This window comes from Echeneis naucrates, chromosome 8, assembly GCF_900963305.1.
Source record: "Echeneis naucrates chromosome 8, fEcheNa1.1, whole genome shotgun sequence".
Classification (NCBI taxonomy): Eukaryota; Metazoa; Chordata; class Actinopteri; order Carangiformes; family Echeneidae; genus Echeneis; species Echeneis naucrates.
Window position 1 is genome coordinate 18,491,523 of NC_042518.1, and position 72,089 is coordinate 18,563,611.

A 72,089-nucleotide genomic window follows, 5' to 3' on the forward strand; every position below is an offset into this window, starting at 1 on the left:
ACACACACACACACACACACCACTACCACCACCACCACCACCCCAGTATAAAAACATCTTATTTCTTTGCAGTTAATGAAGCGAAAAAAAGATAAGTAGCAGAGGATATCAGAAAGGGTAGATTTCACCGTTATAAAGTCAGGATCCCGCAGCCTGAAGCATATTCAGTTCTCAATTATATCGGCTAGTCAGTCATTCAGAGGACAAATGAATTGATTGATTCATAAAATCCGCATCCCACATATTTTCTCTGTCTGTCTTCTGCACACTTACCGACTCTTGCATACCCTCTCTCTCCCCCCGTCTCTCTCTCCCTCTCAACCTCTCATGCATAAGCATACCCCTCCTTCCTTTCCTTTCCTCCTCTCAGTTGGTCCTGTGACTCGTTACCGGGACGGTATAACAGCACAAAGCGGGGACCCGAGGTGGATGGAGAGCTGCAATCGCCGCATCAACAGCAGTAGTCGGGCGCACCGACCGAAGCATGCCCCAGAGCAGCCATGACTTGCTCGGCGTCAGATAGCGAGAAGATCGTGATCAACTGCGGCGGGATCCGACACGAGACCTACCGGAGCACCCTAAAAACGCTACCGGGGACGCGCTTGTCTTGGCTTACTGAGCCCGACGCCTACAGTAACTTCGACTACGACCCCAAGTCCGACGAGTTCTTCTTCGACCGCCATCCGGCCACCTTCGCCTTCATCCTCAACTACTACCGCACAGGGAAGCTCCATTGCCCCAACGATGTCTGCGGGCCGCTCTTCGAGGAGGAGCTCGCCTTCTGGGGCATTGATGAGACCGATGTGGAGGCGTGCTGCTGGATGAACTACCGGCAGCATCGCGACGCAGAGGAAGCCCTGGACAGCTTCGAGACCCCCGAGCCAGACGCGCCCGAGGACGATCCGGCGCTCACTGGCGGGGCGGACGGTGACCTGAAGCGGCTGTGCATGCAGGAGGACGGCCGCAGAGCGACATGGTGGGAGGTGTGGCAGCCGAAGATTTGGGCGCTGTTTGAGGACCCTTACTCCTCTAAATACGCCCGGGTGAGTAATATGACAAGTGTCTAGTCTGTGTTAAACGCTACACGTTTGCTATTGTTTTGGCCACTGCGCGTTGTTGCGCGTAAAGTTATTCCTCAAGCCTCCTTGGAAGAGTGGAGGTTACCTCTGCAGCCTTTTTTAAGCGTACAAAAATGGTCTACATGCAAGTACATTTCACATCACTTTGCTCCTCTCCTCTCTCCTCTGCTGCAGTAAACTAATAAACATAATTCAGCAGGTGGCCTTGAGTCAGTTTTTCCAGGTTCTCTTTTAAACCGTGAGGTGAACTGTCAGCTGCAACCACACACTTTAGTTTTAGCTTTAGATTAGACACCAGTTCAACACTAGTGAATCCAAATGTCCTCCATGTTGTGTCCGGGGCTGCTTTGCATTTGGCTTCATATGTATGAAGCACTCCACCTGGTCTTTGATTTATTGCTCAGAAGAGAAGATAGCTCTGTCCTTACTGAGTTATCTCATTTGTAGTATATGGCACATTTTTTTCAGATGCCCTTAGGAATTACATTCACATGACACAATTTAGCATATGACCAATTACAAACGGAGGACATGGTACAGTTGGAGATAGTATTCAATGTCAAATCGTCCCATTGTTCCCCTGTGACTTTGCCAATCCAAATCAACTTTGAGTGACCACTACCTCATTAGGATGACTTATACAATTTACTGTCATTTACTATCATATTAACACTTACTGGACTGAGTTGTCCAAAACCTGGAACTTCTCCACTTCACATTAGTCCCCCAAAATCAGCAGGAGGAGGAGCATTGAAAAAGCTGTTAATGACTTAAAGTTCTCCCTCTCCTTTCTCTCCCTTGTTAGCGGTCCCTTCACTTTCATGTCGGGGCAAAAGTTCTTACAACAACCATAAAAATCTCCAGCTAAGGAACCAAACTCAGATATGTCGTCTATATGTCTGCCTTTCAATCAATTTGCTCTGCAGTGATTAATTACAGTGTGGCATTGCCCAAAACAAACACCACTAAAATATCAGTCTGTTGGTCAGTGTGTGTGTGTATAGGTATGCACGTGTGTCGGTGTTGCAATGATCTGTTTCATCTAGAAGCCTTTTTGAAATGAATAAAAGACAAAGTAAATTGAATATTGATTAAATGTAACTCCTCATAGTAAGTGAATAGTACATTAGCGGCCAATATCACTCTCATCCACTTTTAAGATCAGATGAGCAGTGACAAGTCTGGGATCATCTGAGGTGGAGGACCATTTGCAACCTAAAACAGAAGTCTTGTGCTAGTGATAGATATTAATTGCTTATTTTTAGATTTTCAGTAGAAATATTTGATGTTTCTTACAACTGTCATTACATTCTAGGGTGGGTGGTTTACCCAAAACACAGACAATAGCAGGGCATCAGTTACCAACGATGTTTTTCCACTAAGTATTTGTGTTGCTTTATAATTAAATTGTGTGGTCCTGTCTATTTATTCAGCTTTTTTCTTTACTTTTTTTAAAGTACCATGATTATGATCACTTCCTGATCTAACCAACCTGTAGTTTCCATGCACAGATGGTCATAGATATTGAAAAATGGCATCACTGAAGCGAGGCAAGTTGTGCAGAAATATTCAAAATCAGTGTTCTTTCTGTCTGGTTTGAAATCAACTGCTACTGTATAACACAAACTAAAACATTATCATTGTTTTTTCCTTATATTGGAGGAATTTATTCATTAGTGTTGATATAGTGATACTGGTCACTATGGTTTAAGGGATACCTTATTCCTCAATTCTAATCTTTCCCCTTTTTCGGTCTTCTCCCACCATGGTCTCCCTCTCAACTTAATTGTCTCTAAAAATCTATGGTCATTTGTAGTGTCAGTGCTGACCTGGATCATTAAGCGCTGAGGTCTTTTTCTGTGGACTCTGCTATATGCACAGAGATGGCATATTGACTCAGTCAGTCTTTGTGACTGAAGATATGCAGTCCAGACCATATAGACACACACACACACAGACATACATTGACAGCCAGATGTGTACACTCCGTGTCCCCTTATATATGTGCTTTGGGGAGACATAAATACATATGCACAAATACATGCATGCACATGCCAAGTTGTGTAGGTAAAGCACACAATAATCATACATAGCTATTCAGAGATGTGTCTAAATGAGATGTGCTGACAAATTTTAAAATAAATGTCTGTATTTATTGATTTGATGTTCAGTTAAAAACTATTTTTATCACCATTATAATGCACTGAATGCTTTTCATTTAGTAGCATTAATTTCTCAAGACAGGCACAACAGTTAAACAAGGTGTTGATTTTTCTGACTTTGTGTAGCCATGAGACTTAATGTAAAGTAAAACTCCCCGTCTGAAATGTGGATTATTGTTTTCTGAAGGCAAACATCCCTGAAAAGCTATGGAGAAACATTTTATGATTTTATGCGCTTACATCCATACACACAGGCAGCTCTGGAATCTCAACAGTATGACTTGCTTATGCACATTTAACATAAATTGATTGGTTGATGGACCTTCTATTCAGAATTGAAAAACAAACATGAATGTTACATACAAACATAATAGAGTTCTTCATGTGGAAATCTGTGATTCCCATAGAGACATAACTCAAGATAATGGTCACAGAGGCCAAGACTTGGTAGCCAAGAGTACAGCACACATGGACAGTGAGCACCTTTTAGACAATCCTGGCGCTGACTGTACTCCTTGTCCACACTGGAGGGATAGTGAAAACTGCACGTTAGAAGCTGTCTGTAACAATATCATACTTGAATGGCTTGGCTCCAATGTAATAATCTTGTCAGTCCAGTAACAAATCAGTATGGCTGCATGTAGAGGGAATTAGACATCTGTATCTGAAACAGATCTGAATATTTTTGTGAGTCTGTGTAGGGAACAGGAGAGCTGATAGGTGCACAACCTAGATCATGTCAAACATAAGAGTCAAAAGACATGATGAAAAGCGAAAAAAAAAAAAAAAAAAGTCAAAGTTTTGCTGAAAAAGAGGGAAAGGTACATTTCAAGGCAGAATACCTAAACCCTGTGCCCTTGCTGTTTGCCATTTATTTCTTAAGTCAATCCGTGGACCCGTGTTTAGCATGCAGATTTTTCATGCAGGGGACCTCCATTTGTGCACTTTGAGAGCATCTGCATTACATTTTACATTTTTATCTGACTTTAACCATGATTATTCCCTAACTTTAAGCATTCTGTTGTAATGAAAATAAACAAGTAAATCATAATAAATATTAAAAACACTTTAAATCTGTTGGCATTCAAAGGATTTTACACCATGACCTTTGTATTATCAATTATATATGTTTTATGAGTACCGATATGCTTGACTGTCTCATCACGGTGTATGGCCCCTGAGATAGACACATAAAATATAGTGAAAATAGATGTGGTTATGTCCATTATGGTTAGGGTGGAAATACAAATGCATTTGAAATAGTGAATCTTCATCCAGCTTTAAGTTCAGCAACAGAATAGTTGATATTTTTATTCATTTTCTATAGGTGTCAATATGCCTGTGTTGTAAAATTCACCATTCAACACCCTACCTTTCAGTTTCACCTTTCAGCAATAATTTAGTGCAGAATGAGAATCTCTAATCCAACCAAAGTCCCCCAATCACCAAACATGGCTTACACATGTTCTTTAACTAAATAATTTTACTACATGTCACAAATGCGCAACTGGGGATGCTGACTAACACTCTCTAAGAGGAGGCACGCTGAGTGATACTGAGTAAAAAAAAAAAAAAACAGAAAATGAATCTGAAGTATATTCTCTCTCTCTTTCACTGCAGCAGAATTTATCTTGCATGGATGGACCTTCAAAGCATCTTGCCTCTTGTTGTTTTCTCATGCATAAAACTGGACAGGACAGAAAATTAGATGGCAGCTAAATAAGTGATCAAGTGACCAGTAAAAAAAGATAAATTGAACCCCAAGGTGTATCAGTGTGGGGGAGTTGGGGCAGCATCAGTGTGACAGCTGAGGTGACTTTGAAAATGTTGCAGTCAATTGTTTTGGTGCCAATACGGGGACAGAAAGACAGGGTGGAAGGGGAAAGCTAGCACAGCAGTGCCAGTCTTCAGGTAGGCCGAGGTCAGACAGACAGCTTGGCTTCCTTTCGGTGAAGAACACTATGATATCTGCTCATTCATGCCAAGCATAGAGTATATTTAATATATTTGCAGAGGTAGCACGTTATCCATTTATACTTTCTTTTTCTTCATAGCCACATCGTCAGCACAGCCACCGTTTCCCTCTCATCACAACCAACAGCTTGTGCTGCTTTATTATGGCGATTGCAGAGCTAAGTGCTGGTTTGCTTCTTATTGCTTTTCTGGCCTCCCCCACCCCCCATCCTCTCCCTCCAACCCCCACCACCCCCCCAACTCTCTGCTTGTGCTATAGCGTAACACTGCAGTCCCTGTAGTAGCTGACTGTGCTCTAAGTCTGCGGCAGAGAAGGAGGGATAGAGACATAGGGAGAGGGGAGGGGGTGAAAGGATGGCTGGTTTTTTTAGTAATGGGGGCAGAGTGGATGAGTGAATTCAAGAGTAAGAAGTGGTAAAAGCAAAAGGCAAACAGGATGGGGGTCACTTTTTGTACCCCCCTTGGTTTTTTTTCCTGTTATTCCTCTTTTTTTTTTTTTTGCTGAGCTTGGCAGGCTGGGATGTTCCTATCCATTTATCGATCAGGTTGTACATCTCAGCTCGCCTCATTCAGGCAAATGCCACAGCTGAATGGTGTGCCTTTGTAAGCAAAACCGTCCCGCAGACACACACACTCCTCCTTTCCTCTCCCTCTTTGTCTTCCACCTTACCTTCAAGTAGTCGGGTGTAATGGGAATTGCCTGTCCAATAAAGGGAGAAACGATGGCACACATACACACTTCTGGACTTATAATGATTCTGACCTAATTTTCAAAGGCTTGGTATCACATGTTATTTGGGTTCATCGGTATTGTTCTGTAATGTCATAGCAGAGTGTAACAGTTAAGATTTTGCAAGAAACACCCCAGTGTCTAACACAATACGGACTGCTCCTTTTTATTGATATATGACACATAGCAACCACAATAGATCATCAATATACATATGGAGAGCTTCAGAAAGCACCAAACTGCTTAAATCCACATTATTCCACTCAGTGAGTATCAAATAAGTGCCAGGATTGAAAGTCTGTGGATATGCCTTCTCAGCAACAAACAGCAGGCGACCACAAACAGCGACAAGTTGGTGAAGTCCACAGAGAATTAAACAGCCACTAAGACATATAGTTCTGATAGTCTCAGGAGTTGTTGGAGAGCAAAGCAGAGCTAATAGAGGGGTGAAGGCCGGGCACAAACACAGCTCCACATAATAATAAAGCTTTTCCATTTAATGTGTAAAGAAAACCAATTGTAACACAGATTTTAGTGAAAATATGTAACTGTTTTGTGCGCCCAAATATCAATTAAAGGAGATCTAAAGAAGCCTCATGGAAATGGAAAGAAATTGTAGGCTTCCATTTGAAGTCACTAACTGAACCATCCATGTTTATTGTTCACAAGCTGGTAATAATGATCCATCAATAGCAACAGGCAATTTTAATTTTTGTCCGTTCATTCTTATTTTCATACATCATAATACAAGTTGTACAACTTTCACTCATAGCAGTGGCAATGCATTAAAACTCTTCCTCTTCTTGCTGTTATTATTGATAATAATGGTTAATAAGCCTTATCTACATGTATTATTTATCAATATAATTTTCGTTAACAAATTGTTTCATTTGAAAATTATATGGAACTGTTACCTTACATTTTAATTTGTGTGAGGCTTATTGGAAGTCGTCTCTCCAGATCCATGGTCTGGGCTGTGTGGGGCATGTTGTAGGGTGGGATGGCCCCCTCATTGAAAAACAAACAAATAAAATAGAAAAATAGGGTGAGATGAAAATAGACGGAGAAATAGAACCAATTAAACAAACAAAATATAGATGTGGTAAAATCCACTTTGTTATAATTAATACAGTTTATTAACACCCACTAAAGTAAGCTGGTGAAGACTGAAGGGCAGTGGGAATCAACAGAAATTAGGCTGCTGTGGATCTGTTCCTGCTTCTTCATGTTAAGTGAAGCTAACCGTTTCCTCTCTCCTGCTCATTGAGGTGACATTGTGATATTCATTCAATCATCTTTTAAAAGAAGCAAGGCCTATGACCAAAAATGTTGAACTATTCCTTTAAAAACTGAGGCGAGACAGGTGGTAAGTGGGTGGAAACTGGCCCCATTTATTAACCAATTCAACCAAAAGCCCTGACTTAGCCAGTGATATTTATAGAGCAGGTACAGTGCTTCCAACCCTTACTATGGGGATCGTAGTGTCACTGCAGGATCTCAGTATTTCTGCAGCAATCAGTAACAAGCACATGATAAAAAATTACATACGTTGTAACGGTTTTCAAAATCTCACAATCATCCTTTCATCCTATTTCATTCAGTTTGAACATTTTTCAATGGCATCCTGTTTTTGAAAATCTTTAGCATAGCTTTAGCATAGGTTTCTCCCTTTTTGGTGGTTTTGTTGCGCTATAGGCATTATATCCACCAGGGTCCCCCTTCCCCCTCTGTGGATAATGCTGCGACAGAGCTTTCTTTCTCTGTGCTCTCCAATGCAGGACAGAGATGGAAAGACAGAAGGGTGAATGTAAGAGGAGAGGGTACAAAGAAAGAAAGAGAGAGCCCATACTATATTTGATGACATGTCAAGAAACAAAGCATTTAACCTCTAAGTGATCTCCACTGTCCTCTTGCCTAACAGTGGGTCGGTAATGAACACACTAGGTGCTTGCACACATACATGCATACACAGACTAAATGCAGGCACAGACGCAAAAGCAGTTAATTGAGCATTGAAAATAACATCTGCCATAAGCCCCAAGCCTCACGATATACACTACACTCACACATGCAGCAGATTACTGCAGAATGATCTGCTGCGACGTGCTGTGCAGTGTGTGTGTGTGTGTGTGTGTGTGTGTGTGGGGAGGGGGGGGGGCAGCTGATGCAGCTGATCTCCCTCTACCATACTGGCATTTGAACACCCTTTCCTCCTCAGTGTTTTAAAGCCTGTATTTACACTCTAAACCGAAACAGGCTGTTAAGCAAACCAAAGGAAGCGATTTCCCTTCATGTTCAGTCTCTCCACCAGCACAGCCTATGCACACTTGATAATTTTTAAAGGACAAGTCTGTTATTATTCTTCATTTTTTGATAACCTTAACAACAAAAACATCAATAACCAATGCCCACCCTGCCCCTTTCCAAACTCAAGTCCGTAGTGCCGACAACTGCACTGTCATCATGGACAGCCTTCTGCAAAGCCTGGTTTGATCAGCACCATGGACAGCGGCTACTGTTGCAGATTTAGTGGTGTGATGTTTCTGCCTCTGTTTGATCAGGCAGGCGAGCTTTACCAGTGCTTATCTCTTAGCCTGACCTGGACTCAAACCACCACTGCATAAGTTCACAGTTTTAAATTTTCTGTGGTTTCACACAAGCTGTCTTTTCCTTTACTGTGAACATCACATGGCCACTACCTTTTCTGAAGAAGAATTTTTTGACATTGGTAAATTTTAGGGGGCAGCACGGCGGCGTAATGGTTAGCGCTGTCACCCCACAATAAAAAGGTCACGGTTTCGGTTCCCAGCCTGGGGCCTTTCTGTGTGGAGTTTGCATGTTTTCCCCATGTCTGTGTAGGTTTCCTCCAGGTACTCCATTTTCCTCCAACCATCCAAAGACATGCATGTCTAGGTTAACTGGTGACTCTAAATTGACCGTAGGTATGAATGCGAGCGTGAATGTTTGCCCCTGTGATGGATGAGCAAAATGTCCAGGGTGTACCCCACCGCTCGCCCAATGTGAGCTGGAATTGGCTCCAGCAGCCCCGTGACCTGGAAACGGAAAAATGGTAAAAGATCAACCAACCGCCATCAACCAATAGCCATTATAAAAAATTTCATTCATAAAACACAGTCCAGTTACAGCATAGAGTAAAGAAATGTTTCTGGCCTTGAGCCCAAGGCCTGGACCTTCCTTTGTGGAGTTTTTTCATAACAGCAGAGTCATTTGTACAAAAGTGATATTACCAGTGTAACAGTGTATTTTTATATTGAAATTGAGGGCTTGTGCATTAAGGACTGATCCATGGCTCCAATGATTAGTTGACACAATTGATTACATGAACTATAAAAGTGTGTCGACATGGAATTTTAATGTTTATGTGTCGTATTGTTAAACCCTGTTTTATGATAAAATCACATACCGGCGCATTTGTAAATACAATGCACTTCACCTCCACTGTCTGCATTCTGCATGGTACCAAAGAAGAAGAATTACAGCAGAAAAGAGAGATGAAGAGGCTAGAAACATGAGAGCAAGTTTGTCAAGTATAGTATGATTTCAAAGAAAACAAACCAATTATACGTCTTAAACATGAGCACCTCAAATGCACCAAGGAGCTGTGGTGACTAATGCTACATGTATTACAGACCCAGCAAAATTTCAAGTAGGATGAACTTACTTAAAGGGAAGCTATTCTTAAGTTTGTTTTAACTTTAGAACATCCAAAGCATGCAAGGTAGGTTCACTGCTGCTATTTTGAGTTACTTATTTGTGCATAATCTTTTTGTTTAAAGTTTTGCACTTTAAATTTTATATTGTTTCTTTTATTTATTTTTACTGCCATCACAATGATATTTTATGTTAAAAATACATTTGCTATATTAGAAATACATGTTTGATCGATTAGTCAACAACCAAAGTAATTGTTAACTGTAGCCCAAGACTGATCAGGCTAAATTGTTTGCCAGTACAATTGTACTTTTGATCAGTTTGGAAAAGCTTGAAACTACACCTCTGTAGTTGATTTGAATTTCAGTCAGTTTGGTCCTGTCTATTGTCACTGAGTAGTTTTGCAGGTTTTTCATTCTGTTCAAATCTCTTCAGGTGATGGAGTGAAATCCTGATGTTTAAATTACCCTTCAGTGTTCTGGCTTGATGAGCTGTCCGCTGCTAATAGAGCTGATGTGTGGTATTGGTTTCAGCTAACAGAGCTGCCCTATGAAAAATGAAATGCTTTACATGAGCTGTTTGTTCCCTAGAGGTGCTTTCCAGTGCTGAAGTGGCTAATGTGGGTCACTGGCACTGAGTAATGACACTGAAACAGGAGCGTAGCTGAAGGTGAAGAATTGCTGAATCAACCTTAGACCACAATCAAATTTGGGAGATTTTGTTTTGCAGGTAATTAGCACCAACTGATTGTGACGCTGAAGTGCTGCAATTGTGTATGGAATAGCTTGAAACATGAAAATTATGGAATTAGCATGGCGAAATGCTCCTGCTCGATCCAGAAATCCAGAAATGGATAAGCGGATGAAGATGAATGAATGAATGAATGTCATCATCCATCCTGACTGACTCAAGTCACATAGTTAGGAAAGCGAGGAGCTTGTCTCATCTGATGATGAATTCCTCAAAATCTTTTTGGTCCCCAGAGGCCTCAATTTTCTGTATGGCAGCTAACTTTGGATAGGTCACCTAGGTATTTAATACAAATGGATTGGACTCGTGAAGCATTTTTATAGTCTTATCAACCACATTCACTAACCCCCCCACCCCCCCCCCCCCCCCCCCCCCCCACCCCCCAGCTGGTGGTGGTAATGTATCAATCCCTTAATGCTAAGAGTATAAAGGTTCTAAAGTGAGGTCCCATACCTTAAATCCCTTTTTGTTTTTGTGTTAACATGATGCATTTCAATTTTTTTGTGAGAATTTTAAAAAACTGCAAGCCACAGCAAATATTGTAGAGTTTGCTTGAATTTGTGTTAATTATTATTGTTAATTGTTATTGTTAATTAATTATTGACCAATCTTTGTTCCAACCCTCTGCAAATGACCATGAGCTATGTGCAGTGACAGAAGCAACAGGACCAAGGATACAGACAGTCTAAATGGGCTTCCTCTGTGAAGTAGCTGGGCTCAGCTTGAGAGACAGAGTGAGGAGCTTTGACATCCAGAGGAAGCTAGTGGTAGACCCACTGCTCCTTTATGTTGAAAGGAGCCAGTTGAGGTGGTTTGGGTATCTGACAAGGATAATGCCTCCTGGATGCCTTCCTTTGCAGACTTTCCAGGCATTTTTGAGATTGAGAAGAGACCTTGGGGTAGACCCAACACTTGCTCTAGCTCTGAAGGTACCTCAGAAGGAACTGGAAAGTGCTGCTGGGAAACTTAGACTGCTGCCACTATGACAAGACTGATAAATTGAAAAAAATGCATGGATGGATGGATTGATCAGGTCAAAAGTCCAACTAACATCAACACCCATCTATGTATACTGGAACTTGCCAACATAAATAATGTGGTCACAATAAAATCTAAAATGAGAAGGGAGGACTCCATCATAATCTTAAATGTTATAATAATCTCAAACTAAATACAGTTGAAGTACACTGAACTTGTATAAAGGAGAGCATACTTCATAGCCACGTCCATCTAAATTTCAAATATCACAAAAATACACACTTAAAGCTGCACTCAAGCACCCACATATACAGTACGTATGTGCCAGTGTGTCTTTATTAATTTATGACATACATGGCATTTGGAGAGCTTTCTCGGGGTGGTGTTTCATTTCAGTCAATACAGACCCTCTGCCTGTACATGCACCTCACACTCTCATCCACACTCTCTAGTTGCCATAAAGAAATTATTAAAGCTCTTTGTTAAATGGCAGTTCGATACAGTTGACATTGGCATCTTGATAGATTCAGGAAAATAATTTCTTTGACAACTAAATATTATATTATATTATATATAGGGCAGCACAGCAGCATAGTGGTGTGGCTCCACAACAAGAATATCGCAGGTTCAGTTCCCGGGCCTGGGAGCTTTCTTTGTGGAGTTTTCATGTTCTCCCTGTGCCGGCATGGCACAGAACAGTTGTAACAGTTGTAACTTCTGAAAATTCAAAACTGAATTTTCAGAAGTTACAACTGAGGTATAAAACACAGACATAAATAATATTGCATCAAATTTGTAGATCAGGATTTTACCACACAAAGCAAGGTACCACTGTCCTGTCCTTTCTCAATAGCATTTTTGTTATATTTTTTTCTATTTAGAATTAGCAATATAAACAACATGTAACTCTTAACTCCATGGTCGAATTAAATAAACAATATAACTTCCATCCCTATGCATTATACTATAACAATGTTGAAACATGTATTTCTTTGTTGTAAAAATTTTTTGTAAAACGTTTGTTCAAGTAAACGTTTGTTCAAGTAAAACTTCCAAAAGCTCTAAAACAGTGAAAGTTTGGGGGCATAAATAAACCCCATAAACAGCATGCAGCTTTGGCAGTACTGCCACATCCCACCAACACCTCCTGGCCTTCATGAAAGATGGATACATCACAACATTTCATCTTCTCCATCAGTGCCATAGATCAGGATCTTGGATGTGTTGATATCACCGTGGCTGTCCTCCTGTGTGTAAGAAGAGTGAAATCAATGCTATCAACAGACTAAAAAATTTTTGTTGCGTGTTTAATTTTGAACTGAATTTCTTTAAAGACAAATCATAATAGGTGAAATGTTATTTTACCCTGCTCTACTGGGTTCAGTATTGACAGGACATACAACCAAAGCATTTAGTTGAAACCACATCCACAGCAGTATAATGTAAGTGTATTAATAGTACATTTAGATTTATACTTGCCTGAATGATATGAGAAATTCCGTGTTGAACCGTCATTCCTCCTAGGTAGCTCTCTATGCACATTGTAGTGGCTCATCATACAGTACATCCTGTATTTCTGATTCTGGTGGATGTAAACATAAAAGCAAAAAACAAAAAAACAACAACAACAACAACAAAAACATAGGACGGATTAAACTCCAGTTTATATACATATATATATATAAATTAATAAACATCAGAGGGGAGGTTAGAAGAAACAGGCTATCTTTCTTGACTGGGATCCATTATATTTTGTTATGCAATTATTAGTAATTTGTTGTAATTATGGTATATTTATACACACACACATATAATTGCAACTGTATTACTCTGTATTAAAAAAAGACTATGTTTAGCTTTTATTACAGAATGTCATTGACTTCTATTAGAAGCAGGTCTTTATTTCTGACTCAAAGTAAAACCTCCTTAGAGGTTCACTGGTCCTTTTTTTGTGCTTTTTCTGCATTTATTTCAGACAGTAATTGGCAGGCAGTAAGAGGCCGAGAAGAAACAGCAGGGAGAGAGAGAGGGGAATGACCTGCAGCCTGCAGGTCCCTTGCCCAGTTAACATGCACATGCATGCTAACCAATCACTACCAGCGCTACTAGAGAGCATTTATTTAACAGGACTTTTATTACTGTGCTGCAGTCAGCATTTTGTCTCATTTCCTGTGTTGGTGTTCCTATTGTTTCCATGTGCTGCAGATCCATCCCTCCCCCCTGCTCTCTTGGGTCTGTGTGTTGGAAGCTGAGTTATTTCTTAGCCTCTTTGATCAGCAGTGATGAACATTATAAAAGTAGTTTATTGAATGTAATGGTGGCAAGTCTCTGTAGTGGAAGCACCCTCTTCTTTGCAGCCAGATATCCAGAGCAGCTCAGTAGGGTCCCTGTAATGAGAGGTGTAGCCCTAAGCGCCTGGTCATCACACATGGGCCAGTCAAAGACCAGTGTTGAACCAGGTTTGTTTAAAAAAAATCTCAAAATCTTGAGACAATGTCCAAAGTTCACAGCACTATAAGCTGGAGACACAGTCTGATCAGGTAAATGTAGTACAATGGAAAGATTCCATTGTTGATTAATGCTTTGTCCAGCCAAACATATCATATCCCTATCTGTAAACTATTAATTGTTAACAAATGGAGAATCTCAGGGTGAAAACAATAAAGTGCTGCTGCAGCGCAGAGACAGCAAGAGGTTAGAGGGATGAGGGAGGAGGAGGATGACGATGAGATGATATGAAGATTAATTCATGAGAAATGGAGGCGCTATAAGCATCAGATGGTAATTTTGTAAAGGAAAGGAGTTGAAGGAGTCTATCCTTTTTTATGTCTGTTTTCACTGATTCCATTTTCAAAATATGCATTCTCCACATTTATTCCTGTCGTGCCACTCTCTTCTACTGATATCTGGAGAGTTGTCCTCTGTAATTCCATCTGCTTCAACAATGCCACTTCAGTTATGTTGAGAAATCTTTGCAGGTGTGTGCATGAGTATGCAAAGAGGGAGGGTAGACTTTGTGCTTTGTGTGATTTGATGATGAGATTAAATAACTCACTGACAGCTGGTTTACCAACACATGCACAGTTTGGTTTGGGCACATTAGATGCCTAACATGTGCAATGTGGCTACTGTCACTGGTCTGCTGCGTCGTTACTGCTGCAGCTCCACACAGGACTGTTTAATTCATTTTCAAATGATTTGTGTCACTGTCTCCCAGTATAACTTCAAAATTGAGATATATATTTGTATGGTTTCATAGTTCCATCCTTATCTCCTTCCCTCCCCTCTCTCTATCTTTTAACCGGTCGAGGGCTCCCACCCTGAGCCTGGTTCTGTCTGAGTTTCCTGCTTCTTAAAGGATATTTTCACACCCCTGTTGCCAAGTGCTTGCTCATGGATAAATTTGTTGGGTTTCTTTAAATCATTCTGTAAAGAATTTAGTGTAGACCTGCCCTTTAGGTAAAGTTCCTCGTAACTTTGTTATGATTTGATGCTATATACAGATTTCTCTTTTTTTTTCTTTTTGTTTTATTTTTAATGATGTTTTGTGTAATGTTGGTGGTATAACAGTCAGCAGATCTTATTACTGTTTAAGACACACATCTGCAAATATAGAATATGTTATTTTACATTTTACTGCCATATGCCATGAAAACTGCAGTTGTTCCAATAAGCCAATTCATGTCAACGTGAACGTCCTCTTCTGCCTGTCCTCTCTGTTGTAGCCCTTTCATATATTTACTGAATAGACTGGTAGAAAATAGAATAACAGCAGAAGAAAAGAAATTGAGTTTTATATAAATCTATGAATTATAATTAGAATTTTCCCGATTTTTGTATTCATTTTCTCTTTTTGTTTTTTTTAAGAGAAGAGTCTTCAGATATGTCAAGTGCACAGAGAGTACTGTACTAACATGCTGCGCTTGTCATGATCCCAGTTTTCATTTAGTATGCTAACATTTTGCTAGTTAGTGCCAAAAACACAGCACCGCTGAAGGTGATAGAGATGTATCCTACAGTGTAATGTTATGGGTGAATGACTTGATGAATTTGAATCACCTTCTTTTTCATTTTCCCTGTGATTTTGACCATGAATTACTTGCTTTAATCTGTTTACTGATGTAATCACTGAACAGGGCTGGTATGCTCTTCAGGTGATTAAATTTATGTTTGAAGGATGATATTAGCATTTAGCTCAAAGCAGCACAATGGTAAAAGGTTAAAGTGCTGACCATCCACTTCAAGGATGTTTGAGGGAGTTCATATGGGGGAACATTACCGGACCCCTTTCCATTTTTTTCAGGACACTGCAGTTGGACAGTCATCCAAACATACAGACAAAGAGTCAACATCAAGTCAGTTACTTTACCTCTAAATGAGTATGTTTCCTTGCAGAACACCAAACTAATGTACCTCATTGTGGCTCTCCAATTACCTCTGCTTGATGATAAAGCTTTTCAGCTTGTGAGAAAATGCACTCAAATGTCTGTCCATTGTCCAGATATTTTGGTCAGAAAATCTTTTTTTTTTTTTTTGGACTCATGGACCTCATTGGACTTCATGCTGGGCTTGAGATTCCGAAGTAGTGAGGTCTATTTTGAAAGACAGGAGAGGATAGGAGAGGAGAGGGTGCACTAAATGGAAAGAATATTTTTCAAGGACAAGTGTGAACAACATAGTGGAGCACTGCAGCAATCAGGAAGAGAAGGAGAATTAAGCAGAAAAAGTGCACTGCCCTAAGTTTGTCTACTGGTTTTCTTTTTTTTTTTCCCTTGTCCCTCTGTATAATATCAAATTCCATTATCTTGCTCTCATTCTTGTCATCCCTGAGGTCATGTGCTGTTCTTAAATCACTCAAGGGACGTATAGCTCTGCATGAACACACACAGACTCAGAAATAGATTCAAAGAAGGAGAGAAAGAATGACAGACAGAAAGAAAAGAGGGGAAGGAAGCATGCAGCCTGATCAAGTCAAACACAACGACCCTGCTAGTTAATGTATCTTCAGGCATTTCTTTACATCAGTGTATGATGTAGTTGTATAGGACCATGTCACAATGAAAAGAGTATCAAGATGAATAAGGAACGTCAGCCATGTAATCCACTTCCTCCTGTCTCTCTAATACAAATGAATTGCGGAATCCTTGGAGTAGTTTTCATTTGAAGTTGTAGCAGTCAACCAACATCTTCCTCCATTTGTACAGGTTTCTTCCTAACCGCGGGGCAAAATCAAACCACTACCCCTCCATTATTTACTTTGTGGGAGTGTTTCTGTCCTGTATGAATCTTTATTTGTACGCTGGAAACACATCTTTTATTATGGTCAAATATTAGTAGTGTTATTTTAGGAATACGCATACCTCAGGAACTTTTTAGTAGGTTTGCTGTCATTGTCACTTCAAAAAACAGGTTCTAATTTTAGCTGCTGAGCTACTACTCCAGAAGAAATCACTGTACTAAGTGTACCACTCACGACCAAAGCACTACACTAAGTTAGTAACACTGCACCCTGCTGATCCTATTTGTACCAGAAACTACAACTGTGTGATATGCCACAACCAATGGTCCAAAGAGATCAGTCATTTGGACAGACAACCAGTCAGACAACCAGATAGAATGCAGATAGTCAGACTTTCAGTCACTCAGTCAAACAGGAAGTCAGTCAGCCAGTCAGACACTGTCAGTTCATCAGATTTTCCAGGTTATCGGTCTGACCCTGCTATTGCCGTCGAATCAAAAAAAAAAAAAAAGGATACCAGAGAGAGTGCTCTGTCCACAGCCATCAACAAGATCTCTAGGATTTGTCCTCTGGGGACATTCTTTCACACATTCATCTTCAACCGCTTATCCATTTCCGGGTCACGGGGTGCTCGCTCGGCGAGGGCATGGTACAGTGCACCCTGGACAGGTTGCTAGTCCATCACAGGGCCAACACAGAGGCAGACAGAGACCGACAACCACTCACGCTCACACTCAGAGACTGTCCTAGAGACAATTTAGAGTCACCAATTAACCCAAACATGATGTCTTTGGACGGTAGTAAACTAGAGTACCCAGATGAAAGCCATGCAGGCACAGGGAGAACATGCAAACTCTGCACAGAAAGGCCCTAGGCCAGGAACCAAACCCACAACCTTCTTATTGTGGGGCAACAGTCCTAACCACTATGCTGCCGTGCTTCCCTCTCTGGGGACATGGAATATATAATGTATAGAATAATAAATAGAATGTCATATTTCTTAGATCCTACTAGTAGTTGTTGAGATGTTATCATTGTATCAAAAGAATTTCTCTGTATGCTGCTGGTGTGATTTCTTCTCTGTCTGTTCTTACTCTTAGATAAGTGTATCATGTGAAAAACAAAAGGCATGACCTGATCATCATGTGATCTAGCCACATCTCAATAGGCAATAGTCCCATGACATTGTCACATAAATAAGATGACATATAAACATATGACATACAGACATGCACGCACCTGAGCCTGGAACAGTTTCAAAAATAATCAACATATTTTTTAACACAAATTTATTATTGTTATTATTTTTGCCCTGCCTTTGTCAACATATGACCTCTTCTGTCTCAGCTGAGTCTGCTCTCCATCTATTGTCTGCCTAATCTTCCAGGCAAGCAAACAGCTGTTCAGCCTTTGGGGCACTACAGTATTTTGTTGATGCAAGTTTGTGTGTGGGTCAGTGGGTTGGTGGTTGAGCTACATCTTTAGTCTGGTTCCTACACCAGTTCTGTCTTTGCTACTGCAGAGACTATCTGACTTTTAAAGTTGGTTCATCAGTCTCTCTCTCTCCCTCTCTCACCCACACAAACACACACACACACACACACACACACACACACACACACACACACACACACACACACACACACACATATTTATGTACATTTGTGTCTGCAGGGATCTCACTTGACACTGTTGTATTGGTATTTTGGCTTCTTCAGTTTCTCATAAGTGTGAAGAATGCCCACACTGACACACCAGCACACAAGCACACACAATGAAAGATCAATATTTGACCTTAATAAAGAGTCCCCTTCACCTGATAAGCTCATCTAACTCGCCATTTAAAACATCAATCCTGGGTAGGCAGACTGGGTCAAGCTGTCAGTCATTGTCGTGGAAAGTTCAAAGCCTTTGATCCTCGTTTCCACTCCCCTTTCATGCAGTATTCGCCAACCTGTGTAAGTGTGCTGACTTTTTCTTACAAGCTTACAAATCCAGGTAAAAAGTCAGCAGGTTCCCAATTTAATAAGTATAAAATATGAAATATAAACAACCATATAAATATGAACAATTATACAAATATATATTTGGAGCAATTACAAAAAATGGAAATGCACAACAGCTGAAAAGCATTTGTCACCTGTTCATCAAAAGGTTATCGTTTTAAAAATAGTAAATTGTTATAACATCCCCATAATTGAAAACCATGTCGATTGCTGTAGTGGTGAAGTATTAATCAAGTAACTGTGGAGTTGGGATCTGTACCATGGTCTCTTTGACAGCAGGAAGTGTCCTACAGTGCCCCTACTGGCTATTTGTTCCAAATAGGTATGTGTGGTGTTCATATTCTGGCAACCGCTCCTCTCTGCTCAGCCTGGGGCACTATTTTGCAGAGCTGCGTCATCCCTTATTAGAGTATTGGAGCTACCTCTGCAGCGGAGCACTGCAGCAATCTGCAGCTTGCAGCACCACTTCAGCAGAGCAGGAGAGGAAGGAGGAAGAAACGCTGCTGACATTTTAAGGTTTATGGCTTTGTAGAATTTGCTCCTTATACTTCTTTTAGTTTAAGTTCTTGCTTTATTTTTCCTTGATGTTTTTCTTTCTGTGCTGATTCCTATTGTCAAATTTTCCCTCTTACAAATACACACTATAAAAAACTGTTTTCAGTTTGTAAAACAGACAGATCAGATTCAATCTAGATGCACATACATAAACCTAAACACAGAAGATTTTACTTTGCAACTTGAAGTTGTTTTTGTCGAATAGCCACTGGCACTATTACTTTGTGACAGCACCTTTCCTCCTCCTCCTGACCTCCTGCATCATTGTTCTACCTTGGCTATTTGTTGGACTGTGTTATTAGTGCACTTCAGAGCTTCAGGCATTAAATTAGCTTGTATCTGTAACTCTGCACTCCCTCCTTTGCTCTTTCTATCCACCCAGTCTTTTCTACCCCAAAAAGCATTGCTTAGCAGCTTGAATCACCCAGGAAAATGTCCCAGCTAAATGAGCTACATGGAAACCAGTTTTGCAAGCATACCCCGCAGCTATTCTGCAGAGCAGAGGACACAAGATTCGAACCCTACTGCTCACTGGCTTCATTCATGATGCATGGAAATGTGCTGTGATCGATGGGATTGAATTTTTTGATTTATAATGACAAGACACCAAACCTCTTTTGTGCTTCATGCAAAATACTCTCATCGATCTTCAGTTTTCCCCCAACTCTTCTTGCTGATGCAGCTTTGCTTATACATATGTCTGGTGAAGGCTAGATGGCAGTTAAGATCAGAGAGCTTTTGGTTGTTTATGCAAGACTGAGGCTGGTTAGGTTAGGTTACAGCAGGGCTTTGGGTATGAGAAGACGAGAAGAAGTGAGGGATGAAGCAAGAAGGCATGAAATAAATTATGGACACAGGTAGGGTGGACTTTGGCCTGAAAGCTGATGAGGGACATTTTTTTGATGTATAGTTAAAAACTGTATAATACAAGTATAATGTAATATTTTAAGTATGACAGTGTTTTAACAAGCATTGCATTTCCTGAGTTGTATCAATTTGTGATTGCAGGTCCGTGTGTGTGTGCATGTGTGAGTACAGTGCTCTGCTTCGCCTGGGCAAGCACTAGCCGCACACTGCTTCAGTTCACCATAAAATCCACAAAATAACAAGCATGGCTACAAACACAAGTGGCCTTGATGACCATCCACCAGACCAGCACACAAAGAGAAATACGGCATGGGTTACATGCCATAGACAGCACAAAGCCTCTCAGCAGAGGATGGCCAATTGGGAAAAGTATGACAGCCAAGCAGACTTGCTGATAGGATTCTAACAGTGACAGGTTACTGGATGTGATAGTTTTATTTATCAAAAATTTCTGTAATACTTCTTCCCATGCTTGTTCTTTCTCTTTTTACACAATAAAGAGAAGTTCCTAAATTGGAAGGATCTAAATTGCGCATGCACACATACACACACACTAAAAACTAAAGAGGCCAAACCAAGACATGCATGGAGATTAGCAAGTGGCTAATGATGCGCTGCAAGTGGAGGAGCAGCTTTTCCAATACTAATATTATGTAAGCCTTCCCCCATACCACCACACAGTAAGTGATGTATGGAAGGATGAGTGAACAGCATAGTATTTAAGTGGATTTCTGATTTAAAAGTTATTTTGTCTTATATAGGATTGCAATGGTTTTGGATCATTTAGATTTCATTGTTTATATGTATTTTCCAGTTGAGTTTATCGTCAATACCAAGAATTTCATTTCATACACTCATTAAATTTCAACATCATTAATTTTGAGTGTTGTCAGCAAACAAAACAAGTTTCAACAGTTTTGACACATCACAAATATAATTTATGTACAAAATAAACAATATAGGACCCAGCACAGATCTTTGTGGAACACCATATATAACTTATAATAAATCTGAATTTTTGTTATTCAGTTGTACATATTGGAATCTGTCTTCCGGGTAGCTTTCTAGCCATGTATAGGCTCTAATATCATATCTCCTGATTTTTTACATCAAAAGCCTGTGGTCAATGGTATCAAAAGCTTTTTAAATCAATGAAAACCCCCACTGTAAATTCTTTATTATCAACAGAAGTTGAGATTTCTTCCACCAGTACGGTCACTGCCATCGAGGTGGACCTGTTAGACCTGAAACCATGCTGATGGTTGTTCAGTATATTGCGTTTATTTAGATATTTATCAAGCCTTTGTATGTAAAATTTTTCCAGAATGTTAGAGAATTGTGAGAGCAGGGAGACTGGTCTATAATTAGAAAATGGATGTCTGTCTCCATTTTTAAAGATGGTAATAATTTTAGCAGTTTTCATTTTAGGAGGGAAGATGCCAGTTAGAAAGAATTGGTTGCAGATATGCATCAATGGAGTTACAATGCATTCCATTATATTTTTAACAAATGTCAGATCAAAACCCATCAAGTCAGTGGACTTTTTGTTCTTGGATTTTTTAACAATATCAATGATGTCGTCTTCAATTACAGCATTAATAAAAAAAGAAAAAAGCCTTTTGTCTCATTATAGTTTGATCCAAGCCATCCTTATTGCTCAATTCCACAGTCGCTTTTTCTAAGTTGGGTTAAATATTGGTAAAACATTTCTTGAATTCATTAGCAACTTCCTTCAATGTTTATCATATAATTTGAATAGTATGGTTAGAAAAGCATCATAGGATTTATTTGGATTATCCTTAGCCTAGACCTCATTCCAAGATTGGTTCCTATGGTCCTAAGGTCCTTCTTGAGGGCAGCAACTGCTTCCAGTGTTTTGTGTGGAAATAGCTTATGATGAAAAAAAGCAAATACAGTTAGGTAATTTATCAGCAACCCAGCAGTTATTTCAGTTTCGAGCGTATTTGTAAATAAATTGTCTATCAATGTAGCAGTGTCTATTATTGTTATGCTTGGTTTTAAGATGACAGAAGGAAGACTATTGCTGCACATAGAATTAATGAAATCTGTTATTTTTTGTGTTTCCATGTGGGTTTAATAGATCTATATTTATATCTGTGTTCGATATACACAGCTGATAACTGTATTTTTGGATTTCTCTACAGAGATTTCAATCGTTAGATATTCAGTCATTTTCTCAACATTTCAACATTAGACATGCTTTTGATTGATCTGCATCTCTCCTCCCCCCTTTTTTTATTGTTCCTATTAGTTGTAAAGCACTCAAACCCATCCATTTGCACATTGGGAGCGTTTTCATTATATAACCAACTCTCTGACTATTACATTAAATTTAATGAATTTGCTTAGAAAGTCCTTAATTTTGAAGTAATTTCTATGAAGCGAATAAATAAAAAAACCCTCCTATTTTAACAGTAGAGCATAATTGTTCATTTGTGTAGTTTTCACAGTTACTATTGATTTGATTATAAAATTGGCTTTCAGGGTCAAGTTCATTGTCAATCGCTTACATTTTACATTCATTGGGATCGAATGTTTCAAGGTTCAGGTTATCATACTTTCTGTATAGACAATGAACATTATCAACATCATATCAACATTCTGTAACAATGAAGGATTTTGGCTCCTTCAGGTAAGTCTTGGCAAACTCCAGTCTGGCATTTATATGTCTATTTGTGAACAGTGGGGTCCTTGTTTGTCTTCTGGTGCGCAATTTCAAAAGCACATCATGGCAAAAAACAAAATAAAGCCTTCAAAGACGAACTTGCCCTTCAAATCCGAAAAACCTCGAGCAGTGCAAAAAAGGTTTGCCAGAGAAGTGATCCATATTTCCAGAAGAAAGGCATGCAAAAAAAAACTGACGATTCCAAGAAGTTGCAATGATTTTCTGGAAGAGGTGTTGCATTATCTTAACGAAGTGTAAGGGAGACAATAAGGCTTCGATCTATCTATCTATCTCTCAATTTTTGGCCATGACTCTAACTGAATAAGCATATACATACATAATTAAATTACACGTTCATGATAATTTTCCAACACTCATTAGACAACATGTTGATTGAGAAAGTAAAGACAGTACAGTAGTCATTCGTTTTTGCCCTTCTTAGTATGATTTGAGTAACTCCATTGGAGAGGAGGATTCAAAACCTCTTAGGTAATTGATTGGCCACTCTGATAATATTAGGCCATATAAAATGTAAAACTTATAGGTAGATAAGTTTTAGTAAGTAGTAAAGATAAGATAAGTAAATAGTAAGATATAGGTAGATAGATAAAACATATAGGTCAGAAGTGTAATGCTATGCTATGAAATGCATCTGTGATGTTCTACTGAGTAGCAAAATGTTTCTAACCCTATGTTACAGACTTGAATAAGCAAACAATCTAGGCTATGAGAACCTAGCTTTCATCTTCAGCAGCTCATATAGTAGGTATAGAAGGTATAGAAGTGTGTATAAATGTGAGTAAAAGTAGCATATTAAAGAGGATGGTTTGAAATGGATGATTAAATTAAGTAGAAACATTAAAGTTATTTGAGGAGTGTGTTATTGTTTATGTTGAAGCTGTTCTTTGACACCCCCTGCATGCCACCATCTGTGAACAACAGGGAGACAGGAAGAGATATAGTAATGAGAACACCAACACAACAACAAAATGGTTGAGGGATGCAGCAAAGCATGAGCCACCAGAAGGATGGGATGAAGGCAACTCGAAAAGGAGAAAGAGATAAATTAATTTACATACAAACAAAAGTAAAATGATAACTGCAAGACTATAAACAGTATAAACAGTACCGCTTTGCCATCTGTCATCTGTGTAAGAGAGAGTGGGAGAGAGAGTGCATGCAGTTTTGTCTCGAGAAACATAATGCAACAGTATTCAAATTTGCAACCAGTGTATTTATATATGAAGGATGTTTTGTGCGTGCGCGCGCTAAAGCGTGTGTGTGCCCTCTCTGCATGGTAAGAGAGGGCAGCTGAATTGCTGCGTCACTGCTACAAATGAGAAGTTATGATGTCATCCAGTAACAATTTGTGAACTCAGTGAACATTTTTACCAGAGGTGGTCGAAGTGGGAACCCATATATGAGGTAAACAGTTAATTAAAATAATTTAAAAACTATTTTATTTAAATTATCCTGAAACAATGTCAATATTTTGTATGGTTGATGTTTTTTTAATCCTGTAACCATGTCTCGGAAAAACTTCATCAATATCTAACACATTCATCTTGCCAGGTAGACTTTGGAGGAAATGTAATTGTTCCCTGGTTTACATTCCCTTTCAGCAGATGAGACTAGGTCACTACAGACCAGGGTTGTGATGTTTAGATAAAATTTGCTTGATAAATTAATATGTTTCAGTCTTTATTTGACCAGCATAATTAATAGGTTGAAAAATTAAAATGATAGTTTTGATTATTTAAACTTTTTTCTTTGCTTTTCCATGTTAAGGGCTTGAAAAACCTGGTGCGAACAGTGACATTGGCAATCCATTCTATGCACAGTATTCTTTTCTAATGACACATTGTCTGTTTAGCTGGTAAATACCCCACTAGCTGTTTGCTATTATTGTCTGCTGGTTGGTACGTGGCAATTTTTTAAATTATTATTATTTTATTTATTTTTTTATTTTTTTGTGCAGCATTATGAAACTGGAAACAGGGCTATTTGGAGCAAAACTAAAGGTGAGGTTACAGGGACACAAAAGTGACCAAAAAAAACAATAATGTACAGAGGAATCTGAGAATATGGATAACCATGAATGAAGGAGAGCGGAAAGAGGAATCAAATTACATCAAATCAATTTATTTGTATAGTGCCAAATCATAGCAAAGTTACATCAAGGCACTTTACATGAAAAGCAGGTCTAGACCAAACTCTTTACAAAATGATTTAAAGAGACCCAACAGATCCCCAATGAGCAAGCACTTGGCAACAGTGGCAAAGAAAAACTTCCTTTAAGAGGCAGAAACCTCGGGCAGAACCAGGCTCGGGGGGGGGGGGGGGGGGCATCTGCCTCTACCGATTGGGTTGAGAGTGGGAGAGAGAGAGAGAGAGAGAGAGTGAGAATGAGAGGAGGTTGTGCAGGAGAGAAGCTCAGGAAATGTAGTTCACCCTGAACGACACACAGAAGCCAAAGAATATGATACAGAGCAGAATGAGAAATAGTTCAAGGGAATAGGAGAAAGAATAATTTTTTGTCGTAATTATGTCTAACAGGATGACATTAATTCATCTTGTACTGCCAGTCCATCACAAGGCGAAACAGGATTAGATTTTTCAACAAAGTAAATAATTAAGATATTTGTATTTGTAAGGATGCAATTAAATTATAATGTTGGGCATTACATTACATTAAAAATCACATATTTGTTATATCATGTGGTATGTTAAATGTTGATGGCATTCATTGTGCTGTGTTTTCATTGAGAAAGTGAGTTTCTGAAACTTTTACTGATCACCAACAAACTAAATTAATGAGAGGTGGTGATCTCTGGTTATCAGATTTTTAATAGATTTAAAAGAAACAATATTTGCATTTATTTTGACCAATGGAAACAGCTTTTGGTGAGTCAGAGATTGAAGTTTGAACATTAATTCATGAAAACAAAACCAGTCACCTATCTTGACTCTTCGTCACCATTCCGATATTAATACCTACTTCCTGTAGTAATGTCCTAATAATACATCAGAAAGAGTAATTTCACTTTTAAACTGTAGACACACACACACACACACACACATACATCTGACCCTTCAATGCACCATTTGTTTTGACAACTTATTGTCTAACCCATAGACAAATACAATCTGGTGAGTCAGTGCAACATTTATGTATTTCTATGGTCCAGCTATCAGCAGCTTCCTGCTTCCTAATTCTGGATTCATTATGGAGTTAAACAACAGTGATACACTCCTTAATGGTTAATTTTCCTTTAAGTAACTCCAAAACACTTGCAGTGTGTTCCTGCCTCAAGATCACACTGTGGGTCTAGCATTAGTTTTTTGTTTATGAAAGCTATATTTTGAAAGTAGTAATTGTGCTCCTGCAGGCCCACTGTACTTCTTCTGATTTGAATTGCTTTACATTGTTAATATGTATGTGTGTGTTCCATTTTGTTTTGTTTTGTTTTTTTTTTTTATCTTGAAGCACATGACAGAAGCGGCACTCCAATGTTTCCATCATACAATAGAGGCAATCCTGAATGACAGTGCACATGTGCATAACCTGATGCAATGACACACAGCTGCAGCAACGTTAACCTAATAAACACATAAATGCTAATATCAGGTCACTAATTGTAATTAGTATCAGAATTAAAGTAATTATCTTCCTGATGGGCACGGAGAACCAATACATTTACCTACAAAGACCTGTGTTTACGAAGGTGTATGTTGACTGAATGAAGGATTTTAGTCATCATAGGTCTGGATCTTAAGTAATCAAAGAAATTATGTAAAAGCTAACGGAGGAGGAGGAAATGCCTTTGGAGAAATAGGCTCCAGGTAAAAACCTCCTGTACCACTGACCCTCCAAACCCTGATAATGTCAGTGGCGGTGAAGACAACAACGCCCACGATTCCCCACTTCTTCATAACGTTCACCAGCTCCAGCTTTAGTTTTTGTTTTAGTTTAGAGGACCCTAGAGGCACCAGTGCTCAACAGTCCCCATCACCACTGATTAGAATAATGAGAAAGATCAAGGCTGTCAGGGATTTTGCTGTACTGACGAAATATTAATATTGGTAATGTATTAGATATACATGAGTAAAAGTAAATGTCTGTCTCCATCTCTCTTGAAGACAAAATATAGATAACCTCTTCATATTGTTACAATGCAGGATGATAATTCACTGAGCTAACAAAAAGTGATGCAACATGTTACTGCAGAGAAAGCATGTATACACATTACCTAAATGATCAATACTGGCCAGAAATGGATAGAGTTTATTTCTGATGAAGGATGACAAACAAAGTTAAAATTAAATGACACATCCCTATTACCACTGTGTGTGTGTGTGTGTGTTTGTGTGTCTCTATCGAGGGCAGCTCTATATAGAAGTGTTAAATTAGAACAAGATAATAAGAGGTGGGACTTGTGCTCTCTGAGGATTAGAGGAAGATTCATCTGTCTGTCTTAATCATTTAGCTGAAAGACACACACACACATACAAAGACACACAGGAGTCATCATTAATAATTTATTTTATTAGTTATCCATGTGCTTTTCCAGCTTCTCAAATGGTCAGTTTTATGTTTTTTCTCACTGTACATGTTTCTTTTACACTGTTGTATTTATCTGTAGCATCAGACAACTCCAGATGGGCTATAGGATAACAAATTCAATGACCAACAACAGTTTAAAATAAAACACTGGGGGCAAAAAGGAAACATTTTTAATTTATTAGATCTGCATCAATAAATACCCAGCAACAGACAACTCAACAGTTCCTATTATTGCCTGGTCATGTTGGATTTCACCTGCGGATAAATAAATAAATAAATAATAAATAAATAAATAATAAATTCCTTGCATTACTTCACAGGCCAGCATTGGGCGCAGGGGAACCAGCAGAAGCCATTGATTCAAATTGGTTGTGTGTAAAACAAACCTGTTGAAAGTTTTTTAGACTTACGTTCCTTCCTTTCCTCTGGGCATCAGTACAGGTGATGAACCAGGAAAGGTTCACAACACTGAAGCAGCGAAACACAGGACTCTACACTGTCACTGTGTCAGTCAAGGTAAACATTTTGGAGACCATACCATATAAGTTATTTTCAGGAGAAGGGGGGGCAGTTGGCTGTGGGGTTCTGGTTGCTTAACAATTAAAGTCACTTCACACTGCTACCTCAGTAAACACTCACAACAACATTTGCAATACCAGCAGCAAGTGTTGGGCCAACAATAGGTCCATACTGTATCAAATTAAAACCACAGCAAGGCTAGGGTATGTAGATATTTTGCATTTGATGGATCTGCAGTGGAGGCAACACAGCGGGAAAGCGGTAAGCGCTGTTGATCGCAGAAAAAAAGCATGGGTTTGGTTCCCAGGCCTGGGGCCTTTCTGTGTGGAGTTTGCATTTTCTCCCTCTGCCTGAGTGGGTTTCCTCCAGTTACTCCTGTTTTCTCCCACAATCCAGACATGCATGTCCAGGTTGATTGGTAACCTGCAATTACCTATTGGAAATTAAGCTGTTTGGCTGTGTCTGTTTCTATGTGTTGGCCCTGTGATGGACTGGCAACTTGTCCAGGCGATACCCCCCCTTCATCTAGAGCTTTGGCTGGGATTGGCTACAGCACCCTCCAGTGGTAGAAAATGAGGGAGTGAATGAGGGAGAGGGGTTCTGCAGTGAAAAGTAATAAATCAAAAGGCCAGGTTGAATGAGTTTCAGTTGTTAGCTAAGACAACTAGTCATCAAAATGTCCATACCCTTAAAAGTTACTATAATTTTTTATGAAATAAGACACCCCCCAGACATTGTATGAACACTTCATAAACACTGTTCACCAAGGATAACATTAGCTTGTCTACACTAACACACCTATCAATGTGAGCTGTAGCAATTCTTCCATCCCAGCATGGGTTGTTACATTAGTGAGCTTTAGTCATTTCACAGGATAAAACACTGTATATTTAAAAGTATATTTTCACTTCATGGATCAGTCACCTTGTTAATCCCTTAAAACTGTTGGTTCCAGGTGCATGTGTCAGTGTGTATGTATGTTTGTGCACACAGACTGCAGAGCTAACTGATGTTTCCTATTTCTATGTTCCTGTTATATCATATTTGATGTTTAGAATCATAAGATTGTATTTCATGTCCAAGTTGCTTCCTTATTCAAACACAGCAGTGCAGCCACTGTAAGAACTATAGTTCTCACCATTTTATAATGAAGAGGAGGATCTATGGTCACGGTGCTGCAGCATGTGAGACAGCATTGTCCCGCCTCTTCCATACAGACACCCCAAGAAACATATATTTCGTCTGGACTGAAAAAAAATGAGCAGGCATCATCGAGTGCAGAAGTAACAAGTAATTATTCAAAATGGTGAAAATTAAAACTATCATCTGTTCCTCCTATCACAGTGGTGTTCAAAGAAAATAAATCTCACTATATAGTGCATGAGCACTACACAAAAAAGTGATTTTGCAAAATATACAAATGTTTTCACAGCTAAGTGGATGGAACGTGCACTTGTGTATCTGTGCTCAAAGAGATGATTGCTGGTTATTGTCATAGAAAAAAGGCTCTTTAATATGAGTAGACATTTATCATTGTTCTATAAAAAACAGACACTTGTTTTCTTAGTAGTGCTCAGTATTTTTATGCCCTGTCTTTTTATACTGTACAAACAAACACAAGCACACACATTTTCTGTGTACTTAATATCTTTTACAATCTCCCACCATCCTCCGTCTTCCATCATCCTCCCGACTGTGCTGTTATCAATGGGATTGCAGCTGTCAAGACATTTGCGCTGAATTAACAGCATTCCTACACTTTGTTATGGTCTTATTGGTACCCTCTATCTGCAGCCTGGTGACATAACAGCTACTTTCAACATACTGTAATAACCCAATCTCCTCCACCAGCAATCACAGTGACAGCAAGCCGATGATTGCAAAGACTAAACAGCCAGGAGTGTGCCGTGCAGTTTTCTTGATGTTTTATATGCCTAATATGCCAGCTATAGCAATATTTCAACTAACCGTCATTTCTCTTTCTGCAGTATGTGGCATTTGGCTCACTCTTCTTCATCCTCCTCTCCATCTCCACTTTCTGCCTGGAGACCCATGAAGCCTTCAACACAATCTACAACAAAACAGAGAATGTCACAAATGGCAATGTGACACACGAGGAGGTATGATACCAGAGGTTAAATTGGGCTGAAGCGCAATAGAGCTCAGCTTAATCTCCTCTGGTCCACAACACAGCCTGCAGGAGCGCAGCTCTGGCTCCTTCAGTACCAAATAATCACACACCACGTTTAGTATTTTTCATCTCCTGGCAAAAGAAATGCCTATGAGACTATGAATAATTTGCAAGATTAAAAAGTGACATGAATTATACCCACATAAATCAATGTTACATGGAATTATCAGACATCATGATGCATTAATTGCATTCTTTTACAGCAGCCACCAAGTAAGGGCAAAAACCTCTGTTCATGTGTTCTGAGATTCCATATGTGTATTTACAATGTGCAATGTAAAAGGGCTTATCTATATGTAACAATGCTAAAGTAGATAGATAAAATTAGGCTGAAGCACATTAGTACTCAGCTCCCCCTCCTAACAAAAGCCAATTTAACCACTATAGGATACATGCATCAGAGCAGATTTGCACATCATCACCTATCATAGAAAGAAGGAATCGCTAAAGAAAATGTACTTGTGACAGGAAACAAGAAAGTGATGGGACTATAACATATATAAAGATAAAAAAGTTAGATAGTTTTACACAGGAAGCATAAATTGTTGTCTCCTTGAATATAAATGCCTTATTAATTAATAAAAGAATGAGCGAAGGCTTGATTGAAATAAGTATGTGTTTTGTTTTGTTTTGTTGTTTTTCCCACCCTGCAGATAGTATATGAGGTGGTTACAGATGGCTGGCTGACATACGTGGAAGGTGTCTGTGTCATCTGGTTCACTATTGAGGTGTTGCTGCGTGTCATCTTCTGCCCTGACAAGGCAGAGTTCTTCCGCAGCGCCCTTAACATAATAGACTTTGTGGCCATTGTGCCCTTTTACCTGGAGGTGGCACTAAGTGGCCTCTCCTCCAAAACAGCCAAAGATGTGCTGAGCTTCCTGCGTGTGGTGCGTTTTGTCCGTATCCTGCGCATATTCAAGCTCACCCGCCACTTTGTTGGTTTACGGGTCCTGGGCCATACTCTGCGGGCAAGCACCAACGAGTTCTTGCTGCTTATCATCTTCCTGGCACTGGGTGTCCTCATCTTTGCTACCATGATTTACTATGCTGAACGCATTGGTGCTGATCCAGATGATCCAACGGCTGCAGCTCACACCAACTTCAAGAACATCCCAATAGGCTTCTGGTGGGCTGTAGTGACCATGACCACACTGGGCTATGGGGATATGTATCCTGAGACATGGTCCGGAATGCTGGTGGGAGCACTCTGCGCCTTGGCAGGTGTGTTGACCATTGCCATGCCTGTGCCCGTCATTGTCAACAACTTTGGCATGTATTACTCCCTGGCCATGGCCAAGCAAAAGCTCCCCAAGAAGAGGAACAAGCATATCCCCCGAGCACCACAGCCGGGTAGCCCTAACTACTGCAAGCCAGATGCCTTGGCCATGGCAACTGCATCACCTCACAGGCTGATGGGCAATGTGCTTGGCCCAGGCATGGTAGGATCTGGCAGCATGATGGGTACTGGAGACTGCCCACTGGCACAGGAGGAGATCATTGAGATCAACAGGGCAGGTGAGTGATGACAACATTTAGACAAAATGAAAAACAGCCTTGAGTGCACCTTGTGTATAAATGTCATAGCAATTTTGGAGTAAAATCAACTCAGTTATGTAAAATGACAAATCTGCTTACAGGGGAGAGTCAGTGAAATCAAGTCAAATCAAATTTTTTCTATATTGCCAAATAATAACAAAGTTACATCAAGACACTTTACATCTAGAGCAGGTCTGGACCAAACCCTTCGTAGAATTATTTAAATAGACCTAACAAATGCCTCCATGACCAAGCACTTGGCATTGATGGCAGGAAAAACTTCCTCTAGGGGGCAACAATCTCAAGCCAGAACCAGACTCAGGAACAGTCCTCCATTTAGGTGTCACTTGGGTTGAGAGTGGATGTGATGGCCATAGCCTACTATGATATTATTGCCATCTGACTGAATCATTTATTGCAGCACAGTGACATAATGCTGTCGCCCCACAATAAGAAGGTAGCGTCCCAGCCTGGAGCCTTTCTGTGTGGAGTTTACATGTTCTGTGTCTAAATTGTCCGTAGGTCTGAGTGTGAGTTTGAGTGGTTGTTTGTCTCTGTCTGTCTTTGTATGTTGGCCCTGTGATGGTCCAGTAACATGTCCAGGGTGGCCCCACCGTTGCCCAATGTGAGCTGAGATTGGCTCCAGCAGCCCCTTTTATTGGAAATGGCTAATGCAAAGTGTAGGCCATGGGCATGACATTTTTCTGTGCAGGGTTTAAAAAAATAAAAAAAAAGTTTTCAGAAAGCTTGTCTTTACTTTTATGCTTACAGAGCTCCAAATCGAAAAGGTAATAGCCTTAACAAAAATAATCATATAAACCCATCAAAGTTTCTCACCTTCTCATCAACTGGAGGTCAGATTTGAAGCACTGAACTGATGTGAGGAGTGTAGATCTCGCAGGATTTGAAGCTGTAAATAACTTACTGATGGCCTTGTTCTTCCCAGAGTGGAGTACACCAAAAATAGATTTTAATTTACAGTGGGAAGGGAAGCTGAAAAAGGTTTACTGTCTCTTGACAATCTCTATCTTCTCCCAATGAGATACCATACATCCAAGATTGACATGTTCTAATAACCCTGGGTTGGCTTTATACAGATATACAGATACTCCCTAACTTAGGAACGAGTTGCGTTCCTAAGGGTCGTTCATATCCTTAATTGTATGTAAGTTGTTTGTTCGTAACAGAGCACATCTTAGCGCTAACAAAAATACAATATATATAGCTGTAGGCTACAGTGCTGCTCTGCATGGGTAACAGTGAAATTCATACCAGGCAGAAGAGGTGCGAAGAACAAAATTTGAGCTCATAGCAAGGGGATGTTCCAAACTATTTTTATTTGCTGTTCGTATCTCTGAATGTAAAACAAATTCTAGTCATTAGTAGAGCAGTGACTGTACTGTATTTTTTACTTTCAAAACATTGATCCAGGCCATTTCATCTTCGCTCTGGTGTCATATTTTAATGGACATAATTTGCGCTGATAATGAATATCTGTATAACTGTGTCGGGTAGGGTTGCAGATGTGAGTTTTATATCTATGCCGGTTTCTCAAAGCAGTTTCTGACAGCCAATAAACATGCTAGAAATGAATATCTGCATGTGTGTCATTGTCACTCTATGTCTATATGTTGACAGATTTTAGTGTTAAACCATTGTTGTAAGGGCTCTCTGGCTAGGGAATCACAATTTCTAAGAGCTGTTCAAGGGTTAAGACTTGGCTTTGGAGTTAAGGTTGGAAATAGGTCTTGTTAGATAGGACACTTTTTCCACAGGTTAAAAAAAAACTTGCTAAGATTAACCAGCATTCAGAATTTTGCAGGAAAATTCAATCAGTATAACTTCATTTGTTCAGTCCCTGATCAGAATGATGTAAAGACAAACCCACTTTCCAGGCAGACAATATGATGTATTTCCAGGTTCCAGATGCTAGAACTAAATAGCCAGCTGCATTTACTGGAATAACGGCCAGACAATGAATAGAGAGAGCTTCTCCTGATTTGAAGTGAAAAGGAAATTAGGTTACTGGCACTTGACAGATGCAGCTTTATTATCAGTCCCAACAAGCAATCACAATCAGAATATTTAACACAAATTAAAGCAAACTCTGCAAGACCTTCAATTCTTCAGAATACACGCAAAACTGTTGAAAAAGTCAAAATCCATCTTGTGAAAGCAAAAACTAAAAGTGATGGCGCAACACCATGTACATTCTTCTTCTTTTGTGTTGTGTTTGTGTTGGTGGTTAGCAAACAAGCCAAGCCGAGGACGGGATACACTCTGGACAAGTCATACGTCCAATTCAGGGAAAACACACAGAGACAGACAAAGACAAACAACCAGTCAGACTCACACCAATCAATCTAGACATGCATGTCTTTGGACTGTGGAAGGAAACCGGAGAATTCAGCGAAACTCAGGAGCTAGCAGGGGGACTACATCCAAACTCCACACAGAAAGGCACCAGGCCCAGGAATCAAACCCACAACCTCCTTCCTGTGAGACAACAGTGCTAACCACTATACCACCTTGCTGCCCAAATTATTATATAACTGGGAAAAAGAAAACCTCGAAGTCATATCCACACAACGAAATTTGTCTCACACAAAAAAATGAAAAAGAATTTAAAAACCTTCCCCTCATCAAATCATATCTTTAATTTTTGAGATTCTCTATCATGTCATATCATATCACAAAATAACATGCTCTAGTGTTTGGCATTGTCGACAGTCTTCACATTTTCCAGTCTTGTGTCTATTTATTCTGAAAATTTTGTTATTATGTCCAGTATATCCAAATCTGAGCCGTGACATTACACTCTAATTTTCTCGCTTCCTTCATTTAATTTGTCCCGCCCAACTCTATGGAACTACCATCCTTGGCATTCTTCTTCCCACTGCCGTTGCCAATTTCCCTTCCTTTTTTGTCTAAAAATGCTCATTGTTTTACTAATAGTAACTGTTCACCTTGAATGTTCAGATGAAATGGAAGATGAAGAAAGTAAAGCCCTCTCATTTACCAACCAAAATAACTGCAAAATGCTGTAGAATGGATTTTTCTTCTTTGCAGGCACAGCTATTGCTAAGTTTGAGACTGTGGCCCAATATCATTTGCCCAAACTGTCTGTACAGTTACATCGCTTTTTGTTACTTTGAAGGGGTTCTTGATTTCCTTAAATAAACAGCCCGCCATCTATTTCTGTGATGTACAAAATTCTTATTCCACTTTAAAGTAATTAGCTACAACCTTTAATTCATTAGCTTGTAGTTCAAATAAAATCAACATTTTTGCCAATTCCTGCAATAAACTCCATAAATTGCAGTTGTATAGTATAATTAACCCTTATAATTTTTGAGAATTAAGCATTTTGGATCACAACAGTCACAAAAAAGCTCAGCAATATCCTGGAATGGACTGCCCTATACTGCAACACAGCAAAAGATTAAGACACAGTCAACTCCGAGCAATGCAAAAAGGGTTCAAATTTTATTAACAGGTTCACCTATAATACCTAAGAAGTTTTAGACATATGTTGTAGTGATTAACATAAGGGTAAGGGGTTTAAATACCTTATGACAGTGAGTGTCTTTACAACTAGTGTAAGTTTGTATTTGTTTGTGCGTATGTGTCCATACTGTAGGTCATATACCAGAAAGATGAGTTGAAAGCAACGCATTCTGTTAAAACTTTAACCATCTCCTCTTTTGTTGTTTGTGTGTGTGTGTGTGTGCAGCTCAGCATAGCATGTAAGTACATGTGCACTGCTTGCTCTGCTGCAGTGTGTTGGTCATGTGATCAGAACAACTATCACAAGGCACAAACATTCCTTGACACATCCCTCCTATTTCCTTTTCCTCTCTGTCATGTGTTCATTCTCTCTTTCTCTTTTTGAAATAATTTTTACTTTCTCTATCATTTCTGCTTTTTCTTGCTTGTTTTAAATCTCCTAATTTCTTCTCCTTGTTCTTCACCAAATCTGCTCTTATCTCCTTTTATTCAAATTGGTATCTCTCTCAAACTGCAATTTTTCTCATGTTATTTATACCTCTCTTGTTCTGCTTACATTTAATATTTGTCCTTTAATTTCTACCTTTTTTTTCTTGTTCTTCTCTATGTTGGCCTGTATCTCTGCATCACCCTGCATCAAACCCTGCCAGACTCCAAGCAGAATGGTGACACAGGGGCCAATGCAGCAGCCCTAGCCAACGAGGACTGCCCCACTATCGACCAAGTCCTTGGGGATGAGCGCAGCCCAGCAACCGCGGGCCTTGGCTCCACCACTAGTCGTGAGCGATACCCCCATGACAGAGCCTGTTTCCTGCTGAGTGCCGGGGAGTTCCAGCGCACCACGGATGGGAACGTTCGGAAAGGTAGGAGTGCTGAAGGGTGGAGGCAGAAGATTGAAGTGATAGAGGAGAAGAGGCTGTTGCTTAATGCATGGTCTTGATTGATACATCCTGACTGTGTGAGTAGTATGAAAATACATCAACATGGGCGTAACACTAGGACACATGTCCTGAGCAGAATTCCACAATAAAAGCAATTCCCAACAGTATAAATTTTATACTGTTGGGAATTATATATATATGTTATATAATTTTATACTATAAAACATATTTTACTGGTGGTCAAGTCTTCACTCCTCTGCACCTATAGAAAGTCTCGCACACACAGACACATGCAACATGAAAGCAAAATGTTAACACAAGCCAAACACATCATAGTGATGTAGTTAAAATACAGAATGTAGAAAAAGTATTTCAAAATAAAAGCACTCAAGAAGCCCAAATTATTCTTTTGTAAAGCAAAATCAAAACTGAATAGATCACATTTCCCCTCACCTCTCTATCATTCTCACTGAGGGCACAGTATCACAATAGATTGCTCCATATGGCACAAATAACACATCAATTTGCACAAAATGCCATTAATTGTTAGTCCATTGATCTTATGCATTTACCCCCCTCAAACTGCAACTACAGGGGAATGAGCCCCCTACATGCATTTATCCCGCATCAGTGATGCAGAGGTACTGCAGAGGTTGCTGCAGCACTGCCATCAGCACTGATGTGGAAGTGACTGGGTTCACTGTAGTGGAAGACAAAAGCAATCCTGACAGGTTTTGTGAGTAGTGGTTTTGTGAGTTGTTGTCTCCTGCAATAATGCAGATCACTCACTCAGCATGCAGGATAACCTCTACCTTTAGAGATATTCCAATATGGACATATATAATTTTTTTTACTTCATTTTTTTTTGTACAAATAGTCATGAGTTTTTTAAAACAATTTTATTGGAAACATACTTTCCTGTGAGCCAGATGGACAAATTACTTAAAAATTTACAATATACACATTGGTTTTTCATACCTAAATCTTTCGCTGGACCATGAGTTACCATCAATCGAACACATAGACTTTACTGTAACAAGTGCAGTAGTCCTGTCTGTCACACTACTATCTGGATAAGATCATTCCAATAGTAGAGTTCATATTTTAACTTACTCTTTTTGTTCCTTATTATTCCAAATAAAGTTTTCTCATTATGTATATTGCTGTGTATAGTAATGTTTTTCAAAAACAAACGCACAATCCCCACATTTTCAGGAATCCAGGCCGGCAACAGCCAGATTGAGCATGTCCATCTGTTGTTTTCTTATGGATATTATATCTCAGTAAAGCCTTCTTTGAATTTCAGATTTGGCACAAACTACAAATCAAGGATGGACTGATAATATATTTTTGATGAAAGGTGGATACAGTCTGAGACGTGGACAGAGGTTGACAAATAGATAAATATTCACACCCCTTCATGTTCCAGATGTTTAAATCTGTGTGTGTGTTATGTGTTAAAATTACATGCTTCATATAAACGTCTCGCAGTCCAGGTGATTTGAGAACAGATTTTTTAGGGCCTTGTATTCAAGACCTGGCAATCAAATGTGTTTCTGAAATTTGTGTGTTTTTACCTTGGTTGTTCATTTAATACTAGAGGACTCCCTTAAGGCATATATAAAGACCACACAACATGTACACAACAAACAAAATATTATCAAGTCAAGTCTCGCACACTGTGATTTCACACTCATGTGGTGCCCTGGGGACCGTTTTTAGATGGCTTCATTTCATAGCCTCAAACAGTGCAAGTCAACCAAATTCAACCTCAAATTTGGCACATATCACTTGGCCTAATAAATCTTAAAATTCTCATCTAGCAGACACAGCATATACATGAAATTAATGTGTCTGCTGTCAGGCATCACATCAGGCTGTTCTTCTTCATTGCTGTATATATATACATATATATATATATATATATATATATGTATATAATTCATTAACATTCTTTGTTTTCTCTTCTCCCCACACTCTATTCTTCTGTTCTTCGCATTTCTGCTGTAATGACTCACATTTTGTCAGGTCATTTTATGTTTTTCATGCCCTTCATGCAAGTGTTCCTCCTTTTCCAATAATGTTTGATTTCCCCTTTTTTATATATTTTCCTGCTGCCACCTTGACCTGCTAACATTGAAATAATAACCCTTTAACTTTTAACATTACTCTTTCACACAGTCCCAACATGCTATTTCTCATATTTCACACATACAAACATAGTGCAGTGTGTGGCACCCACTCTGGGGGAGGAGTGGCTCATGCCAGAGGGGCCTCTGCTACAGCAAGACTTCCATATGCATTCCCCCTCCTATTGGCTCAAACAATAGGAATACAGAGGTAACACTTTTGCACAGCATGAAGCAGAGATAAACAACATTAGATTAGATTAAATTAGATTACATTTGCCTCAATTAGAGCAAATTAAGATTTTGATTATACCCTTATAGACAAATTAGTGTCAAAATTGAGAATTGTTTTATATAAATGTATAACAATGCTAATTACCCACATCTTAGTTTGTTGCAATGTACTTGACAACATATCCCTTAAGAGAGACTATAAAATACAAATTGAGGTCTGCCTCAATTTTCACAAGCATTGGCACACGTGCTTGGTTTTTTTATGTGCTTGGAAAAAAACAAAACACGTTTTATCCTTATCAAATAAGGCTCACACTAGTGAGTGCAAAAATAAAATTGCACAAGATATACTGTAAATAATTGTCCATATGCATGGATAAAAAAAATATATATATATACATATATATATAAAAAATAATAAATAGAAAACTGTATATATATTTATTTATATAAATATAAATATATATATATATTTTTTTTTTAAATCAACTCAAGTATACAATACGAATTAACATCTTGTGTGTCTGTGTGTGTGTGTGTATAGTAAAATAAGTCATAGTTTTCTTTATAAAGACCTTCTATGAAAAACAAAAAAACAACTCCTCAAGTCACCAGCAGTCACAGATGCACACTTCCTTCAGTAAAACTGAATACATTCGGTGGCTGTGAGCATGAATTTGTTATTGAATGCATGTCTGTTCCCATTTATTAGCCTGCTGTGAGTGAAAGATATATGGCTTCCTTTTTTACACTTATGGTATGTTGTAACCAAGGGAGATCAGGTCATGGGGTCAGACTCGGTCTAAAGGTCAAAGTTCACAGTACGGGTCCATGTCTGATGTGTGGTCTTGCTCTTGTTTATTTTGTTATTGTGTTACTGTCTCCTTCCCCAGGTTGTGTCAGGTTATGCGTTTGTACATTGGCTCTTGTTGGTCACTATCCATCTGTCTTCTTGTCTGTCTGTTTCTCCATTTTGTTCTTTTTTTTTTGTTTCTGTCTCTACGTCCATGTGTGTAAACTGTATTTTTTGTGTAGCTGTCTTCCCCTCCTCCTGCTCCTCCTCTTCCTCCTCCTTCTCCTCCTCTCACCCGGTCTCCTCTCACTCTGGTACTTACAGATAGGGGTTGGTACGAAGGGGGGTGAGATATACCATGAACTTATTACTCATCATAACATTTCCTCCTTGTTTCAGAGAGTCTTCCTCCTGAACTTCTTTTGGGAGAGGGTCTCTGATCTTTTCATACCTCGCTTTCTGTATGATAAAAACGGTATTTTTTAAGATACAGTTGCCTCATTTTTAGGAATTCACCTCACAATTACAATAAATTGTCCCATTGAGATAAATAAATAAAATTATTGAGGATCAAAACCAAAATGAAGAGTACTCTGCAGTTTCTTACAATGGGGCTTTAGTTGAGCCTGTTAATGAGTTTTTGGATGGGTACCAGAGTAACAGTGACCACTGTACAAAGGTTGGCTTGTTGCTGAACCAGGAGAGATAGCTGGGTGCTCATTGGTCGGTTTCCTCTGTCTTGTCCTCTGGAACTGAGCTCAAGTCAGATTTTATAGCACGGCCCACAGAGAGCACTGTTTTGCTTTACAGCTGAATCAACTCGAACCATTGCATTATGGGTCCATATGTAATTAATTTACAAAAATAGTTGTACTTTCAAGTGACAGTCAGGATTTCATGTAGCTGCACTCTTTGCCAGGCTGGGCTGGAACACTGACTGCTGTAACAGTGCTTTCTAGGTCTATGTGAGCCTAAAAGACAATTAATGTTTTAATTTCAATCGAGCAGGTTTGTAGACAAACAAAAAGATAAGTGAGAGGGCGGAGAGACAGACAAAATTCAGATTCTAAAAAGACTCACACATAATTAGACATTCAGGTAAGTTTAACAGTAAATTTGACGGGCTGTGCTGACTAACATAGTGGTGGCTGTTTTGCCTATTAGCTTTTGCTTTCCATATTAAAAGATAAATTAGCTGATAACTTTTGAGTAAGGTACTTTATGTGCTTCATTTATCTTGTTGTTATCGTGTTGTCTTGTCTTCTTAAATTTGCAACTGCTCAAGTTTCTTGGTAAGATAAATTAAGCACAAGTTCAGATACTCAGTCAAACGGTAGTCAAAGCAGTCAAGAGGCTTTGGCTTTATAAGTGCCATTGCCCTCTGAACCATCCGTGGCACTCCCTCTCTTCTCCCTGCCTCTCTTTTCCAAGGATTAATTACAGAGGTTAATCTTCTTTCACTATAAACCACCAGGTGACTATCTGATCTGTGATTGCAGTGGGCAGGAAGAACAGAGAAGAGAATTTCAGAGGCATCTTGAAAGGGCAATGTCACATTAGGGCACTTCTTCCTGCTGCTTAACTTTTTAACTGTTTTTCTCCCTTTTTGAGAGAGCTGGGTTGTGAGCAACTACTTCAGTTTCAAAAAGACTGAAATAAGACATTAAACGATAAAATATTGCACATAGTTATGTTATGAAATGTAATACTTTGAGCCTTTAATAATCCTGTTTAGTTGACAGAAATCACAGAAGGTCAAAGAATTTAGTTGCCCTTCCATGCTATAATTGTTTTCTTGATTTTGTCAGCTTGTCTAGTAATTTGTCCCTTGGGCTGAGTCCCTTAGGCCTATCTGTCTATCTATCTATCTATCTATCTAAATGTAGTCACTCTTTTTTTCAGTATGTTATTTTTGCTCCCTTATGCTAATTTTATCAGTCCTCATCATTCTCTCACTTTCCTATTGTTTGATCAGTTTCCCACCAAGCTCCCCCTTTCTCTCTCCCTCACTGCATGCCTCACTTTCTCCTTGGCTCTGCTGTTGCCATGGAAACAGTGGGCAAGGGAATTCTGGGACTTGGTGCGGCAAAGCCTTATGGATCAAGACGTTTGATTGCATTATTGATTCATATCGTTACAATAGACTGCGTTTCACTAACCATTCAGTGAGACGAGACAAAACAAATGGTGAGGTAAATGATGTCTGCGTGTAAAAAGGACAAGACAGATCTGCAGAAGAGAAAACAAGGGACCTCGAATGAGTGACGTATGCAGTTATATCTTTTTCTGTTCTTTAGTTCTCTCAAACAAACGTACAAAACACAGATCTGTTAAGGTAAAAATGATCTCCATAGACAATAAAAAACTACATTCTTCAAAACTGTACAATGAATTTGAGAAAAGACTGAAAAGGGGATAGCTTATTTAGTCATCCCTCTTCATTACAAAATCACACCACTAATCTTTCCGAGAGCCTAAGCATAATATAGATTTACTTCACTGACAGAAAGATAATGCTCACTGTACCTGAAGTGACCCTTGAGTCTTACTTTGAGACTCATTTTTTTAAGCAGATATGCTGTGCCAACAAGTTAAATGTACTCCCTCATTATCAGATTTTCATGTGTTTGATTTATTTTTATTTTTCTGAAACCATAATGATTGATTACCTTTAGACTTGTTTTTAATCATTATTGGTCAGAGTGCCCTGACGCCTGTAAAACAGGCAATGCCATGATGCTGTCAGAAAGAGATTCATGTTAATCACGGAAAGTAAATAAATAAATGTATCAGGTATTTGGAATGTGGTTATGGGAATAAAACTGAATTTAAAACATGGATTCAATAATCTACCTTTGCACACATATTACATTGTAGAAGAGCAATGTAATGTTCACATTTACTGAATGGAGGCTCACATCCAAAGGAAGTAGCCACAGAACTAAAGCATCTATCTGTGAACCTCACCCACAACTAGATACCACAGAGACGAGTTTACTGCACCAAGGAAACACAGCTCATGGAATGAAATATTATGAATCCATGAACGAATCTTAAAATGAGAATGTTTGATGTTTGCACAAAATTGGTGTGTATCTGACCATCTGGCAAATTTTGCCTTAAACCGCTCGCTTTATTTCTTTCTGTTCAGTGCAACAGTTTCTGAGTCTTTGCACTTATATGTTTGTGAGGGCCAGCTTTAAGCTTTAGATCTAGGGAGTTACAACACTTTGGAAAGTGAGGTCAAAGGTTCAAAGGGCTGTCTGGGATCCAGAACTAATTCAGTTGGAAATGGATCGGTTTTGAAGCAGATGGCGTCCTCACAAAGATAGAAGTACATAGGTCTGTTTGTAAATCTTTGAAATTATTCTGAAATAACATATTTTTCTATAAATAGAATACATGTTGATATGTTCTTGCATGAAGATTGTTGGGATCATGATATTTACTCATTTCAATACATCACTTTCATCACTTCTTCCATTCCTTGTGTCTCCTTATTCTCCCACTCACTGCAGAAGCATCATTAATTCTGACGAATATTACAGATTACTGCAGTTAAAATGCAATTTAAAAAAACTAAACAAAACAAAATTTTTGTTTTCAGTACTTTTGCCTGATGGTTGCACAAATTTTGCTATCGGTCACGGCCAAAAAGCCATCAGGATGATCATAGTGATTACTCTGTATTCATTTGGATTATGAACAGTATATTGTTCAAATGAAATCAGACAGTCCAGATAAGTGTAAATGTATTAATTAGGTAACTATTGGGAAGTTTGGTCATTTAATTTGAGTTTCAGTTTGATTAATGGTCACCCTCTAAAGTATATAGAACAGTTATCATTTATCATTTTTGTGCAGAGACAAATAAAAGGAAAGTAGAGGCAAGTGTTACCCTCCATGATGTTTTTGAGCTCATATTGCGAAGCCTCCAGTTTGTAATTTGTCATTCACCATTTTGGTTGTTTAAAAGCACAGGAAACCATGTTTGGAGGAGACTATGGAGCTGATGAAGAATGAGAGCTGGCTCTGGCATGCTCTGTTGTCTCTCCTGATTGTGTGGTAAAGTTTGTCAATCACACACACCATAATGCATATTTCTAATTTCCTCTTAATTGGACCAACATTTAAGAAATGAGCATTGTGACTCATTAAAAGCAAAAGTATAGCCATTTTCCTATAGACTTCAATCTTTTTTTTTTTTACAAGCCATGGAGTTGCCCTGTAATGGTTATTATATAGAATGCAGGTTTAAGACACATAACTCACAATTCATTCCATCCCATCCAATTCTGTCCCATTGTTCCCCCTCTTCTTCCTGTGCAGCACCTCTTGTACCTCCCTCTTCTGCTTTTACATTCCCTTTGTTCCCCTATTCATCTCATTCTAACACTGGTTTATCCATCCCATCCTCAGGCTATCCTCCTCAGTCTTTCCCCCTGCGTTGTGTTACTAAAGTCTGACTAAGTGAAGGTAGGCTACGTACATCATATGATGACCACAGCCATGCTAACAGAGCTGCTGCTACTCTTGGAGCCCTCGCTGAGGTTTCTCGCTTTGCTTTAAGAAGAATCATTTAGAAAATCTAAGTTGGATTTTTTTAAAACCTTCAACAGTTCTGGGGCAAGAAAAATTCTGACTTGCAGCAATAGCGGCAACATTATTACCAATTTTACGCATCCATGGCCATGGCTGTAGCCTTCAGACCTGGTTTGAACCTGTAACATTTGTCAAACAACTGCCTAACCTTAGCTGACTGGGATGATGGTTTGATAGCACAGACCAAACCCCAGATAAACTTCCTGCATGTAGGCTTACCAATGGCGAGCCACACAATCATGACAGCAACATGTCAGAGGACAGGCTTTAATTTGCTGGCAGTGTATTCCTCCTCTGTTAGCTCAATGCCACACCAAGATAGCACAGTTTATCCTATCTTCGTGATTTTTCAGAGGTGCTGAATCTATGAAATATTATGGATTGTTATAAATTATTCATCTACCTAAAAGTAACTACCAAATCATATGAACCGGTTGCTACTGGCAAGGCATGGCAAGTTTATTTGAAAAGTATCACACATAGGTCATTTGAAGTGTTTAACAAAGAGTGTGAAAGCAGAGGAAAAAGTGTAACTAGAGAATAATATAAAAATAAAATAAAAACACAGATCATTAAAGATAAAATATGAAAGAGGAGGATTTAAAGGTTACATGAAGGCATTGGCAAACAGAGGAGTTTTGGTTTCTTCTTAAAGCCAGTTATTGTTTGGCCTGATTTGACCTCCTTTGGGAACAGGTTCCAGCAGTGAGCAGCACAGTTTCTGGAGGACATTTCACCCTCTTTAGATTTAACCGTTGACTCTGCTACCAGCCAAAAATCTCCTAGTAATAAGTTACTGCCTGGGTCCATGGTGACATTTCATCAGTTGTAGCAATACATGAAATTGTTCCAGAGCCCATGAGCATGACACCAGACTCAAGGGAGGCAGATCACTGTCAAACCTGCCTAATACAAAAGCAGATAAGCAGTCATTATATATGTGACAGCTACACCAGAACTGCCTTTCAATCTTTAAAGGATTGTGATAAGTGAAGGCCTTTTTTTAACGTTACAGAGATAATCATAAATTGCTTCTGTTCAACACTGCATGTATTGATCCTAATCACTCTAGCATAACTACTTGTATGTGTGTGTGTCTGTGTGTGTATATGTGTACGTGTGTGCACGTGTGGCTGCTGACTTATTGGGATTTAATGTGTACTGGTACACATCAACACACAGAGAGGAATAAGCATTGATTTAAGCCAAGACATTAATCATTAAATTGAAAGTTTCTTTTTTTTCTTTTAAAAAAATTAATGGCACGCATATCATGCCATTTTGCAGGTCAAGTTGCATTGTACCAAAAAATGATGCAACTGGAAATCCCTCAGAAAATGGTATTGCTGATTGTCAAAAACAAAAAACAATGTAACATAATATTTAGGTGAGGGTTTTAACCAGATGAACTGGCCCATTACCTACTGCTGGGGGAGAGAAAAGGCAACATCAGATTGGCAAAATGCTTACACTCTTTCATTACTCAAAGCACTGAAGTAATCTGAATGCTTTATATTTTAAGAGAGATAATATGTCAAATTTAGAAACTCCGAGAAGGATAGGAGGATTCTTGATGCAATCTTTAATTAATTATTTAAATTTTGGTTAAATGTAAAGGAAAAAAAGTAGTGAAATACGTAGCTCTTAAATATCATGTTGTGTTTTTTCAATGAAGAAAACTTAATCTTCACATGGCATTGGTAAACACAACCTCTACATTTACACTTGGAAACAATGAGTACATTACAGTTTTCTACAACTTAAAAAATTAGAAAAGCAAATATTAGGACCATTTGAAAGGAAACCTGGAGGCCTCCATACTTTATGCCACATGTTACCATGGCAGACATAGATTAAGGACAACTGTAAAATGAGTTCATTGTATCTCCTGCCACTGCAGAAATGAACAAAATAATTAAAGCTCAGAAGTGCTAACTACAAGAAGTTCCATTTTTGACGACAGTGTGACTATGAGATTAAGAGACAGCTATACCATTTGGAATGTGGCTCTTTTACCTTTTAATGAGAGAAAGAATGAGGACTTCATTGATTAATGAAACCTTTTCAAAGGCCAAAAGGCCAATTGTAACATCCTTAAAATATGTTCTTCTTGAAAACTAATGTTGGAGAAAGGGGCTCTTAATAGAGTCAGGGTGATTCCATATGTGGGCAATACAATAGTACTTCTCAGTAGCCTGGCAAACCTGGCTAAAATTACTTTTACTTGAAAAGCATGGGTGCAGTCCAGGAATGAAGGAAAGATAGCCTCACATGGTTGTCAGTGCAAATATATGACACATTTGTGAAATCTATACTGACATGCTACCAAATGGGCCAGTTACAGTTGTGGTAGTCAGCTTTGACAGAAATTGTGGCTAACTTTGCTCTGACTTACTTGCAATATCATGCCAATACAAACTTGGCAACCACATGACATTTGGGACTTCATGGGACTTTTTGTTGACCCCATATCTCACACAACTTACACTTGGGTCAAGGGTCTCATAAAGTCATGCTTATTTTCTCTTTGCAGAAGAAAGCCTCATATATAATAATTTAAAATCATTCATTGATTTTTCCCTAATGACGGTTAGACTACACCTGGCTGAGATCTTATCCTAATGTGTTACCAAACCTCAAGATCGTTTTCACATGAAATCTATTGTAGCTGAAATCAAACACTGCCCCTGGTCTCCTTTAACTCACTCAGTGCAATTCATGCCCAACTTCCCTCATAAGAGCAAATCGTTTCTGAGAGTTGTTGAAACTGGTGGTTCAGGCATCTGGCCAAGATGCCTCCTGGACACCTCCCAGGGGAAGTATTCTGCGCACAGCCATCTGGGAGGAGACACCCAGGACAGACCCAGACCCTCTGGAGGGATTACATTGGTTGGCATGGGAACGCCTCAGGATCCTCCCAGAGGAGCTGGTGGAGGTGGCTGGGAAGAGGAGTGTCTGGGCGTTCCCTGAGACTGCTGCCTGTGACCCAGAAGTGCAGATGAAGACAAAAAGAGATGAGACATTTTCCAAAAAGCAGTGATCAAAACATACTAGCTCAAAAAAAAAATTCTTCTGATTTTGTTAAATGCCAAGTTTTTATTAAAAAAAAAAAAAATCCCAGAATTTCTGACAGTATTCAGCCAGAGAAAGCTGTTATCATCGAGGCAGACTGTAATGTGGTTCAAAAGACACTGATTAGTAACCTGAAGAGAAACCTTTTAGGGTGCAATCATGATATCCCACATTCATGTGTTGGAAGAGGCTGGCTTCAGGTAATTTTCCAGTAAATGCCTAGAGAATCCTGAAAAGCAGCTTAAGATAAGATAAGATAAGATAAGATAGACTTTATTAATCCCTTGGGAGGTCTCCGTCAGGGAAATTGTTGTTCCAGCAGGTACAGCACCGACAAGAACAGTAAAAGAAAGCACACAGTTTGAAATATATAAACAACAAATGTACAACCAACTAACTTTTCCATAATTATGATATATATTATATTATTATTATTATTATTTTGTCATAATATATGACTTTAAATCACAAATCTCTATACAGGTGAAAATAAACAATTAAATATATTGAATAAATTATTCTAATTATGAGTCTCCAAATACTGCACATGATCAGATGTCAGCCAGGTGAAACATGTTGTTCACAAATAAAATGAGCCCTTGTGAGGAAAAATCACTTAAGCAGTCCTCCGATTTCCTGCATTATGGCTAATTTGCAAATGTTATCATACTATCATCCTAAGCAAAGATGATGAACATGGTGAATATTGTATCTGCTAAACCATGTTAGCATTGCCTTTGTGATTTTATTTAGCAGGCTTATGTTAGCACTTGGTTTAAAGCCTACGCAAACATAGCCTCACTTGTAAGCTTGCCAAATATCAACTGACTGGGGAGGACATGTACTTGACCCCGACCACAGAGACACCTTGATTTGTTCATCAGTCTGCTCGCTTGCCTTTCTGTCTGTCTGTTGTGTGTCTGTGAACAGCAATCTGTTCTTCATATGGACTGGCTAAAACACCTGGTCTTTGAGAAACAGTGATCCTTAAAAAGGATTGAAGTTGGAGGTTTGAGTGTTAATATGAAGGATTGTGTTCAGCTGTGCTCAGCTCCAGATGATTTACCTGCCTGATTTACTCTGAGCTTCCCAAATATCTTTGATTCATCTTAATCATCAAGTTTGTGTTTGCTCCCCGTAAACTAAAATGCTTTTGGGAATCCCTGAGCAGGTAATCTGATGGATGTCTGAGGCTTGTGTACATCCACTAGACTACCAGACCTCCCCTACCCTAAACAGATGATGTCGTTGCGCCAGAGCGTCACCTCTTCGTGTTAATGGGATATTGTGGCAACTGATAGCTGATTTTCGTAACCCATATTCCTATTTTGTCCTGTCTCTGTTCATCTGTTTGTCCCTCTGTTCATCTCTCTGTCTATCTGTCTTTTTCCACTTCCTCCTTTGGTCTACAATATTTTACTTGGTTTGGGCTGATTTTCTTTGGAATTACTTTTTTAAACTTTGTTTCATTTACAAATGCTTGTAACTGTAACAATTAATTTATATTTGCTATTTCTGATGTGCAATGCTGTCATAATATAACACACACTGATATATCATGACATTGTTTTTTTCATGGCATTTCCACCCCATAACACATGTTCCTTGAATTACACCTTTTTTTTACCACTATATGGAAACTTTAATTTGCTCATACCTGCTGTGAATGACCCTTCATAACCTTGCTCTGACCTTCTGACCTGTGCACGTCGTCTTTATGTAGCCACAGGTTATGAGAAGTCACGCAGCCTCAATAATATCTCCGGGATGACAGGCACCCCGCTGCGCCTCACCCCCATCACTAACTCCACCTTTGAGCCCTTTGAGCCATCTGGCCTCAGGCGGTGCCACTCCCCCATTCCTTCCATCTTGTAGCATAGCTAAAAGAGAAACACAAAAACACACAATGTCAAGACAGTTTCTCTTTCATTACATCACTCATTTTTTTCTTCCTGAAAAAAAACTACAAGTTATACTTCTTGATGCTAGAGGGTCTTATTATTAAATTAAAGATAAAGCTTCAATAGATGCTTAAGCAAATGCACAAAAAAAATAAATAAGTACTCACTAACACGTCTGCCTTACTAACAGGGATAGAGTCTAGGTTAGTTTCGACCGATAAGATAGTTGAGTTAGTTAACCTATAGCTTTCCCAGTGCTACTTTATGCCTGTATCTTGACTGCACTTGCTTTAAAACTGATATCTACACATAGCTTTGAATTACGGACTTTCTCATATATTAAGCCTCAGAATGTACACATTCACATACATGTAGACACTGACATACTACTCCATGCATGCATGTTTTTATTCATGAGACTCTCCAGAATAATGAAATACACTATGCTTAAAAGTAGATTAAAAAGGAAAACTTCTTAATTCACAACTAAATCTTAAGGACAAACCCCCAGAAAGCCATGTAGGCTGTAAATGGTCAGATATTTGTGTTATATTTAGATGATATGCAAGCTCTTTTACAAATATTTAGAAAGAATAATGCAATACAAAAATAGATACACACATGGAGATGCATACTTTGCTCTCACAGTATCCCTTTAGTATGGGAAAAGGGGATAGAGCTTCCATTAATATCCAAGTTACCAACATAAGCAGCTCATAAAAATAGTCATATCTCCTGCCATCTCTTTTTTCTACCTCCTCAGGCTCAACACTACTCATACTCTATCACACTCACAGGATGTACTGCAGAACAGGAAAATGATCTTTTATACTGCAGATGGCAGGGAGCAGATTAAAGGACACTTGATTGTCTCTCTCTCTGGGTGGTAGATAGGAGTCGATTAAAACCATATCATAATTTAGTCAAGGTATTCTGATCCCATATCTGCAATAGTCTGCTGCCAAGGATTGTATCTGCTGCAAAGTCAAATCTCCATCTAAATGCAGAGTAAATTTTACTAAATTTCCAAAAATGTTCAAAAGAGAATGTGAAGAATGTGATACTGTCAACAGCTGTTAGACAATGAGCTGATATCTGGGAGCCTGAGTGATGTTGTGCGTTTTGTGTAGGCTAAGTCATGAGTTCTTCACTAAACCTCTTACCAAATAAAATATTTCATAAAATAATCAGTCAACTGTAGGAACATGAAAAAATGTCATGAACTTTGGCCTATAGCCTCACCAAAAATCCCAGTGTAGCCATGGAGACAGGAGTAGTTGAATTTGATCTGATCTACCACACCATCACTCCTTACCTCCCACCAAAGTACTCTCACCTGGGCGCTCATGAGGCTGAGCTGCAAAGATAGGAGAAAGGAGAGTATCACTTCTCCTTTCATTTAAGAGCTACAGTCTCATCAGATCTGTAAGAAGAAACTAATTTTCTTTCTGTCCGTGAGTGAGATGGGAGGATTGACGCCACTGTCATGGCCAAGATGAGTGCAAATTTGGAGCGAGGCTGTGGTTTATCCTTACTAGGCATAAAGCCGGGAAGTAAAGGAAACAGCAAGCTTGTCCCTGTCCAAAATAAAAATGTAAAGCTGACCATTTAACAGAAATATGTGTTTCAGGTGGTGCTGTGGGCTAAATTTCTTGATAAATAACAGCCACCCAATGTTCTTCCTGGGATCTTCTTATCACATTTGGGTTGACTATCATCATGCTTTGGTGTGCTTACTGGTCTTATTATCTACCCCAGGTGGAATAAATAAACTGTTGTTTATCAAGACATAAAGCCAAGCTCCAATAAAACACACACTTCAAACTTTAAAGTTTCTTTTTTACTTGTTTCTATTTGTGTAATGATTAAAGAGGCTCAGGCATGAACTAACCTGAAAAAGTACTGAATCTAGATCTGTACTGACACACCAGTGTTGGACCAGTATAAACTCAGCTTCTTGATAGATCTGGGGGTTATCAGACTTTCTCTATATCTGGGAAAGTTTTAGATCTTGCAGCTCAGCCTGAAAGTGAGAAGAGCGGTTTTCCTCAGGTCTGAGTTCATCCTGCCATCACCACCACCGCTGCTGCCAACAGCATCACTACTTGCACTGACACCAGTGTGACTCAGCAGCCAGTGGCAATATTTTTAGTTCTCTCCCTTTCTGGCTACTCTTTATTTCCCTGTTTTTGCCCTTCCTGCCCCCACCCTCCCCCCACCCACCCCCACCCCCCCCCCCACCCCACCCCAATCTTACCCCAACCCACCCCCTCTTCCATCTCTTCTTGTTTTCTGGTGGTCAGTAGGAGGAACAGTGAACGGCTACTGGAGCGACAGCCCGTGGTAAAAGAGGAGCGGATGACAAAACGCCACAGAGAAGAGAGAGAACATGACACCAGATACAGCAGATAAACAGAAATATGCAATGTAGATAAATGAGACAGACTGGTAGTTTAATATGTGTGGTGGTCAGATATGCTTTATCTGTGGCACAGGGATCTTTATGTTTTATGTTTATGTGTATATGTATGTGGCCAGATTTCCATCTACCTCTGTAACAAGATGCACAAACAGAAAAACACATCCTTTTAACATCCTTTTAAGAAAGACAACAAATTATTATTTAACTTTTTTATGATGTAACTTTGTTTTAAATTGATGTAACCTTTAATTTCCTTTTTGTTTTAGAATTTTTTTTTCTAATGCTGCATATGATTTCAGAGCTGTAATGTCAGACTTTTGTCATTCTTGTAGACAGTAATTATTTGTCTTTAGTTAAGTTTCAGGTCTGTGGTCAGCTCTCACTCTCAACTTCTTTCTCTTCTACAAATACGTATCAGAACGTCAACAAACCTGTTTGCTTTCTGTTGGCTTTATACCATCCTGAGACAAGATTCACTGAAACATGCAGAGAACATTTATGAAGTATAAATTATTGTTTGTCTTTCAGATCTTATCAGAGAATAGGATTTACAAAAAGTGGTGATGGATGTGGATTCCTTGTTCAGAGGAATGCTTCTGTGCACTGGGCTTATCATTCCCTATAGAATTAAATCAAAAATGTTGTGTAGGTGTGCTAAGTTTGGAGCTCTTGCCTAAAAATTATCATCCAATGCTAAAATATTACACCACCTTCTTTGACACTCCCAAATGTTACATCTGTCTTGTCCATACATTTTTGACACATACAAGGACAAATGAAATGATTACCAACCAATTATGAATTTGTTACTGTAGAGAAATTGGATTTTCAAAATTCCGAAATCATTCATTTTATGTGACTAGCCTGTTTCTAGCCTGGGGTGCAAGCTCTGGAGTAACTTTCTGTCTCAAAAGTGCAAATGAGTGAATCTAAAGAAAATGAATGATTGGATTCCCACTTGGAAAATGATTTAAAAGAACAAACCTATTACATATGTACACTAGAAACACATACCTTCTCAAGTGGAGATAATTCAATGACAAAATGCATTTCCCTTGATCCAACCTAACCAACCTGAACCGCTAACCCTCATGTTTAATCTTAACTGTATCTCTACCACTAAACTGAACCTGAAACTGTTTAGAACAGGTTTAGAGTCCCCACTGGAATATAAATACACACACACACACACACTGTAGATGGATACGGACACATGCTACAGTCACTCCATGGATCCTTAAGTTAATCTCTTACCATTTCATCCTCTCCTTATCCTCCTCTCCCCTTCTGATGTCCACACATTGTGTGTCTTCAGTGCCACTGCTGATTGGTAGCCTTTGTCATGATGATGTACATATGTAAAGTTTGCATTGTAAATGGTTCAATTGCATGGGTTTTCAAAGCAAGCAGTGAGGATACTGATATGAGGAGCTTTTAGTTTGATGAATGTGTAAATAATATTTCAATTACTAAGAGTGTGTATGGATTAAGAGTGTGTTTCAATGCATACATATGCACTAACAATGCATGCAGGACAAAAAACCTTAACCTCTTTGGATGCAGGAGGTGGGATGGGTTGACATTATGCATGCCAAAATGCTATGATGCTATTGGTCAGAACAGACCATTCTAGGTACTGTAGGGGGGATGGGAAAGTTTATTTTTGCAGGATGGGGAGGGGTTGCATTTCTGATAGGTCTTGTATAGCTGCTTTCATATCACTCTTGAGAGACTTACGATAAGAGAAACATATTAACAACTGTAGCTTACAATATTTTTCTTTTCTTTTTTTGCTTCTCTTTTCACAGAGAACTGTTCTGAAAGCCCTGTGCTTATCAGATATATGCAAAAAGAAGCAGTAACTGTGAACTAATGTTAAGTAATGAAAAAAAAAAACAAAAGAAACAAACAAATCCGGTTTCTTCCATCCATTGTCTTGATTGCTCTCTTGTGGCAGAGAGGACAGACCCTTTGCACCCCCCACACCCACCCCACCACCCCACACACACACCCCACCACCCCACACACACACACACACACACACACACACAGATTTCATTCCTCTGTTTTCATTGTGTATCATGTTTCCTGTACGCTTAGCCTGTCTTCTATTTTATACCTTTATTCAAATCACAGAGAGCTCAAAGGATACCTCTGCAATGTGAGAATCCAATTTGTGCAATGCAACATCTTACAAAGGTGAGGAGGATAATTAGGTCCTGACAAGCAATCTTGGCAAAATATACTTTGACCAACTGTCAACACTAACGGCACATTTGAATATCAGACAATTATCCTGTTATTAGATTTATTTATTTTTTTAATACTTTGGATCTAATCCTGTGCAAAACATGTCCCCATTATACTGTGAGGCCAAGAAGAGTATTATTTTGGAATATTTGGATAATTTGATTTCCATTGACCACTCTATCAGCCATAAACTCTCTGTGTTTTTGAGCTCCTTCTGACTGTTGATGATTCCTCAATTTTGTGTAAAAAAAGACTTTGGAAGTCCATTCCAGAACCTTTTTACTGATTATGAAATTATTTCCAACATGTTAGTTACATTTCTGGTTTCTGTGTGAACCACCATAGCTTAGTAACATTAGCATTGCAACCTCACCACATTCTTTTAAGACATAAGTATTTACATTCATTGACAATCTATTATAGTGCAATGATAAGTGACGATGCAGCAAGTGTGTTTCCTGTTTGTAGACAGGTGGCAAGTAAAGGTTTGGAGGTTTCTGAGTCACTGAGAGTCTGGGGCCAAAAGTTAGGTCACACATTGATTTTATAGCTGCTATTTTGAAGCCTCTTGTTTGTTATTTGGTTGTAAGCCATCTCGAAAATTTATTTGGAGAAGAAGGTGGAGCTGTGGAGTAGTGAAGGGTAGATTTGACCAGCTCTGTAGTCGATACAGATTATCACACTGTGTGCTGTACAGTCTTTCAATCACACAATAGCCACACCCTAAACGCATCCCCTGCTTAATTCTCTATTTTCCTTTAAATGGAACCATCATTTCAAAAAGGAACATCATGTTGTGTTGACAAAGATTTTATTACTAAGCTACAAGTTCAATACAATCTGACTTCTTTTTACAACCCTGATGATCATGAGATTAAATGCAGGCCCTTCAGCCAGCGATCCTACGCACACTTTTATAGACAGTCTGTGATCAAAGGCACCAAGGAAGTCGCTTATGGTGATCCCCTCAAGATCTAATTCTTGAATCAGGAAACAGGACACAGGGCCACTTTTGCCAAAATGGTTTATATACCTTTACTGTAAGCTGTGTACAGGTTTGGGGTAAATCTCTCATGCCAGCTTGATACCTCACAAATATAAAGAATGGGCAACATGACTTTTGCTCTTTGTTTTGAAGAAGTTACACTGAATTACCACAGAGAAACCACTGCAGAGGTACCCTTCAAAAGTCAAAATGTGAGGACTTTCTGTAAATCCTTCTTTCAAAATGCCCTTGTAGCCAACATTTCTACCCTTTTCCATCCATTCACAACTCAGGTATCCCTTTTTAAAACTCTCCTTCTGTGCAGCAGTGTTCTATTTTTCCTCAAAGATGTACTACGTGTATGCAATACAGAGAGACTAGGGGAAAAAAAGTTGGGCTTTCTTTTCTTTTCGGTGCCTACCATGTGGTCTGTTTTGTGGATTTTCCCTGTCCAGAAATGCTTCCTGTCATCACTGTGTGTCATTTATGTGTCTTTCCACCCTTCCCTAATAACTGTGCCCCCCCCACCCCACCTTCTCTGTGAGACTTAACTTGCTCCCCAACACAGTGTCCATTCCTCCATCCTTACTCTCTCAGCAATCAAAACCAAAAGGAGTTCGGAGAAACTTTGCACCTGATTTAAAAAAAAAAAAAAAAGAGGGAAAGACCACCCTAACACTGGATTTCACAGAGGCTGAAAACAGGGATGGACACAAAATGACTGAGAAAGACTGGGAAGATTTGCTCTAGATGAGCAGGAGGTGAATATGTGTGCAAAGTGATATTTACTGAGTGGACGCTCAGCCAAGGAACATCAGAAGGAGGAGATGGAGGAGGAAAAGATTGGGCAAGACAGAAAAATGGTGATGATGAGGAGGAGGAAGAAAGAAAGAAGCAAAAATCGCTTCTCCATGTAAGAATGTGTATCTCACTGTTGTTACTGTGCTCTGTTTGCTTCCTGAGCTATCCTTTCTCATCTGTGTTTGATTATGTGTTTGTCTGACATTTTGTGTTATGTTTTGTGTATTCATGTTTTGTGCTGCGCTCTTCTCTCTCTTTGGTGTAGCTCTTGTGTGCACCACACCTGGGTCAAACAGCTTTCAGCTTTCATTGTCCCACACAGGTGGAGGGGGGATCAGAGTTATGTCATTTAGACAAACACAGACTGCACCAGATTGAAAATTAATAAAAAGATTGAAATTAATTAGAGATGCCCTGTCATGATACAGCAAATTCTGCTTTGACTGCCAGTTAAAATGGGATAAACAAAAAGTCAAAAAGTAAAAACCTGTGATTTGGCCAAGGTCTGGTCTGTACATGTATAGGACATACCACCTGAACTTTTCCAGTCTCAGTTCTTGGTCTAGATCTTAGCCCAGCCATAGTTGGCTGCAGTCCTTTAGTTCGAATGTTGACCTCAAACAATATTTGGTTTGTTGTTATTTACAAAACAATCACCATATGCTTATATCAGAGGACTGATATCCCCGGGAGACTTATGCAGTCAGTGTGTGTGTGTGTGTGTGTGTGTGTGTGTATTTTAGCGTTTGGTGTATTTGCATGTCGGCTGGAATGGGCAAGCTTTGTAATTATGTCTTTTTTTGTTTTTGTTCTGCATTAATCGTGTGTTTGGTCTACCATTTCCTTGCCTTGGTGTAATAGAGTATTTTCTTACATCATTTTCCATAAGCACAGCAAGTATGTCACTCATTCTGTGGCAGTCTTTAGAACTGGAAATGACAGATTAAGTGAAACACATTGTCATTGTAGAAAACCTTTTCTACAATGTCTTTTTCCAACATTTTCTATTATCTTGTTCCAGCCTTAGAGGATTTTGTTTGGGAAACTTGGCAATTGCAAAGGCTGATCATTATGGAGAGCAGAATAAATTTCATTGTGCATCAAAGCACCCAAAGCCTCTTGCTAAAAGCATCTTTAAGATGGAATGTTGATGTCTTACGTCTTATACCATTGGTTAAAGTTACAGCAATGTACTCTGGTGTTGTTGCATCCAAGCATAGGTAGGGTTTCATGAGTCAGCACCATCAGGTCACAGATTCATCCAAAAAAAATAAGCAGTGTTGTCAGTGCTTGTAGATCTTAAATCTGTTAGGGCATGATCATTTAAAAATTCAGAATTCATGACTTCTCAAAACAGAAACAAAAAGTGAGTCAAAAACTGGTTTTGAAACACATACAAAGGTCAAAATTATAGTTACAGTTGTTGATATAAGTATGTAAGAAACAAAAGATGCATTTAGAAAAAAGGGGCTCCACATCTCACCTCAGATGTATATCAGTTTATTTTCAGCTAAGGAAATGGAAATGAAGGCTAAACTTTTATTTTCTGTGATGGTGGGTAAAATAATTATTTGGACTATCACATTTTTATTATGTCATTCTCCTGGCTGGTGGCTCTCTGAAGCCATACAGATGGTACCACATTGGCTGTTAGTTGCTTTTAGTTCCAAAATTTCAATTTCTGATTGATTCATATCCTTGGCCAATACCCAAATATAATGCCAGGACTGAGGATGAAACAGCTACTGACAAAATCACCGCTGTTGACCTTAGTTTGGAGTTATTAAATAAATTTAAGTTCTGATAGCTTACATGATGTCCAGGTGAACTGTGATTGGTCAAATGACTTCAGTTCATTTGTTTCTTTTACTCTAAATGTTTTTTGTAGGTTTTGTTTCTTGGTAAGAACTACATGATCGTACCAACAGCTGCTCAACAAACAACTAAATTGTAAAACTATTTGCATAGATGCATTGAAAATGATGAAATATTACTTTACCCACTAGCATCACTACTGACTGACTATATGTGCAAAATGGAGATTGACAAGTCACAATCAAAACTCACTAACTTGTCCTTTGTTTTTCTTTTTCAGTGCTGAGTTTCTAACTCTTCCTCCCCCTTCCAACAAGAAAAGGAAAACAATAAACTTTATGTCACTGCTTCTCCAGATCCACCAATGGAATTAACTGTAGAAAACGGGAGGGAGACAGAGAGAAAGAGGAAAAAGTAAAAAAAAAAAAAAAAAAAGATATAAAGATCATCACCATCTATGATGTGAACACTAATCATCAACTCTATTCATATGCAACATGAAAATTTAAAGAAAATGCTTGTGATCACATATTTAAGCCACTTTAATATGGAAATATGAGAACACCTCGACCTTTTCTGAACTGATTTTCATAGCAAATTACAGCATGGATGCTCCAACCTCAGCAGCAGAGGGATAATGACCTGTGATGGACATGTAATTGGAAACCATGCGACAAGGACACCTTCTGTTCCCACTGTTTGTGATATAATTGTGTAATTCCTTTACTGAGCAGTCTTTATTTCAAAAGCGGAACTGTTGATTTCTGGTGGATGTTCCACTATTTTGGCACTCAAAGCACTATGCAAGGAGTGGGGCAGAGTTGATTGGCTCTGGCAGAGTCTGATTGACTGTTGCCATTGAGCTCCAGAGGCCAGGATGTCCTCTGCTGACCAAAAGGGCCTCCTACCGGAAGATGGAAATTTATTCATACATATCAGAAACATCAGCCATATCCTGTCTATTTGATATCATGAGACTCTTGCTGACGTCGTAGGACTTCAAAATGAACCAATCTTTTCTCCATAGATGTCAGAGAGTGGTTTTAATGAACCCTGAGATGGATTTTAATCCAAATGAATGGATGTACCAGTTGAGGTGAACAGAAACCCTCCAAGACACCAAAGTGGTAAAGGGGTAACATATGCAGGAAAAAAATGAGGTGTCATTGGAAAAAAAATACAAAATTTCCCTCTTTTTCCCTCTCTCTTTCCCTCTGGAGTCTATGTGGTATCAAAACACAAAACCCGTCCCAGGATCTCAACACGGCTGCTGTTTCATCTTTAGCAAATCTGCATGGCATGAATGAACTTGAAGAAAGGCACTCAAAGACACAATGGATGGATTACAATAGTGGGAGAAAGAAGGGAAGGAGTCCATGAGAGGCAATAGATTTCTTTTTTCCACAACAAAAATTCATTCCATCATCATCCAAGCTTCTTTTTTGTCCCAATACTGGCTGCTAATAAGTGCAACATCCCGTGCAGTAAACTCTCTCAGAGGGCATCATGGATAAGAGGGAGCTCTCTCCTGCTCTGAGAGGGGGGTGAGGGGTTCTGCAAACTATGCACTCTTGACCTCTGGAGATGGGGCAAAATGACACAGGCTTTACAAACATACCAAGTTGAGCACAGCAGAGGGGGAACATCCTTGGGAAACTAGACTAGGGAAAATGGCGATGTTTTCAAATTAGAAGTGCATTTTAATGACTTTGTTTACCAGCATGAATATTCTGCATGACTTCTTTAAGCCATTCTGCTCTCCCCCATGAGTAACAGGGCTAGAAATTGAACATTTAAATGTGAACATTTGAGTTACAGAAAAAAGTAAAATAATATTTTCCTAATTTTCTTTTGGATGAAGAAACATCAAGTGGAAAAATGTTACAACATATACCCCTTTGTTCTAAGAAGAATTTCTAGGAGATCCAAGATCTCTAAAATAAAAGAAGACTCCTCCCAACTTCTGCAAGTATTTCTTATACGACTTACTACTAGTTTGTCTAATGCTACCATGACTTCTATGTCTCACCTGGCTGCTGCTCTGCTTAGTCTTCTTCCTCCTCTTCCTCTTGTCTTTTTTCTTCCTCCTGTAGCCTTTTACCAGAACCATTCTATGTATTCTCTCTAATGGCAGCTGTGTATGTCTGTGTCACTATCCGGACCAGGACTATCAAATTGATGTTGAACTGAACTGCGCTGTACACACTGAGATGTCACTGTACCTGTGTATTTTAACTAAGCTTGAAGCCTGGCTTCACTTCACCTTAGAAGAATGAGCTGTTATCAGAATGAGCTGTTATAAGTCTTTGGTCAAGAATATGACAGAAACAGATGTCGTAGGCCCAGATCCCCACACAGTGATGCAGCAAGTATGTTTATATCCTCAGGTGAAAAGATTAAGCATGGCTTCCCCATCATCCAGGGCTATTTTTATGAATGAACAGAGCTGTTCATTAATATGCATTTAGCTAAAACTAATACAGTCCAGTGCAACTATCATCCTTTCATGAGGATTTTTTTTTTTTGCGACAATGTGGTTTTCTGTTTTCTGTTGATGATAATGGTTTTGTAGGATGTTTGTGGTGGGCTGCTGCTGCGTGTGGAGATGTGTTTCTATTATTTACTACTCTCAGTGATTTGATAATTGTTCGCGGTAACTCCCCTGACAAATAACAGTGACCATGAGTCAGAACTTAAGGCCTGGCCTGCTGATGACAACTGCACAGTGCATATAGTTATGATAGCATGTCCACTGATAACCTTTCTGTTGAGTCACTTGTCAAATGAATGAATCGTAATGTTATCCAACTGTGCCATAAGCCTGCAGTGAGAACTTTGAGGCCTAAAACTGTAGCATGGAAACTGTCCAGTTCATTATCTGTAAACATAACCTGATTTAAAAGACTTGGGCAACTGAATATTTGCAATAATTCCAAAAAAGGGTTATACTGCTCTGAGACAGGTTGCGCCTCACATCGATTGGTAGCGGTTGAAATAAGACAGTTGACTATCATTTCCCTCAGTGAAACGCACAAACGTAGGGTGGGTGCCCCCTTTCCATCCTTAGGAAGAGCATATATAAGGACACTCTGCTGTGGACAAACAGGCAGATATGTAATGGAAGCAGATAGGACGGATGTGATTAACAAAAAAGCTGCGGAATGTTAGTTTCTCTCATTTCTTATCTAATCCTATCATCATTTATGTAGTCATGAATGTTTATTGTTGATGATATTTTTATTTTTACTGATCTACTCATAGGTATTGAATTTGTTGGACCATTTAGGCCAGTCACCTGCCCAGGGACATGCTCTTACTCCTGAAATAGTCCAGTCCTTAACAGGACAATAGACATAGGGGCCAAATGTTTTTAGGGGGACCAAGCCTTCATTTGAACATTTCTGTTTGAAAAGTCAATCAAATGACAGAAAACGAGAGGAGAGAGGCAACTAGAGAAAGCCTCCTCCTCCATTGTAAGACGGATAGGTACCTTTTACATCTCTGTGCCCAGGTCACAATCCATTCACATGTATGTTTTTTTGTTGTTTTTGTTTTTGCTCCTGACTTGGCTATAACAGAACTTAATATAAAATAATATAATATAATATAATCCCTTTAAAATACTGATATTTTTATAAAATGCCTAAACCAAATTCATCAACTGGAGAAGTTTCTGGTAAACCAATCTGATATAAAACAGTGTTGCTCTGAATGTGACAGACATACTGGACTCCTAAGTGACATAAAGTGACCCATTACTTGAATGAAATATCTCAAAGTATATTTTTATTTTTCTTGAAGTTGGCATTGATAAATTTTGAAAGAATTAATTGTTGGTAATGTTTTCAGTGCAGATAATTAGTTAAGGTTCAGACAGTCAGACAACTTCGGACAGTCCCAACATTGCCACACCATTTATGGATTGAAATTTGGAAACTTGTATTTACACCTATGCTGATCTATTATGGATGTCCATAGCTGAAGGATAAAGAATTAATACGCCCTTCTCACAATGTGAAATTTGGTTTGCACTACGTTGTGTGTACCAATTTGGCATCCATATTCAATTTCAAGTTTTTGACAAAAAATAAATGACTCGTCTTTGTTTTTAATTAGATTTTTTATTGTACATTTTTCATTATTTTCTGTCATTCTGGGGGAATTTAACAAATCACAAATAGCCAAAAGTCATTTAGAAAACAGGTCGTAGCTCAGGAAACCACTGCATCAAAAATGTGTTCTTATGAAGCTGACTTTTGAGTTGCATTGAGTTAAGACGCTATAGATGTATACAGCCTCTAAAGTAGCAAAAATAGCTTACTGTTATTGTCTGCATAAAAACTGTCAGCATATTTATATAATAGTTACTCTTTTTATTTAATACTGTGTCCTGCTGATAGGTGGAGGAAGTTAAAAAATATGAATTAATCTGATGTAATGTAGCATTAAAGGGGTAGGTTCATTCAATAAGACTTGTGTAAGACAAACCGAATTGGAAAATGGTCAAGGTCAGGGCAGCAGAGGCTTATACACAGGTATCTTGACTCCAAGAATGCTTGATCCTGTAATGTACTTAATGTTACTTGTTATTGTCCAACATTTTAGAAGCCAAAAAAGCACACAAGTATAAACATTTACAAAATAGATTATTTACAATGAAGGGTTGAAAAATGTTTTTCATCTTCAATATTTTGCAATACTTTGAAAACATTTTTGGTTCATTCTAAGAACTCCAGTTCCTCCAGGAAATCTCAACAATTAATGCAAAGTCACTAATAATATTTGCGCTGAATTGCAACTGGTCAAAATTTGGTGCAACTTTCCCACAAAAAGTTGAAATGCATCCTAGGTGGGCAGACACAGGAAGTGGGGAGAGTTAGAATTATTTAAAGAGACCCATCATCCGTGAGTAAGCGCTTAGCAACAGTGACAAGGAAAAACTTCAATTACGAGGCGGAAACTTCAGGCAGAACAAGACTCAGGGAGGGCAGGCATCTGGTTGGGTTGAGAGAGGGAGAGAGAGAGATGTGAGAGAAAGAAAGGTGGAGCAGAGATTATTCAGCACCTGCAGGGGACAAGGAAAAAGTGGACAGGTAGGAAAATACAGAATACAGGAAGAGACAAAGTCAGTGACATGAAATGGTGTGATATACATACATGGCAGGATCAGGGGGTTGTTCAGTGCATTTCCCATCATCTTTGTTGTAGAGGAAGGTTTTAGAAGACAGAGTGTCCACCTCCCTGACTGACACTGACATTTGGTTCTATGGAGAGGAGAAGAGGAGCCTGATAGCTGAAAGATCTGTTTCTTGGAGACTCTAGAAACCACAAGTAAACCTCCATCCAGAGAGCGGAGTGACATACTGGGGAAACAATGAACTATGAGGTCTGAGAGATGTAATGGAGTTTGGGCATTATGAGCTTTGTATGTTAGAGGAAGGATTTGAAATTGTACTCTGAATTTTACCAGAAGCCAATGAATAGAAACTAGCACAGGAGAGATGTGATCCCCTTGTCCCAGTTACAGTGGGTTAACAGCTATAAAGAGCGTTCTGAACTAAAGGCTTCTCAGAGATTTGCTGGGACATCCAGATAATAATGAATTACAGTAGTCCAGTTTATTTCTTGTGTATTATTGGCTATTAGAAAACAACAAATTGGTGTGCGTTAATGCCACCAACTTCTGAGTGTGGATCAAAATCACTAATACTTATTATTACTTATGCCATGTTTTGTATGGAGTGCAATTTTTTTCTCCCTGAAATTGCAATTTTTGACAATTCCTGCGATTTTACAGCAAGAAAAACAACTTGTGTGAATGCTCCAAAATTGCAGCGCAGTTTTTAAGAAAACCAGCCACAAAATCTAATATTTTGGACAATAATCAAACCGAAAAAAAAAAAACAACTCTGGAGAAAGACTCTGCAGCTACTGGAATACTAAGCTGTTGGTTTTACCATTTTCTCGAATGTATGAAAATTAGTTTGAATATAGCCCATATTCACAGCCTGATCCACTAGCTCTTATTCCAACCCTTTTCCTTAATACACTTTTTCCAAAGCTCAGACTGATTATATATGACTATTATACTAGGAGAAGAGAAGGCCTTGTAAGGCATTTTAAAAAGGACATATTTATTATGCCACTGCAGAGTAGCGTGGTTTCCGTAATAATGAAATAAGCTCTTTTCAGGGCCCCTGGTTTTACTTATGTGTGTTGGAATGTGTGGGACAATGTGCTTATCAGTGTACAGGAAGCATGAGGTAGGTAGGTGGACTTCTGAGCTCACCCATAGTGTAACTTTACTTGACACTGAACTGACGACCAAACATATCAGGACAAGATGCAGAGGAGAGGCTCTGCCCACTGTCACCCCCAACCCCTCTACTCTGCATTTTTTTGCAGCAACTGCATCACCCCTCCAAACCCTATGACAACGTACTCCCTCCTATCTCTCTCCATCTTATCCTCTTCCCTTCTCCTCCTTTAGCTATTCTGAAGAAGAAGTTTCTTTGTGCATCTGTTGTTCATGTGTTTTTCTATCCTATTTTTTCAAGATGAATTCTAAACGCATGCATGAGAAACTTTAAAATGATGACTTTCACTTACATGCAAATGGCACATGAAGGGAAGCCTCTCATCCTTGTAAAAAAAAAAAAAAAAAAAAGAAGGAAAATTATGTCTCTTTTTCCTTTCTTTGTCAGGGTATTTGCATTGTGGGACATAAAATGCTTCTTAATTTTTTTATTTGTTTTTTCTGATTGATTTTCTTTTTTAAAGTCCTGTACCGGTTTTCACTCTTGAGTAATTTAAGGCTAATACAGAGAAGTTCAAACATGCAAGATAGCAATAAAGAAGCTAAGTTACTGAGCAGAGGGTGGCCTTGTTTAAGATTTAAGATGAGATCACTTACTGGGGGCTAATTAGGCTCAGAAGTTCAGTCATGGGTTAGGGTTAGGGTTAGGGTTAGGGTCAGGAAAGGTCCAAAATTAGTTGGAGTGACGATTCCTTTTTAATCATTTGTAAAACATATCCTGATCATTTTCTTACATTGCTTTAAGAATGTTAACGAAATCATCCATACTGATAACATGGCAACCTTCTCTTTGTTCGACAGGCAAATTGCTCCTTTCTTCGTGTCTGCTCTGGACTGTTCGTTTTGCTGTGCCTTCTCATTTATTTTACCTAATGCTGCACTTTTACATAGTCAGAAAAATACATTATGCCATTAGTCCAGACACAACTATTTACTATGTGTGTGCAGCCAATTAACAGCTGTAAGGCAGTTGATTGGCTTATGATCCAATAGCAGGAGTAAATATATCCGCTGGAAAGAGGCAGAGTATAAGAGAAAGATGAGAGGCTTCCCTTCATTAATGAATGGTGATTATGCTATAAAAAAAAATTATGCTGGATATAATTTTATTGTCGCTACACTGGAGAGAGAAGAAAAAAACTAAGACAATAAAGAACTGTATAATATATATTTCAATGGAATGTTTATTATTTAACTTTTCTATTTTTGAAAAATGTAAAAAAATAAAAAGGTGAACTCTAATAATCAAACAGCATTTGTGAAATAGACATAAAAAATACATCTGTTGTTAAAATGTTTTAAAGTTCGACTGTGAATGCTGATTTACCCAAGCAACTCTCCTCCTTTCCTGATAGGATAAATAAAAAGCAGATGAGAAAAAAAAAAAACTTACTGGCAAACAAATTTAATTTAAAGAGAAAACCTTAAAACTTGATTTAAAAAAAAAACAAAAAAATAAAATAAAAGTATATGCCAAAATGTCCCACTTTGTCCTGTTGTGTTTTTTTTTTTTGTTTGTTTGTTTGTTTGTTTGTTTTTTCAATTGTCTCTTCAGACAGGTTCAAGGCTTCCCTTTACAACACCACCTCTACTGTATACATGAATTCTCAGACCTCCTGCTCCATATGGGCAGGTTCTTGGATTGGGTCATTTGATCATAGATTCTCTCCAACTAGTTTTAAGTAAGGTAAGTAAAGTAAGGTAAGAATAAAGTCAACTGTTCAACTTTCTTGCGCTAATGTGTGACAGAAGATATAAACAAATAAATAACAAATAACATCTCCATCTTTGAGAACTCAACTTGTCAAAACAAACAAATCGATCTCTGCAGTCATGAAGTCGTCGATGTCAGCTGTCCAAAAAGCAATCATCTGACAGCAACTTTGCAAAGAGAGAGATGGCACAAGAAGCACATATTACTGCTCTGCCAATCTGCACTCACAGCAATAATAACAATGATAATGACAATATTATTAAAATATAATAAATATGAGAGTGAAATGCAGGATGTAAAAGGTAATAATTCATTGTCTAATTCAAGATCTTCCAACTTACCCATGAAGCATAAAGACCCACTCCACCCTTACACCCCTTCTATCACCCTCCACTCCTCTAGTGGCAACCTCCATAAGACCATCCATAAGACCAAGTGCTGCACCTGGGGGGGGGCAGAGCTTTGTCTGTTGCTGCTCCCATCTTCTGGAATTTCCTCCCCTCCTCCCCAAAAACATACATGGCTGCACTGCCTCCTCCAAGTCTCAACTCAAAACATACCTGCTTTGTTCTGTATTTAACTTGTAACTCCCACATTCACCCTGTTTATCTGATTCTTTTTACACTATCACTGCTTGTCATGGGGTAACCCGTGCCCTATAAAAGAAAACATTTAAAAGTTGTGGAGTAACCTGCTCGGTTATGTTAGTCTTGCATTCCCCGGGTGGGTAAGACTGGGAACTGACAAACCATGCTGGAGGGTAATATTGTGTTTTAAAGGGGGTTCCCCAGAGGAAGGTGCCAAGTATAAGAGAACTGGAGGGGTGATTTCAGGGGGATAAGTTTTTAAAGCTATTTTTAATTTTAAGTGAACCTAGTGCACAACTAAAATGTAATTTAATTAAATTGGGAATAGTATATTGTATTGTGTTGTGTGTCATGGACCGAGTGTTAATCTCCTGATAATTGATTCCACTTCCTAATTAATGTCTCTTGATAGGATCCAGAGGATATAAAGGAGGAGGCTGGAGTTTTGCAGGGGTTTTTTTTTCCTGCCAGTCTGTCTGAAGCCAGTGTGGTGAGCTGCTGGGACCCCACAGTTAAAGGGGCATAGCCCAGTGCAGAGCTGACTTTTCATAGTTGGCATTTAGTTAATTTTTTCAACTCTCAGTATTGTTTGTTTCCTTTTTGTTTTTCTTTCATTTTTACTTTTTACTTTTTTCCAGGCCTGCACTGTACATACTGCTGCACATTTGGCTGACAGACACTGTGAAATAAATCTCACCTGAATTATAGACAAGATATTTCTCTGTTCTTTATTTCCACCACTAGGTCAAACTAACATTGCTATTCTAAATGTTGTTATTTAGTGCCACGGGCTTTAGCTCAGAGGCACTACTTCTACACAGTAGAAGTAGCACGAGGCACTACTTAATCTTGTCCATACTTATTATTATTATTATTCCGTCACATTTTCGGCAATTAATGCGGGTAGTACCGCTGGATGAACCCCAACAATATATACATATCAAAACGTGCGGCTCGATCGGGAATAGTGTGCTAAATTCTAGCGAGTAGATTTTCCGATTTTTCCCAAAGTCATTCCCAAAAAACCAGCCGAAATTTTCCATAGGGAATGAATGGGAGCCGACGAAAAATCGCTTATTTTCTCAGTCGCGTAGCTCTGTCATACGTGCACCTAGAAATGTCATTCAAACTTTAAAACGGAGGAAATATTGTGCTGTTCCCAGAACATCAAATCGTTTTCTCCTAAACAGTATAATTTTCAAACTACGAGCCCTCAAAGGAGCAGTCCGATTCACTTTTTCCTCAAAGTTAGAGTGGAACCGCTCGTTAACTAGAGTGAGAGCACTGTGAAAGACTCACCCACATTTTCATTTTTAACTCGAGCTCACGGCCAAACCGTGAAAAGGAGACAAATAATTTTTTGGCAAAACGTAGACACAGGTCTTGAGATTCATAAAATGTCATTTTCAGAGCTCAGCTCCTCACCAACTTTAAACGGGAGGGCTCAGAGCGCCAGCAACACCTGTTTTTGCCCCAATTGACTGTAATGCAAATCAAGGTTTTCCTCAAAACAATGTCACTGTCTTCGCACTGTCCCTACACGCTCATTTTAAGGAGTTTTCCATTCAAATAAAGACTGTCGGAATCTCCAGACTCTTCTGTCTCTCACGGTGTTTTCGCTTTTCAGACCGCAGCTACGGTTTGCTCGCAATTCGCAGTAGAGCGGGACGTAGTCAAAAGCCACTTTTCGGAGAGTTTTGGGGAAAGTCTGAGCTCTGACCAGAGCAAATTCTCAAATCACTGTGGCAACCGCAGGTCCTTCAGCTCAGGTCTGTGTGCTGCTGTTGCTGTGGATCAAACCCACCTCACTTTGGAGCCTCACTACTTCGTCATACTTTGTCACAGAAACGCCGTTCAAAGTTTAAACGGGTCACAAGACTTTGAACTCTGTTGGTGACAACAGGCTTTATGATAGCTCCTACGCTTACTACACAATCATAGATCAATTGTCATGCTGGTCTCATTTCACTCTGTCTGTGGGCTACGGCCATCACTTTGAATTATTAGAGACGCACAGATAGACAGATATACAGACACACTCACTCATATACACAGACAGATATCCAGACGCACTCACACATACACAGAAACAAACACAAACAGAGACAAATATCCAGACGCACTCACACATATACACAGACACACACAGAGACAAATATACAGACGCACTCACACATATACACGGACACACACAGAGACAGATATACAGACACACTCACACATATACACAGACACACACAGAGACAAATATACAGACACACTCACACATATACACAAACACAAAGAGGAACAAATATCCAGACGCACTCACACATATACACAGACATACACAGGGAAAGATATACAGACGCAGTCACACATTTACACAGACACACACAGGGACAAATATCCAGACACACTCACACATATACACAGACATACACAGAGACAGATATACAGACGAAGTCACACATATACACAGACACAAATATACAGACACACTCACACATATACAGGACGGTACGTAGGTTGCTCGTCCGGGTGACGGGCGACAGACCGTGGCACTTCAAAATTTCCCTGGAATTTTCTAGTTCATATGTTATTCTTTTGCACTTATAAGCTTTGTGTTTGAGCACTTATCTATACCTTTGCTCTTTTTGTCTAGTTCACACTGTTATCTGTCTGTAAGGTGTCTTTGAGTTGCTGTTGAAAAGAACTCCAGAAAATAAAATGTATTATTATTATTACTATTATCGAATGGATCAAATGTAGACTAATGTTGCTGAAACTGATATTGATTGATATGTTTTTTGAACAATAGATAAACCCAATAGATGAACACTGATCTGTAAATACTCAATGTCTTGCTCTGCCTGATATCTAACAGGGGTAGCCCCCCCACATGGGTGCTCATTGTCTTCATGAACAAGGAGGTCTGGGATTGAGATCCTGGTGTGTCCCTGCCCCCTGATGGTATTTTAGAATAAACAACAGGATGTTTGTCCCTGACACAGGGAGAACATGCAAACGGCACAAAAAAAGGCCCCAGGATGGAAATTCCAATGGGATTGTGAGGTAACAGTGCTAATTCTTCCCAGAGTAAAGCAGCTGATCATGATATTTTAAGATCCGTTGTCAGAAAAAAATAGATAGATATAACTTAATTGATCCCCAAGGGGTAATTCACCAAGGTGAAACCTTGACTCTTTTAACTCTTCAATATGAAATCACATTAATGAATCTTCTGTGTCAGTCTGAAGTTGTGGTGTCAGGAATGTCCAATGTGTCCAATCCACTGAATCCATTCAAAAATTAAATATATATATATATATATCAATCAATAAAAATGTCCCATCTTTTTTATTGAACATATCCAAATCTGACTTCAAATATATATTTTTCCTTAAAAGTTTAGCTTTGACTTGCCAGTTAACAACATTACATAAATATATGAAGATATTTCCATTCAGTCATTTGTGAGCAAATATGTAATCCTCTCAAGGAAAATAAAAAATAAAAGTGAACATCAGAGGTGCAGGTGAAGCATCAGCATGGCCACATGGTGGCAAGATATGGTTTAGTTGTCATCATGATCGTCATCATCAAACACATCAGCTACAGTCCTGTGGATAGAAAGTAACACAGATCACAGAGTGGACTTGATCTGAACAGCGGTTTAGTGTGAATTTAGTGTGAATGACTCACTTGTAGATTGATGCAGTCACTTCATCAAGAAAACCTCCTGAAGGAAGAACACACAGTCAGCCATCAAACCACGTTCAACAGCTCTCACTGGCATTATCTAAAGCACCAGAACCCCAACTCTGACCATGATCCTGCATGGCCATGGTCCTGGTCATAGTTATGGTCCCGATCCTCCTCTACTGGACCAACAGGTACCAGTGTGGTGCTGTTTTATTTAGAAATATTAGTCCTGGCTTCTCGTCACCCAAGCCTCCAGTTAGCAATTGGCCTTCACAATATTGTTTTGTTTTTTTTTTTTTTTACCAGAAGAAAACAATTTTTGAAGCAAAGGTGAAGCCAAGGACTGGTGAGTGGATCTGATCCACTCACTACTATTAAAGGAAAAAAATTACTGGAGACTGAAACCATGAAGTTATAAGGAAATGATTTTTCTTTTCCTATGTTCCAAAACTTAAAAAGACGTATCAAGGGTGGGGCTGTGGCGGACACCCGGGGCTGTGCCTCTCAACCGCCAGGGCTGTTCCCGGGCTCTATGGTAGTGTTGTTCCTGTGACAGTTGTTTTTCGGTTGAGGATTACAGAAGTTAAAACTCGCCTTCGTCTCCTGGTTTTTCCTCGTCCTGCCACATTGGTGATCCCGAATCGAACATGTTTGGAGCAGATGAAGAGTGTGGCTCCGCTGTGGTCACGTCGCCCCATCTCTCTCAGCCGGCCATGCTTACTGCGCCTGTGAAGCTCACGGAGTTCTGGCAGTGCGACCCGGCTTCATGGTTCCACTTGCGTGGTATCACCACATACAACTCCAAGTACTTTTTGGTCGTCGCTGCGCTGGACCAGCAGTACAAATGCCGCTGTTGCGCGCCACGCGCAACACGGAAGATACATCGCCCTCAAACAGCTTCTGCTCCGGAGGTACATCTATCGATCTACCTATCTGCCGCAGAGAGAGCAGAGAGGATCCTTTCCCTATCCGGATTGGGCGACGGCACGGCCGTGGATCTCATGGACAATATGCTGTTGCTGCTAGGATCGGACGAAGGTGGTTTCCTTTTCCCGCATGTTTTCCTGCGCCAGCTCCCGTTCCCGGTGCGCGCGGCTCTTGCTAACTCCCCGTGTCTGGTCGCTTGTGACTGCCGAGGTTTGGCTGAGGAGGATGATCGGGTCTTGCTAGCTACCAGACACATCGGAACCCCTGCCGACGATGCCGGTGGATGCGGATCCGGCTGTGGGGCCTGGAGTATCTGCCCGGAGACGGCGTGGGAATGGCCTCTGCTTTTTCCACCAGCGGTTAGGTAGGCGCCGGCTAGGCGCTGCGTCCCTACGTCCCGCTGCTGAGTGCAACAAACGGTTCATCCATTGCAACATTTGGCAGAGATTGGTGACCGTTTGTCTCCACGGTCGCCATTTTGAGTGGGACTTTTGAGTGGCCACCATTACTGTTCCCATCATCGGCACAGATTTTTTGTGTGCAAATGGTCTGCTTGTCGATGTTGCAAACCACCGTTTAATTGGTGCTGTGTCCTTCGCCAGTTTTCCGTGCGAGATAGGAGGAGCCGGGCTGTTAACACATGCTAACTTTCTAGTGTCACATGATGTTTTTCAATGCTTGCTAGCAGACCATCGCTAACTACATCTCTGTCACCAAACACGGTGTAGAACATTTCATTCCCACTGTGGGACAGCCGGTTTTTGCGCGTGTGGAACATCTTGGCATCGTGAGGCGTTCGAACAGTCCATGGGTTTCACCACTTCACATGGTGTCTAAGGCAGATGGGTCATGGCATCCTTGTGGCAACTTTCGCTGCTTGAACAACATGACCGCGAATGATCGCTATCCCATCCCTCACATACAGGACATCTCCACGCCAGGCGTGTGGAGAAGTCCTGTCTTATCTTGAATCCTACCACCAGGTTCCTGTGCGCGTAGAAGACGTGCCCAAGACTGCGGTGATCACACCGGGCTTTTTGAATTAATGCGCATGCCTTGGCTTGAAGGGGGCAGCACAAACTTTCCAGAGGCTGATGGACTCGGTGTTGCGTGACCTGGCCTTTGTTTTCGTTTATCTGAGCGACATATTGGTGGCCAGTCCATCAGCTGAAGAGCACCTGGTGCACCTGAAACAGTTTTTTTGTCATCTGGATTAACACGGCTTGATAGTCAACCCGGCAATGTGTCTTTGGACTGCCATTGATCGATTTCTTAGGTCACCGAATTTTGCCACAAGGCGCAGTCCCATTTCCTTTTAAAGTGCAGGCGGTGGCAGAATTTCCTAGTGTTTCCTGTACACCTGGGGGTGGATTTCTCTGCTATGGCCACCGACCAGCCTGGAGATCCGGATGTCCTCGCCCTTAGGACAGGGTGGTGGACACCCAGGGCTATGCCTCTCACCCAGCAGGGCTGTGAGCTGGGGGCGTGGTTTACATTCCCGGGCTCTATGGTAAAGTTGTTCCTGTTTCAGAAGTTAAAACTCACGTTCGTCTCCTGGTTTTTCTTCATCCTGCCACAGGGCCACCATTTTACATTTTTGCCTGCTCTCCTAGATGTTGCCAACTCCTCAATAAGAAAAGTAGCTGTTGGCTGTCTAAAAATTGCTTGAAGTTGCCTGATTGACATCATTGGCAAATTTGCATGTAGTTTGAACAGAGCCTGTAGGAGAGGACTGATTTGGAGAGACAAAAACTGAGTAAAATGCATCTTAACTGTGTTTAGATTAATTAACTTTCATCTGCTGATTCTTTTTTTTTTATTATTTTGTGATTAAATCAAAACATTTTTTGATTTATTAAACAAGAAACAGAAAGTGGTATGGAATGAACAGCTGCTTTGAATTTTGCAGTTGAAATATTTCATATCTGCCATGTATTGTTGACCTGTCCTGGGTGTACCCC

General features: G+C 39.3%; 2 protein-coding genes across 2 annotated transcripts in view; one reads left to right on the forward strand and one right to left on the reverse strand.

Moving 5' to 3' along the window:
- Window positions 1–500: 500 nt before the first annotated feature.
- On the forward strand, window positions 501–48,601 carry LOC115047291 (potassium voltage-gated channel subfamily C member 1-like). Its single transcript, XM_029508108.1, has 6 exons — window positions 501–1,043; window positions 29,770–29,901; window positions 30,626–31,487; window positions 35,666–35,878; window positions 39,153–39,173; window positions 48,450–48,601. The coding sequence occupies exons 1-6, from the start codon at window positions 501–503 to the stop codon at window positions 48,599–48,601; spliced, it is 1,923 nt and encodes a 640-aa protein (XP_029363968.1).
- Window positions 48,602–68,787: 20,186 nt separating this feature from the next.
- Window positions 68,788–72,089, reverse strand: part of LOC115048166 (sarcoplasmic reticulum histidine-rich calcium-binding protein) — a 9,025-nt gene continuing 5,723 nt past the window's right edge. Inside the window, exons 5-6 of the mRNA XM_029509485.1 lie at window positions 69,202–69,238; window positions 68,788–69,119 (exon numbers count right to left, since the gene is read on the reverse strand). Of these exons, the coding sequence (XP_029365345.1) occupies window positions 69,074–69,119; window positions 69,202–69,238 (83 nt within the window). The 3' untranslated portion in view covers window positions 68,788–69,073. The remainder of the gene's footprint in view (window positions 69,120–69,201; window positions 69,239–72,089) is intronic.

Coding starts and splice junctions, on each gene's coding strand:
- LOC115047291 (XM_029508108.1), top strand. CDS start 501: ATGACTTGCTCGGCGTCAGATAGCGAGAAGATCGTGATCAACTGCGGC. Junction 31,488..35,665: donor CATTGAGATCAACAGGGCAG/GTGAGTGATGAC, acceptor AAACCCTGCCAG/ACTCCAAGCAGAATGGTGAC. Junction 35,879..39,152: donor GGATGGGAACGTTCGGAAAG/GTAGGAGTGCTG, acceptor CTCCTTCCCCAG/GTTGTGTCAGGTTATGCGTT.